This window comes from Ylistrum balloti, unplaced genomic scaffold, assembly GCF_031769215.1.
Source record: "Ylistrum balloti isolate Yb309-2 unplaced genomic scaffold, AGI_CSIRO_Ybal_v1 Utg369862, whole genome shotgun sequence".
Classification (NCBI taxonomy): Eukaryota; Metazoa; Mollusca; class Bivalvia; order Pectinida; family Pectinidae; genus Ylistrum; species Ylistrum balloti.
The window spans coordinates 458,111-530,199 of NW_026782009.1; the positions used below are offsets into that span (position 1 = coordinate 458,111).

The window sequence follows — 72,089 nt, forward strand, 5'->3', positions numbered from 1 at the left end:
ACGCCATAATAATTGCTCCGCGCGGAAAGAGCGATTTTATGAATTTTCATTAAATCAACCTGTTCATTACAACATGAAAAATCGCTAATCTATATTTCTAAAAGTAAATATTTAAGTAAATCCGGAGAGCAATTCTGAAGAATTCCCGCACGTGCTAAAGTAGAGCGATTTCCGAATACAGCAAAATATATATGTGGTAGGCGTATTCCGACAATGGCAGTGCCAGTTGTAGGATAAATACAAGTATTAGTGGATCTGATGTGTTGATAGGTAAAACTTTAATAAGATCGAGACAAATTTCTACAACTCTAGTAAATAATGAACAGAATTATTGAAACAGTTTATCAAATCATCAAATAAGAACAATTATTACGTTATCATATTAGTTATCATTTCAACTCGATAATATTCCTGGTCAGATAAATAAAGATAGCGCGAAAAAGAATACAGACAAATGACAATTATCAAAATTAACAAAACATAAAGAACGTCTTCATGAACGGATACAAATATAAAATTTCTCTGTTTATACCAATTAAAGAGGACCTACAGCATCTTAGTAAAATAATAAACGTTGAAATCAAACACGATTATCTTAGGAAGCTGACACATTAAAGTTAGATCAACTTTTGTCCTCAGTAGACTATTCTCACGATACCTACGGATACATAGCATGCTGTCCATCACTTTAACTACAGAGTTGGAAAAAATACAGAAATATTAAAAAGACAATTTAACTACAAATAAATTGAGGACTGTTAATGCCAAGTGAACATGGAATAAAGATATATACAATTGTAAGTGTAACCATTTATAGGCATTGGAAAATGCTGAAAATTATCAGTTTTGATAAATACAAAAACATGAACTGTATTATAAAGAACCACGGCACAAGTTGATTAAAATTTTAATGAAAGTGATAAAATTGTTGAGCCGATCAATCGATGTGAAAACAAGACTCAAAATGATAATAGTTACAATTACATTTGGTGAGATAGTCACGGAAGTTTACATACATACTATAACAAAGGAATGTGTAGGACAGCAATAATATCAAAATTGCATATATCTCATATTTCTACATGTAGTTATCACTTTCTAGTTTCAACATGTAGTTACCACTTTCTGATTTTAACATGTAGTTACCATTTTCTGGTTTTAACATGTAGTTGTCACTTTCTGGTTTATACTGTTTGTTAGTAGACTGGATGCAATAGCCGAATGAATTTTTCTCGGTATTGACAAAAGAAAAGAAATGTACAAAATGTGAGTGACCCTAAATCGGGACAAGAAAAGTGAAAATTGTCTAGACGTAACTATGCTACTTCTTATACCCAACCACCAAACACTTTATATATTAAGAAATACGTGGTTTAAAAAAGATACGGTCCGTGAACTTTCTCAAAGTGAAGTACTTACTTACACAGCTGCTTTTCTGTTTACTACCACGTAACAAATACTGGAACATAAATATTTCGCTTTCAATTGTTGTGAATGGTATGTGCCGGTAAGTAGAAATGTACATTTTATTCATGGTCTGTAGTTCAGATTCCTAGTAGTTGTAACGGGTCATGTTGAACAAAGATGTTTAGATAGTTTCTTAAATGCATAGGACGAAATCTTACTAGGCCAGAGTTGAAAGAGGTCTGAACGCCATAAAAACAATTGGCTGATAAAACAATGAAGGACGAGATGTGTGAAGCCACGATGTGTTGGGGGAATAGACCCATGGGTGAAGGCTTACTACGTGTAACACTTAAATAATAGTTAAGTAGTTGTCAGTTAATCACACTGATTCTAAATCTACATCAAGGCTGACTATAACATTAAATAAATTTTTCTAAAAATCTCAATTTGTCGACACATTTGTCAAAAACCAGATGCGAAGTTGCACTACCCCCAAAATTTAATAAATTTCATAGTTTTAACGTGAAATGATCGAAAAAAGCCAGGTAAATGTTTATATCATGAATCGTATCGCTATTCTATTGATGTAGGAAGGCGGATGGACACATAGTACGATAGACATTTATAGGCAAACCTGTATCTGCCGCCCTGAAGATATTTGATAGGAAGGAGGAGATCGTATTCTCATTAGTTATTTATTTAATTCGTGTCTATTGAAGAATTCTTTATCTTTTTGATATGAATTGTCACAATGAGGCCTATAATCTGATTTAATTGTTTATCTTTCTGAGGTTGTTATATCCTTAGCAATTGTTACACATGTCTAGTTTTTTATCATATCCTTAGCAATTGTTACACATGTCTAGCGTTTTGGATACAAATACGAAGATAAATCTAAGATTTATTTTTCACCAATGGTTGCAAAAACTTTATGAGAAACTTAATTCGTTTACACTTGTCACAAATGTATTATTTCTTCTCAATGAATGGAGATATCCAGCGCGTTCGTTTATCAGTATCGAAGGAAATAGAAGCTCATACAAAATTCGGTGTATGTTCTTTTAACAATATGTAACACTCATGTACACTATTGTAAATCGTTTTATTTCCCAATGTATTATACGAAGCTGCCAACCCTTGTAGACAGATATATCTGTTTTCCTGAAAAAAAATTCATATCAATCATGAAATCCTGATAACGGCATTATAAGAAACGTGCAATGTTTGGTTTCATAGAAACGATAAACATGTACTGTGTTGTAAAATATATAAATCAACCAGAGTCTTCAAAACATTAATTCCATAGTGAAAGGAGCTTACAGAACTCACAATACAGGTTTTCGAATGTGAAAACCTTTTACAGATGTGTTTATAGGACTTGATTTACTGTAGTATACAAAATGGGAATCACAGACTTAACCTCCGTCGCACGATAAACTGTGGACTTCACTACTAGCTTATCCTTCGTTGTACGATATACTGTGGACCACTGCTATCTTATCCATTGTCACACGATATACTGTTGACATCACTATCCTATCCACTGTCACACGATATACTGTAGACACTACTATCTTATCCACTGTCACACGATATACTGTGGACCACTGCTATCTGATCCACTGTCACACGATATACTGTGGACCACTACTATCTTATCCACTGTCACACGATATCCTGTAGACACTACTATCTCATCCACTGTCACACGATATACTGTGGACATCACTATCTTATCCACTGTCACACGATATACTGTGGACCACTGCTATCTTATGCACTGTCACACGATATACTGTGGACATCACTATCTTATCCTCTGTCACCCGATATACTGTGGACCACTGCTATCTTATCCACTGTCACACGATATAGTGTGGACATCACTACTATCTTATCCACTGTCACACGATATACTGTAGACACTACTATCTTATCCACTGTCACACGATATAGTGTGGACATCACTACTATCTTATCCACTGTCACACGATATACTGTAGACACTACTATCTTATCCTCTGTCACCCGATATACTGTGGACCACTGCTATCTTATCCACTGTCACATGATATAGTGTGGACATCACTACTATCTTATCCACTGTCACACGATATACTGTGGACCACTGCTATCTTATCCACTGTCACATGATATAGTGTGGACATCACTACTATCTTATCCACTGTCACACGATATACTGTAGACACTACTATCTTATCCACTGTCACACGATATACTGTGGACACCACTATCTTATCCACTGTCACACGATATACTGTGGACACCACTATCTTATCCACTGTCACACGATATACTGTGGACACCACTATCTTATCCACTGTCACACGATATACTGTGGACACCACTATCTTATCCACTGTCACACGATATACTGTGGACACCACTATCTTATCCACTGTCACACGATATACTGTGGACACCACTATCTTATCCACTGTCACATGATATAGTGTGGACATCACTACTATCTTATCCACTGTCACACGATATACTGTAGACACTACTATCTTATCCACTGTCACACGATATACTGTGGACACCACTATCTTATCCACTGTCACACGATATACTGTGGACCGCTACTATCTTATCCTCTGTCACACGATATACTGTAGACCGCTACTATCTTATCCTCTGTAACACGATATACTGTAGACACTACTATCTTATCCACTGTCACACGATATACTGTGGGCATCACTATCTTATCCACTGTCACACGATATACTGTGGGCATCACTGTCTTATCCACCGTCGCACGATATACTCTGGTACATCACTGCATTATCTACTGTCCCGTGGGAACTTTTATTTGACATTTGAACATTGAGATCAATATGACAATTGCGGTAATGCAAAACGCACGAAAAACTTTCGTGTGCATATCACATCATGTTTTGGTAAAATTGGTTAGCTAATTTTACGGATTGAAAATTAGACGGAACATTCGTGAAGTTGTTACTAAATAGCGATCACAGGGACATTAAAATGATCGGTGATTATAAAAGTCATTTTAATTCGACAATTTAACACTGGACCTACAATAGGCTGATCGTGTAGAGTTTCATTCCTCAGAAAGAGGCGAGTAGCGGTGCCTTGTGCAAAATGTTTACCTGTTTACGGGTATATACGTGAAGGGTTCGGATCCGAACCGGCTGAGCTGCCCTTGTAACAAACACGACACTAAGGATTTACCACAGCAAATATGTTTTGTTTACCAAATGAATGAAAAATGAAAGTAATACAGAAGTAATGAAAATAAATTTTCCTTTCTTAGGCCGGTCACGTGTGACTCGTAGTGTGTATCTGATATAACTACAAGTGTCTAATCTATATATTAATGACTTAATTAGGAAATAAACTTTGTTGTATTCTTAAATATTTAGAAAATAAATAAACCCTATCCCACACGTATCTATAAGTAATTACTGAATTTATAGCAACCACGATATAATCGCACATCGAGCGCACTAATGTGCGATATCTTATTTCGTCCAATTATCCTATCGTGCGCACATCGTGCATACATCGTGTGATCACACAACTACATGTGACGAGCGATCTGAGCAGAACCACGTGGAAATCTAAACCTACCTAACGTTTACAGATGTAAGTGTCACAGTCGGTTCAACGTTAAACTGAATGACAATCACATTTATATAACGTAAGTGTGTTGCCTTCGATCCGGAAATATCGCACTACTGAAAATCATGTCTGATTTCTGTTATCATTTAGACTGATTTGACCATATCAACATTCAGTTTGGCGTAACAGTGAGAGTATACACAAGTGTATGTGTGTAAGACTTTAACAATTACCTGTGTGGCGTGATGAGAACAGCGATCCTTCTTTAACAACAGGTATAAAGATTGGTGTTTTGTTGTACAGCAGGAGCGAAACTATTCCACAGGTGTTGTTCGCACCACAACTTGTGAATTAATGACTATTGGGAGCAGCAGATACATTTAACTTGGATCTAAATGTGTCATCATTTTTTTTTTTTTTTTCATTTTGTTTGCAATATTTTGTGTCGCGGACAGAATGTCTTCAGTCCATGAGAACGGTTGCCGGAGGCGCAGATCTCATTCAGACCGTGAGACAGTATACGGCTCCCGGATGTTTAACAATTGGTATTGTTATTTGTAAACCGTAGTGTGTGTAACACGCACTTGATTTACAGGAACGTCTGATTCTCCACTGTCTGACGATTTGTCCTTCTTGTGTTATTTCAAGTCATCAAAACGGTATTTATCACATACAGATCTAATGCGGTATGTTTTACATGAGGTGATGACATGTGTATTCAGCTCAATTTATTCATATAATGAAAAGTAATACATGTATATCTGAGTGGAGGATAACCACACAATTAACATTAAACTATATGTTGTTTCTGTACGTCTAACTAAGGACTGATATTGATCGACAGAGAAGCAGTTGGTGTCACTTTTGGACGCACTATTGCCTAGGAGTCGTGATGTTTTGTACAAGGATAATATACATTTGGTAGTAATGTCATGACAGTACGTTCTTCAGTTTGCAATAATCAGCAGACAGACAAGTTTTTATTATTATTTTTTTTTTTTTTGGGGGGGGGGGGGTGTTGTATTGATTTCATGTTCCTTTTAAAAGAAGTGATAACTTGTAACATGGAAACTTGAACAGTTTTGTTTTGTTTTTGTTGTTTCTCCAAATGTGTTCGGCTATCGTGAATGTGTTTACAGGCAGCAAGTGTTGCTAGAGTACCACCTGACGCGACTGTCCGAACGATTATATAACCAGTGTTACACCCGATCTCTACTAATGCGATTCATTGTGTAAAGACCTCACGACCCTTATATGTAATTTGTAAGTATTGTGAGTAAAGAACAATTGTTTGGCTGTTGTAGAAAACACCTGATAGGAAAACATGGAGGATAGAAAACAACATGATACGGCGAAGGTGGATGTACCAGCGGAAGTAGATCCTCCACGACACGGAAAGACATTCTACGGGGTAGAAGACGTCCCTCCCATTCATTTATGCTTCCTCTTTGGACTGCAGGTATGTACTTCCATATGGAACAATTGATCTAACAGGAGATACTTGTGTTTTTACAGTTTACAGTCATGGTCAATGCGAAATCAATGTATCACATCCCTAATACACTGGGTAAATTATACTACAAATTGTGTTCATAAATATCTGTTAAAATTTATGCATATATCTACTGTAATAGATAATCTGTTTTGTATTATTGATATGTGTTTATCCCCTGTACGGACTATATATAAAACAGCCTAGTACATACGCCATGTCAATGTCACGTTGTAATGATCCCTTTATGTGTATTCGAAGTGCTTAAAGATAAAACAAAACCAGCAATCTGCTTATCGGATAGCATTGAATAAATGGACGTAGGAATGTCCGATCTGGTGACAATCTTTATTGTGGAAATACAAGAATAACAAATCTTGAAGATTTCAAACAAATAAATCATATATATACATTAATGATGAAACGCCTCTTGCCAAAAAATGTTGAGAAAGAATGATTAAGACTAGAGAATCTTCATTATTTTTTTCACAAACGAAACATGCCTTAATGTGCCGAAATGCCCCGAATTGGAATGAACCAATCGGGGCTCTATACAATTGCATTATTTTGACATTCTTGCAATGTTCGTTTGACTTTACAGTGTTTGAATGTTTACGAAATTTCGTACAAAATGATGTATAAACAACTTTTGAAAAGCCACGAAGCAGGCAGTTAAAATTCTAAATACACTATACTAGTATATCTGAAGTGCACTTTCTAATAGCGACGTTAATTAAAGTGCAGATACTGTTTTTGTAGCGAACAAAGACGACGCTTTATGAAAAATTTATTTGGATATTTAAAGTGGCGAAAAAGAACTCAACAGAAACCAACAAACCGCATGTATGATTATTTATCCCTGAACAGGTGGGTCGCTGAAACTTTTATCCCTAAATGGACCGAAATATTCTTACGTGTTTCCTGGTTGAAAATATCTTGACCCATCCAAAATCCATACATGCTTTCATACCAAAATTCTTAAATAATTCAAATAAATTTAACAAACTTATATGCAAATCATTTGAAAAAAAATGTTGCTAGAAGTTTGAGCAATATCATCTCTCCGATACTTCACGTAACCTAGATATACTTTTCTCATACACGAAAAGTGACGGAGATTACCGGTTTCTTGAAGAATATCGAAACTGTTTCTGACGAGACACGTGTACCACGTAATATTTTTAATCAGATTAAATTATATTTGAATGTTTCTGATTTGCACCAATCAATGATGATGGCATCAGGAACAACAAATGTTAAATAGCACACCAAAGGGGCAAACAACAATTAAAGAAGTCTTCACATCAAGGCTTGCCCATGTGAGTGTATCCAGGACCTAAATGAGGCGTCAAATCAACAAATACCGATTATCGACTTCAACACTAGATTGTCTTTCGATCATTTTGTGAATGAGTGTAGGACCTAAAACTCTAGATCGTCTACAGCTCATTTTGTGAATGAGTGTAGGACCTAAAACTCTAGATTGTCTTCAGATCATTTTGTGAATGAGTGTAGGACCTAAAACTCTAGATTGTCTTCAGATCATTTTGTGAATGAGTGTAGGACCTAAAACTCTAGATTGTCTTCAGATCATTTTGTGAATGAGTGTAGGACCTAAAACTACAGATTGTCTTCAGATCATTTTGTGAATGAGTGTAGGACCTAAAACTCTAGATTGTCTTCAGATCATTTTGTGAATGAGTGTAGGACCTAAAACTCTAGATTGTCTTCAGATCATTTTGTGAATGAGTGTAGGACCTAAAACTCTAGATTGTCTTCAGATCATTTTGTGAATGAGTGTAGGACCTAAAACTCTAGATTGTCTTCAGATCATTTTGTGAATGAGTGTAGGACCTAAAACTCTAGATTGTCTTCAGATCATTTTGTGAATGAGTGTAGGACCTAAAATACCAGATTGTCTTCAGATCATTTTGTGAATGAGTGTAGGAACTAAAACTCTAGATTGTCTTCAGATCATTTTGTGAATGAGTGTAGGACCTAAAACTCTAGATTGTCTTCAGATCATTTTGTGAATGAGTGTAGGAACTAAAACTCTAGATTGTCTTCAGATCATTTTGTGAATGAGTGTAGGACCTAAAACTCTAGATTGTCTTCAGATCATTTTGTGAATGAGTGTAGGACCTAAAACTCTAGATTGTCTTCAGATCATTTTGTGAATGAGTGTAGGACCTAAAACTACAGATTGTCTTCAGATCATTTTGTGAATGAGTGTAGGACCTAAAACTCTAGATTGTCTTCAGATCATTTTGTGAATGAGTGTAGGACCTAAAACTACAGATTGTCTTCAGATCATTTTGTGAATGAGTGTAGGAACTAAAACTACAGATTGTCTTCAGATCATTTTGTGAATGAGTGTAGGACCTAAAACACCAGATTGTCTTTAGATCATTTTGAGAATGAGTGTAGGAACTAAAACTCTAGATTGTCTTCAGATCATTTTGAGAATGAGTGTAGGACCTAAAACTCTAGATTGTCTTCAGATCATTTTGAGAATGAGTGTAGGAACTAAAACTCTAGATTGTCTTCAGATCATTTTGTGAATGAGTGTAGGACCTAAAACTCTAGATTGTCTTCAGATCATTTTGTGAATGAGTGTAGGACCTAAAACTCTAGATTGTCTTCAGATCATTTTGTGAATGAGTGTAGGACCTAAAACTCTAGATTGTCTTCAGATCATTTTGTGAATGAGTGTAGGACCTAAAACTCTAGATTGTCTTCAGATCATTTTGTGAATGAGTGTAGGACCTAAAATACCAGATTGTCTTCAGATCATTTTGAGAATGAGTGTAGGACCTAAAACTCTAGATTGTATTCAGATCATTTTGAGAATGAGTGTAGGACCTAAAGCTCTAGATTGTCTTCAGATCATTTTGTGAATGAGTGTAGGAACTAAAACTCTAGATTGTCTTCAGATCATTTTGAGAATGAGTGTAGGACCTAAAACTCTAGATTGTCTTCAGATCATTTTGTGAATGAGTGTAGGACCTAAAACTCTAGATTGTCTTCAGATCATTTTGTGAATGAGTGTAGGACCTAAAACACCAGATTGTCTTTAGATCAATTTGTGAATGACTGTAGGACCTCAACCCAGCTTAATATTCATCTTATTGATAACTATGCGTCCGCTTTTAGGCAGTGCTTATTTGATGTTGTTTACGAGAGAAACTGTTCACGAGGATGTAAAATGAAATACAAACTGTGTAGGTCCGATACTTATCTCGATTGATTCAATTAAATATGTTGATATAGTCCCTCAGTAAATGGCGCCGAGGTAGGTCGGAACTTATTTGAAGAAGTGAGGTTGATTGAGAATGGCGATAGTGAACTATTAATAAATACTCATTGTCAATATTATAACCGCAGGAAGCTGTACCTTTCAGGTTTCTTGTCGTCAGTACTGAATAGCGATTTTTATCAAGTGTCACACTGTTTTCAGTCACATGTGTGGTATTGTACGAATGAGGACAAGAATCGAATTCACGAAAACATACAAACTCTCCGTCATTTGCTCAATAAATGTTTAATAAAAATAGAATTTCTCAATATCTGGTTTATATGTTTTTGTGCATATAGATATATCATATACCTATATATCATTTTCAATTTATCTACGATACACAAACGGGAAGTCTGCTTAAACTGACTTCGATGGAATGACTCTTTTACAGCAAGCTATCCTGTGCCTGGGAAGCAGCTTGTCCATTCCTTTCATCATAGCCGGGATGATCTGTGCTGAAAACGAGAGTGACGTGAGAGCTAAACTTCTCAGTATCACAATGTTTATGTGCGGTCTGGCCACTATATTACAATCAACGTTCGGTGTCAGGTGAGAATCCGTTGAAATACGTGTTATACACTATAAATGGTCGTGAAGAGTTGATAAACACTTATTTATCGACATTTAGTACTTGTAACTCCGATTTTCATTTTTACTTGGAAAATATCGATTTTGTTTTAATTGAAATTGTGTTAAAAAGCTAACCGCTACGTAGTTTTGCATTTAACGGGAAGAGAGAACAAATTGTAATGTAGTATGGAACACTGTTATATTGATACACAAATATATTACGTGTGATTCTCTCTTAAAAGATCTTAACCGACTTTCAAAATGATTTTGTTTGTTCTGTGGCAATAGACTGACTGCTAATAATAAAACATGCGACCTGCGTAAGTAGTGTAGAAACATTCGTCGCATATCTTTGACACTGGTCGAAGAATGACCTAGATTTCGGTTTCCTACAATGGTCGATAGATCTGAGGATATAGTGTTGGCGAAGTTGGTAGTATTCTTCATGATCATTACAAGTTTGTGTCCTCGACAAACATCTGAAATATATCGTTTCTATTTTGAATTTGATGTTGTTTTTTGCATTGTAGTATTATGAACCTCGTACCTTCGATATTCTCACTTTCCTGGGTTTCTCGAATTCATTCCAACTGAGATTTTAAATCTTACTTGCCAAAGTTTCAGACGAAAGAACATTGATGTTAACAAAGCCAGACACGAAATGTTTAATGACTTCAAGTTATGATTATGATTGGTGAATCGATAGAGGATATATATCTTTTCAAAACAAATGATACGGAGGAAAACACAGACTACCAATTTCTCAGTATATTTCACAATAAACACTTCATGATGGCTTTATAATTCAGCTATTTCCTAAATCGGGATGTCAATTTTTTGTTTCATTGAAAGACAATATCATTTCAGGAATTAAATTATAAACTATTAAATTGTAACCAACAATATTGACATTGATATGTGTTTTCTATTATAAAACTATGTTAGGTTTTCCATTCTCTCTCGATATTATCGCAGAGGAGATGTTTGACATCGACATGGAAATCGCACTGTGTCATTGATGATAAGAACTTGACGGTAAAGTGTATAAAGTGTCCAACACGATTACTGTACAACTGTACATTTTGTTTTGTAGACTTGGTGTTGTTCAAGGTGGTTCTCACACCTTCATCGCACCTATAGTAGCAATGATGTCGCTCAGTAAATGGAGCTGTAGTAAGGTCTCTGTCGATGGTATGTATATAAAGTGGATTACTAAACCATATCTCTCAGTAATCGGAGCTGTAGTAAGGTCTCTGTCGATGGTATGTATATAAAGTGGATTACTAAACCATATCTCTCAGTAATCGGAGCTGTAGTACGGTCTCTGTCGATGGTATGTATATAAAGTGGATTACTAAACCATATCTCAGTAATCGGAGCTGTAGTAAGGTCTCTGTCGATGGTATGTATATAAAGTGGATTACTAAACCATATCTCTCAGTAATCGGAGCTGTAGTACGGTCTCTGTCGATGGTATGTATATAAAGTGGATTACTAAACCATATCTCTCAGTAATCGGAGCTGTAGTAAGGTCTCTGTCGATGGTATGTATATAAAGTAAATTACTAAATCTTATTTCTCAGTAATTGGAGCTGTAGTAAGGTCTCTCTCGATGGTATGTATATAAAGTGGATTACTAAACCATATCTCTCAGTAAATGGAGAGGCAGTAAGGTCTGTTTCGATGGTACGTATATAAAGTGGATTACTAAACCATATCTCTCAGTTAAATGAGCTGTTGTACAGCCTCTCGATGGTATGTAATATAAAGTAGATCACTAAACCTTATATCTCAGTAATTGGAGCTGTAGTACGGTCTTTGTCGATGGTATGTATATAAAGGTGATCGCGATATATATCTGTGAGATATATACATAAACACAAAAACTTACATCGAAAGGATATCATGACATTACCATTGGATTATCAATATTCGGCCAATGTTTGAGTCAAGAAAGACTATTTTGAGACCTGACAATACAATATCGTTAGTGATTTCGTCACCTCACGATCGTTGGTCTGCCTTTTGATAGCTTAGTTAAGAATAAAAATAACAGGAATCTTTATTGTAATAAAACATATATAATAAACCACTAAAGATTTGTTTTACAGTATGATTATTCATTGGTAAGTACTTGATAAATTGAGTTTCCAATGTAGTTAGGTTGTTATTCTTTGTTCGCCTGATTAAAGGGACTATATGGTTAGATATTCATTTCATAACTGATAAAAAGCATTATACCATTTTAATATCTGTTAAAAATAGTATACGTTCTGTTAATTATAATATTTTAAAGTTTACATAACCGTTTTATTAGCAACATCAAAAAGTTAAAATGAAACAGAAGCGACCGAACACTAATTCTTATTATCGTTCGGAGTGTGTAAACAGTGTCTTTGCGCATCCAATGTAGATTCAAATTAATTTTGATTAATTTACATCGCTCTGTTGTGCGTATAGCGTGAAACAAGAGGTACTTTTACAAAGTAATTATTGAAACATGGCTGGCAAATTACGTTTTGGCTAATTACATAATTGCACATCATAAGAAATCATAACAAAACGACAGGATTAAACTAAGTTCCGAAAGGTCACGTGATGAACTCGGCTATCTTCGATCAAAACAGCGTTTGGTGGTAGACACAGCAACGCGTGTCGACTAGCGTTAGTTTGAACATAATTTTTATCGGTTTTGTCAGAAAGTGTTATACTTTTGTGAAGAGTCTAATTTTAAGTATTACAATGCTTGCCCGAAATCAAATACATGTGGAAAATAAACGAAATCTAACCATTTAATCCCTTTAATAAAACCAACTTTATGAACAGTTCGTAACTGACCTTGTAGGCCCCAGTGTCAACGAGACTTTTGTAGCTGATGACAATGGCGAAGCTTGGCAAATCCGTATGAGAGAGGTGAGAATATTTGTTTTATTGAATTATATTGCTTATTGTTGTGAATCACAATTTTCTTTGCATTCTGTATATTTTAATGTCCACAGATCTTGCAAAAATATACAAATAATGATATCTCAACAAGTTTAAGCCTCATGATAACTCGTCATGCTTAGATGTTCCTTCTTAAACTTTTCCAACGCATAATAACATCTACACCATGTTAAAGTCAACACTGGAGAGGTGAGGGGCTATTATGTTGACAAGGTGGTGGTGATAGGGGGGAGTTGAAATTGATGTAATGGTGTAACGGTTGTAGCGATATCGCAGGTAAAAACGGTAATTTTCCAATTGATACACAAGAGTTTTAAAAGATTTGATATGTGCAACAAAACAAGCTCTTTTAACATCAGCACTTGTTTTGTTCCAAAATATTACATTTTTTCGAACATTGCACCAGTCTTGCACATTACTTGCCGTCCTGCACAGATGTACTGTAAAACATATTTTCGTAGTTTTACATACATTGAAAATATTACAGAAATCTGTTGGATGTTTTTGATGTTAATGTTTACAAATACTCCGTCTCCTTAAATATAGAATATGTATATATATAATTCTGATATAAATGAAACGTAATAATACTATTCTATATCTAACAGTCTAAGTTTCTGAGTTTAAATCAAACAGATATATATTCCTTTAGTTTTCATCGATCACAGATTGTTGACTATGTGATTAAAAGGAAAATTTATATATATTTTTACTATACCTTTGCTATGATGCAAGTTTTTACCTTTTTACAGATCCAGGGCAATCTCATCCTTGCATCTCTGACTCAGGTCATACTAGGCTGTACCGGAGTGATGGGGTTTTTGCTTAAGTTCATAGGCCCTCTGACTATCGCTCCCACTATCTCACTCATCGGTTTGTCACTGACAGGGGTAGCAAACGATTTTAACACTGTTCACTGGGGAATAGCCAGTCTGTAAGTATTTTACATTCAAATCAATTGTCGATGCAAAGAATGCATACTTTGTACCTTAACTTCAAAGCACGATGTTGTTTTCGTGAAACGACGATGAGAATGCCGCCGTGTGCAAACGATTGTTTCTTATGATAGAATAAATGTGATCAAAATAAGTTTCGTCCTAGTAAAGATCAAAGTGAGACAACTCGTAATGGCAGAGAAGAATTGAAGTAAACGTTGACATACATCTCGTAAAGGCTTTACATGTATGACGTTAAGTGTAAGAGATACTCTTTTTTATCTTGATGCTGTACAGTTGCCATGCATCAAAAGTACTATTTATTAACGGGGTATGATTTATCTATTTATTTGATTTTGCTTACTTTTTCTAATGTAATTTCAAATGACCTAGATGTATACAGATTGTTTTGATTCCCAATGTTTAAGGGAACGTCCAAGGGTACTTATGCAAGTGGAAACAATATATTATCACAAATCAGCTTAAAAGCACATTCTTGTTTTTCCGTTGTAGAACGTTTTGTCTCATCGCAATCTGTACACTTTTCCTTGCTCGAGTCCAAGTACCATTACCGTCGTTTTCGATAAAAAGGAAATTCCACATAACACGATTTCCCATCTTCCAGTTGCTGCCCGTATGTATATGTGATATTTTTAAGGAAGGAAAATTGTATGATTTATGTGGTTTTTTTTATAATACACAAATTGTATGATTTATGTGATTTTTATATTACACAAATTGTAATGATATTAAATAATGCTGACATGCTAAAGTCACAGCATGACCTGTGCGATTCCTTAAAGCTTTTTTTTTATGTTTTTTAATTTTTGTTTTTTGTTTTATTGCAATCAATTTGTTTGGATGTAAAAGAGAAAAAGTAACCACTTTGTATATGTTTACACTGCTTAGATGTCATAAGATGATTGAATTTGTCTTTCACATTGTCGTGATTAGAGTAATGTTGATGCAAACCGATCATCCTTTTGTCCCCGGCTGATTGATCGGTCAATGATGGTACGATAACAGTTTTGACACGCTGTTCTCTGTTAAAATACACTACTTACAATTTATTTACACATATTCGTTTCGCAAGAAAAGATAGAAATAAAAATTCTACTTGGAAGATATTTTCGTCTCGTTGAACATCTCATAAGCATTACGAAAACAGATCATCTCATTTTGGCAGCTTTTTAACTTGAAGTTTCATCGTTATCGCCTAGGTAATTATCAGCGTGTGTGTTGGATGGCTTTTGTGCTACATTCTGACCATTACGGATACCCTACCTAACGACAAGAATGCCAAGTCCTATTATGCTCGGACGGACTCCAGACTGGACGTTGTGTCCGGCATGCCTTGGTTCTATATTCCTTACCCTTGTAAGAATACATTTCGATGCAATACGCTATAAAAGTACATTTTCATTAACATCTACTTTAATTCTTTTTCTTCTATTCTACAAGGAGCCAGTCGGTTTTTCCTTCTTTCAATTCCCGTTGTTTTTTCTCAATTTAGATTTTTGTACATGGTGCATTGACGGTATTCATCTAAAATTTACAGTGTAATTATAACAGTTCTTAATACATGTTTACGTGACGATATTATATGCATGATCACTGCACCAATCATAAATTTTATAAACTGGCTTGTAGAATGGCTATAGTGTTCCTAATATATACATTTCGTGCTTTTTTAATACAATTCTTTTTTTCAAAATCACTTTAGAGTGAAAAACGCTATTTCCAGTATCACATGACACATGATTTCAACATTCGTTACAGTTATATTTGGGACTCCAACTGTGTCGGCCGCTGGTTATGTCGGAATGCTGGCTGCAACTCTCTCCTCCATTATTGAGTCGATAGGGGACTACTTTGCTGCAGCCAAAATCTCACACGGCACACCGCCTCCTCCTCATGCCATCAACAGGGGACTGGCAATGGAAGGCTTTTGTAGTGTGTTGTCAGGTCTAGTAGGTGCCGGGCATGCTACTACCTCCTACAGTTCCAACATTGGTGCTATTGGTATCACAAAGGTAAATTATGACATCAGATACGGAAATTTCGTGCAAAGAATTAGATTTCTTATCCTGATGATTTTGTTATAATCACATTGAACGACTTCTTTTAAGTTACGGTACGATGTCGCTTTGTTGTGATATGAAACAAGCATATGGGACAATAGACAAAACATATTGTCTTAACCTCTTACTTTAGAGACAGTTCAAACAGTGATTCATGAAGCTCCAATATCAGTTCAACTTATAATAGAGATGAGAGAATGTAACGGTGTAGCACATATGTCAACATGAATCACGATCAACAAAAAGGCTGACTTTAAACATTCCAACAAAAAGAATATTTTTGTTTCGTGTTAATGGATAACTCGAGTAGAATTGTTGATCTGTACATCTGATAAAATTTGTATTTCATTTCCCCCATCATTAATTGATTTCAGGTTGCAAGCAGACGAGTGTTCCAAGTAGCCGGTGTCATATTGGTGATTGGTGGAGTCATAGGTAAAATAGGAGCCATCTTGACGTTAATTCCGGATCCAATCATAGGTGGTATATTGACAGTAGTGTTCGGGATGGTTGCCATGGTTGGAATCTCCACGCTCCAGTTCACCGACATGTCTTCAACAAGGAACCTCACTATACTGGCCATATCCATCATTCTTGGCCTAATGGTGCCAGAATGGATTGCTAAAAACCCAAATGCAATACAAACAGGTGTGCACTAAGCTGTTTGCTGCCCTCAAATTTTGGCTACCACAAATTTAAAATCTGACATCGGCGATACGACTTATGAAGTCATTCACAGTTGTTATAATATATACATAAATAAATATTGTTTGTTATTCAGGAGAAACTTATTGTTATATAACAATAGATAAAGAACAAAAGAAACACATTACCACTGCACTGTATTTAAAACGTGTGTTAACAGTGGACAGCGGCTAGATATATATCATTGACTTGCATAAAGTTGAGTTATCATTATTCATACTTTTGTTGATTTGAACGGAAGAAAACTGATCAACTGAGGCTATTTTTTATTTAGAGCCTGACAAATAAGGTCAATGTTCACTAAATGCTATATACTATTATCAGCATTTTCTCTGAAGTTCCAATATCACAGTAGAAAGATCTACGTTTCCTCAGAAATCACATTCTTCAAATAAGCGTTTCTGTTCCTCCTTATTTCACTAGCACCTATTAACTCCATTTTGGATAATTTTATATAAGTTTGCTCACGGTCGTTTTGATAAAGATTATGGGAAAGTTTCACATTCGTCATAATGATCTCATTGGGAAATATTTCAATTTCTTTTGCGATATGATGTACGTGATGTTTGTAAGTGGTTCCATTTTTGTTTATTTTGGAAACTTGATGAATATTTATTTATTTATTCAAAGGGTTTTATGTCCACTGTTATTGCCTTTCGGCGGCCCATTATTTGCTTACTTGGATTGACTTGTGTTTATATAGCGGATATCGTAGACCAGAAGATGCATTCCCTTTCGAAACACCTGATCTTTTTCTCCTTGTACTTTTGTTCACGAATCTTCCTGTTAATATTTCGTTCGCTCGTATTTTCGCATAGTTGCTTTTTAGCTTTCTTTTGATATTCAAATATTTCCATTTCATCATAAAGAATACTATATATATATGTTTATTATGAATTTGTAGGTAATTCTGAGTTGGACCAAGTACTTAATGTACTTCTCGGCACCGCCATGTTTGTTGGAGGGTTTCTGGGTTGTTTACTTGATAATTTAGTCCCAGGTAAGTTCCTTAACTGTAAGGAAATTGAGCTGCTGAAATTAAATTATGGATTACACAATAATCAGTCTGAAATGTCGGGGAAATACAATATTGTCGTAGTTATTTTTAATTTTTGCGATGTATAATTAGTTGTCGCGTTTTAGTAGCCAAGCTGAGAAGAAATCATAGTAACTCTTTACGTTTTTGTAGGTTCCTCTGAGGAGCGTGGTATCAAGAAATGGCGGGAAAGCATGTATGATTCAAACGGCAAAGTGACAGAGAGCAATGTGCAGTATGACTTGCCATATGTTACTAAGTATATGAGGAAAGCTAAGTGTTTCTCCTTCATTCCTATTTGTCCCACATTTGAAGGGATGAGTGATAGTCTGAGATGTTACAAAAAGCGATCAAAGGGCGTTGAAATGACTGACAGAAAATCTTATCCAAGTGATGACCAATTTCCTCCCTCCAAATACACACCAGAAGATACTAAACTTTAATGCAAAGCTTTATTTGATTTTTATAAACTTTTTGACAGCTACTGAGAATATGTTTATCACTAATATTGAACCTTATTGTTTATGAGTGTAAGAAAACCATTATATCTTATTATCCAATTGAATATTTGGCCCTGCATTTATTCATGAAGAAGGACATAGTCATGTCGTTATAACTTACAAGCGGTCGTGGCATGATCAGAAATGGAGTGAACATATCGGTTATAGGACTTTATTCAAAGTAGTTTTAACAATGACATTGCAGAAAGTATACCATGGCGCTAGTTTAAGCAAAATTTATAAACTCATCAAGCTAGTTTGACGTTAGACACAAAATGGTCAATATAATTAGGTGCTACACGCCCACAATGAAACATATATACAATAACTTCTGTGTACTAAATGTATAAATGATACGTTATATATTCTGTCATCAATCAAATGTAATGTAAACCTGGTTATCATTTTACTGAAAACGTTGTCTTAATAAGATAGTGTACAATGTTTCCTGATTAAATTGTATATTTAGTTTGTGACTTAATGTTTGTTATTTGGTTAATTCATTTGTAGGGACACAGGATATATCAACAAAAGGTACATTATCAACTTTGTCAATAGTATAACTGATATTTTTGTTTGAAGAAAACGCAACACAGACACACATAGACATGTGACTGTCACGGTAGTACCAGTTATAACAATGATGTCACAGACAGTCACTATGACATGGAAGTGGAAGGACTTGGATTTTCATCCTGTCGACATGCACTCTTCAACATTGAGACTTAAAAGACTCGGGGTCCTGATAATGACGACAGTGTCATATATTGAGAAACGTGATGCACTGATAGCTGGGAAAGGATTTAAGATACGGCTTAAGTGAACAAACTTGGGTTGAACATTTTTATCCTTCCATTTGTTTCCTTTGGTTGCCATCTGCATGTATCCTCTTCCAGTGTCAATTGAACACAGATCATAGCACAACTCGGGGTTCTTATGGAGAGGCTATCCGCAGAATACTATTATCTCTCCCCACTGGCTGTCAAGCTTACCGATCCGGTATAGTGAAAGGAAGGGAAGTAACTGTTGGAGATAAGAATATTGTTATTAGATTGATCTATGAAGCATGGCTTGCATGGTGCTTGGTGTTACTTTAGCAAAATCGAGTTTTGAAGTTATTTTAATTAAAATGCAAAATTTGAGATATACAAAAATACCTTATGACCAATACTGATCCCAGTAGCATAGGGTAAACGTTCAGGTCAGCTACCGCAATACCATGTCATCCGACAGCAATGTCTTAAAATCAATACTAGTCTGAAACGGTCAAGCAGATTTTCATTAAATTTTGTCTGAAACATCTGTCTGCCCTCTGTAACGGGAGGTGTAAGAGAAAGTAGGGCAAATTGTTAAAATCTTTCCCCTTCTGAGTTATTCATTTAAGTGGAACGCCACCCCCCAGTGTTGTACAGTTCATAGTCGTGTAACTTATTTTGGGATACATGATATCAAGGCGATGAATCGTAACATTTAAAAAAATAATTCGAATAATTACATGTTAATAGAGGGAAAATAACTTGCCTCAGTGGTGGCTTCTAAAAAGTTAGCTTTTGTGTTTGTTCACTGCACCGTGAAGCAGTAAAACCCCCTCCTTTTACTCCTGTTCTTCTATGATGTCACTCTTACCTCCCAGCCGGTGGGGGTCGAGCTATCTATGATGTGAACTGACCAGTATATCAGAGCCTTTTTGTGAGAATTGAAGCTAATTTTCGTCACAAAAATATTACTAATGAATAAAAATTACGAACCCTAAATGTTCCATGAATCAATCAAATTACTCAGCTTCTCAATGTCATCTTCTTCGAGACGATTTTCTCTATATTTCGAGCAGAAAGTGGTATACAATATATTTGTATTTCATTTGTAAATAACATGCATCTTGTTTTTGCCTAATATGAAATGTTAACATCTTAATGTCACAAAAGTAAGCACATTGAATTTGAAAATTACTGAGCTTTCTTCTACTGTTATTGCCCTTTCATAGTCCTATACTACAGCCGAAGCTATCTTTGACACAATTGTATAGCAATACAACTGTACCTTGCAGACGAAGCTATATTATAATATCAATACAACAGATCACTACAGACGAAGCATATATTGTTTTACTTTCGTTATAATATTGACACAACAGATCACTACAGACGAAGCACATTTAGTACGTATGCCCTTAAAGCAACACAACAGTGCACTATTGACAATGCTGTTGTTAAAGAAACACAATATCGGTACTTGTCGTTTTATGTATTGTCCCGTCATGCTTTCTGTTAAGTGAACACTACTTTGAGCTTTACTCCTTTGTTTTCTGATATTTCTGAGTCACGAAGGCTCACAGAGCTTTCTGTGGTCGTGTCCATGCTATATTTATTGCTGTATATTTTGTAAGGGACAATAACACAAAAAATAAAGCAATATCAGACAAACGCCAGTGGCCGCGTAGGTGTCTGGCAATTACTTACCTGTCGACGCAGTTGGCTCAATAATAAAATTAAACTTGAAAATGCAAAATCAGGTCCTTGTCTCTTTAAAAAAACGTTTTACGCCTCGGTAAACATCTAATAAACAAATTATTCTCCGTGGGAGTCATACATGTATATAACAAACAGCTTAACTTTGACAGCAATCATATAATATTTCCCTTTTCTCTGATTTCAAGCTGTTAACTTGAGTTGTTCGAACTATTAAAGAAATAGCGACTGAAATCGGTAGTAAGTAGTAAAATTCACCAGCACGCCACCTGGTGTTTACAATATTATAGTACCGCGTTTGAGCAGACTCTTGAATAACGAAGTGGTATCAAGCGACTGGTTAAACAAGACAATCAATGTGTGTGTTATCCTTGCACACATTTCGTCGAACACGTGTTGTAGATGATCACAGTGTACAAAGGTGAGTTAAATTGTTTATATAGCTTGGCGTGTTTAGCGTTACTGCGGTTTACACAACACAAAGACGATTATACGTCTACACATATAACAGTACATGTAACAGGCGGGGATCACTCATTGATCATATCTCACAGTTCCACGTGGTAGACCTACATGCGCTAGCCGACACACAAGACAGTCTGTGCTTTTACACACACCATGTGCAATAAATTAACTTGTGCTTCATCAACTATATTCTCTCCAAACGATACACATGTTAAGTGTGTGATAGAGATAGGTGAAAGTCTTATCCTCACAAATATATCATCACTCTATAGCCACATATAACGCGATGTATGCGTAATCTAAAGGCACATTGTTACACATAGAACAAGGTTAAGTACATACCATACACATCAAAATCACGTCCAAAGACCCCGTCCTGATCCACATTTTGACCCTATCGGCTGTTAAGCATATCGCTTTATCGTCCTCTGGGCTATTCTCCAATGATTTCAGGAAAACGAAAGCGATGCTCCATTTCGCAGAATTTGCGACACAAAAAAGACCGCCAAACCTGATGAGGACCGAAACTCGGACTGTTGCTTGCTCCATACGCCTCTGCTTATCAAAATAAAATTTTGATCTGAAAAGCTGTATGTAATTTATTCTCAAAAATGATTCGCATATATTGTTGCTCTAAAACTAAACATTTCGATAATGATACATTACATTTTAAAAAGAGAATAATTTGCAGTCAATAATGTTTTTATATTTAGACGGCATATTGTTAGATAGATTGTCTAAATTGGGACAGAAAACGTAAGTGTTCTCGCATTTCGGTTAAAAATGAACAAAATAACAACATTGCTTTATAAATAAATCTATATCTAAGTCCGTGATAACGGTAAAGTAAAAAGTCCTTCACGAGAGAACACAGACAACTTATTTGATGACTGTATAACGTAAGTTTCGTTCGTATAAGTTCTGTATAATATAATTTGTCGCGATAATCAGTACACAAGCAAAACAACATTGGTTGTTCAATAGAAAATTAAATAGGACAATAACTGTGGGATATTGGAATGTAAGATATCTATCAGAAGGAAAGCATCCCTGATCTAGTTGATATAACTTCCAATGTGACATAGTTACATTCTCAATCTCAGCGTACAGCAAACTGCAAAACATTTTATATCAAGTTTGTCTTCTATCAATTGTCCTTGACCCCTAGACAAGTGATATGATCTTATCAATATTGATACCGGGTCGACATGGTTTATGTATGTCGGTGAACAGTCTGGTATTATTATAATAAAAACACGTTTCTTCACAAATAAGGAGATACTGATATGTCAACATAATCTTAATTCAAACTATGGAAAAACAGGATTAAAAGAAATATTTACATGGCGACCATGTCATCTGGTAGAGTAAGCGTCTTCTGCTTCATCGACGACATCCACCGTGTAAATCATCGTCATTCCAAGTAAATAATGTTGCGTTCCCAAATTAGAATAAGATAAGTAATAATGGAACCGTCAGACAAACTAACGAGCGTCAAATAGATCCATCTTCATATCGCACTAGGAAATAGTGTGTTTTCCAATTACATTACCGATAATTTACACTAATATGCATCGCTCAGAACTCTGTGTCGTACGTTTATCAGGCGCTGAAATCTTGTACAGAAACCGTGATATCGGGAGCAAGCCCTTGAATATCGAATCATGTAAACACATTAGGCTAAGGATGCAGGAAGGTTAGTTTTCAGAAATGGAAAATTCACTACACGGACATTGAAATTATCACGCTCTTCATACAGCTTGGAGGCAAAATATGCATGTTGGTATCATTGTAGGAAACGATCGAGATACGCATCTGATGTAGAAGAACGAGTTGTGTCTTCATTGCCGACTGTGGTCGGTATATACGATGGACGTGATCCTTAACTCTCTTGTTGTAAAAGAACAGATGTAATCAATCTGTCAAAATCTATAGAATATAATTTATTTTGAAGTAAATTGCTTTCATACATATGTTAACTTCATAATTGCATTGACTCAATGACATTACACTATAAGCTATCTGTCACCAGAGACATAAATAACACAGCTATTGGCTAATCCCACAGTGCTCGTAGAATCTCGCATGACTTTACTGTTTTCTAGAAGGAAATGTATAGGGCACGATATTTGGTGATGTCGGCATGTGAAGCGTAAATGATTTTTTTTCATCGGGGATATATCATATCGGTGTTGTCATTTTCAGTTCCTATATTAAACAACACAAGAGAAAGAGCTTACAGCTGCCATGTTAGCAAACTTTATCGGAGATTTGTCATATTGATATCTAGATTTCTAGTTTATTTTTTTTAAATTAACAAAACCTGTATTGATTTGAAGCCTAGAACGGCGGCACAAATCCCAATTACATAAGGGAGGCATGCCTTGCCGATACTAATGATTTAGTCAAATAATTATCATAACATTTAATCCCAAAAACAAATTTGATATTGAACGATGAATGAATTAGTAACGTAATAAATTCAGTCATAAGAATACCTGATATGAAGGCAAGATCTAATTTCACATAGCAACAGCCACGGTATGGATTGAGCGCTTTGATGAGCTACAAGCGACAGCTTGGCAATTGTAAAAACTACTTTATACTGAATTAACATTCTGATTTATAGTTTTCGTCATTATTTTACATGTATTATCTATAGGATATGATATACTACTCTGGTATTCTAGACAATTTAAACGATAAGCCTGTTTGATAGAAACCGGGTTATTTTCTCAACCTTTTCAAAGCGTCATTCGCAGCACTTCTGAACCAATTCTGTCATGTCATCACACCGGTTGCGTCATCCTTCCATTTTAGTATTGTTACAGTGCCATTCCCGCATCGTTCGTGTCTACTATTGAAAAGAAAACATCTATTTGTATGAAACATATTATACTAAATACTACATGTCCACAGAAAATATCTCGGTGATTATGGTTTTGTAGGAGTACATTTAGCTTAGGTAGATTAAAGCCATATCAAGAGACATGCAAGGTAAGATATAAAAGGGAAAGTTTGTATTTACATACATTATATATGTATACATTAAGATATACATTCACGGGTGATTGATCTGGTCGCCATTAGATTCCGTCATAACGTAATGACTACAATAAGTATAAAGTAATCAGAATAGGAATTGTGTGAAGTGAGGATAGTATTATCAAGCATTTTATTGTAAACATATGACGAGATATTTGGCGACAACATTTATTTAAGCTACAGTTCCAGAAACTTGTCTTTCTTTTCAATACGTTATGTATTTCCTTCTCTACTATTTCGCGATATTTCGATTTTCTTGGTTTATTCGGCAGGTTTGCTTGGTGAATTAATTCTTCAGACAGTCTCAGCAACTTTGTCTGTGTTTGAAAACTTAGATAACTATATTGAATTGCTTAATCACTTTTGCAAGTTTACTAAAACATGTTCATCTTTCCATCAATGCATTATTTCTACCCATCATGCATACATATCATTAAGAAAATATCAACATGTCAAGATAACCATAATCATAACTCAAACTCCATAACATATACGACAATGGAAGCAACAGACAAACTAACGAGCATCAAATACGTGAACATTCATATCGCACAAAGAAATAAAAAAATTCTCAGTGATATCATTTTGACGACCGTAAAACTCCCCTACAATTTTCATCAACATGTATCATTTGAACCCCTGTATTACGAGTTTGTCCATCAGTTGACGACTTCTTGCACAGTAATCATGATAATAGGAACAGACCATAGAATATCGAAATAACTGCGACATATAAACAACATAACCTTGGGATGCAGGGCAGTTTCTATCCAGAAATGGAAAATTCACATTAGGGAAACTGAAATTATGATGTTTAATATACAGCTTTGCGGAAAGATACCCATGTTGGTTTCGTTGTAGGAAAAGATTGAGATAAACGGCTGATGTAGAAGAGTTTGTCATGTCTTTGATTTCCAATTCTGGTCGAAGCGGTAAATAAATTTCTTGTTATTTAATGATAAAACGTCGTCAATGTATCTGAAAATGACATTAAACGACTTTGTAATGTCTTTGTAACCTGTTTTGATAAGTTCTTCAATAAAATCAACCTCGTTTCAAAACAAAAACGAGTCAGTCAGCAAATTTTACGTTTTTATATAGGGAGGTATTCTGACTAAGACAAATAAATCGGGGATGGATGGTCAGAACCCCTCAGACTTTATACTGCACATATCGCATTCATCAATAATAGAATCATACGGCATAATCTGAATATTCTGATGTTTAGCTAACATTCACTGATATCAGTATTTATAGTCCCTCAGTATATTTACTTTATTTACAGTATATTTAATCTGAAAACGATCGCTGGTGATATGCTATCCATAATTGTCTTCGTACACAATGAAGCATATGAAATTATTGTTTGGACAAATGATTATCAACAAAGTCATTTTAATTTATTTGCCTTTTCAGGATTTAAAGAATTCGCCGACAGATCTCTTAAATCCAAGCCAAAATAGTCAATTGATTTGAATGATCTCTGCTACTCATGTTATAAAATCCACAAGTTACAAAGTTTGCATCACGTCATTTGAAGATACCGATTGTAATCATGATACATGTTTTCTGATTAGAGCTGGTCATTGTTTATCTTTTATTTTTATTTGTTCTATGAATTAAATCGCACTCGGCAAAGCTTTTCTGTAAGTGCAAGTGCTTTGTGATTTCAAGAATACGAAGTTGAGAGACAACAAATAACTTCATTAAAGTAAAAATGTTATTTGATTGAAATGGATGCTTTTCATTTATTGCAGGATCAATACGTTTAGCTGTTAAGATAAAAATCACAGAATGACCCTCTCTCATCCTGACAAGGGCTGGTCCTGGGTCGTCCTGTTTGGAGCGTTTTGGGTCATGTTTGTAGAAGGAACATTTATTGGAACTTTAGGGATCATCCATCTGGCTCTGCTGGACAGATATGATGAGTCAATCATGAAAACATCAATGGCTGGTTCTCTCTTTGCCTTCATGAATACTTCTGGAGGTAAGAGGCTACTAGTGTTACACCATAATGGTATTTCCTGTCGCTAGTGATTGACACCAGGTAATGAGTTTGGTGGAAGGAACTTGCAACTGACTATGGGAACTAACTGCAACCATCTGTTGGCTGACTTGTTTTTTTTTTATACAAGGCTGAATTTATTGAAGAGCTTATCAAAACAGGTCACAAAGACCTAGCAAAGTCGTTTAATGTCAACTACAGATATATTGGTGACGTGTTGTCTGTATATAACAAGAATCTTATTGACCACGTTCATCGTATAAAGGACACGACATACTCTTCTGCATCAGCCATTTATCTCGATCTTTTTCTACAAAGAAGCCAACATGGACAGCTTTTCATCAAGCTGTACGATAAACGTGATTCCCAATTGTGAATTTTCCATTTCTGGATAGCAATATCCCTGTATATCCAACCTATGGTATTTATGTATCTCAGTTTATTCAATATTAAAAGGCTTGTTCCCATTATCACGAATTTCGTGCAAGAAGTCGTCAACTGACAGACAAACTCGTGACACAGAGTTTCCTAAGAAACAGGTTGATTATGGGGAAATTTTATGGTTGCCATAGTGATCTCGCTGAGAAATATACTATTCCTTCGTATGGTATGAAGTTTAACGTGTTTGATGCTCGTCAGTTTGCCTGTTGGTTCTGTTGTTGTACCTTATTTTCATTTGAGAAAAGTTATATTAAATACTTGGATTGACCAATGTTTGCATATCGGGCGTCGATGCTGAAACAGAAGACGTTTACTCTTCCGGAACACCTGGTAATATCATCCTTGTACTTTGTCAGGAGGCTCAGTCTAAATAATTCTGTTGTTCATATTTTGCCCTTTTTTATGGAATTTGAGTTTGGATAATGTTGCCATGTTGGTATTTTCTAGGCTTTTACTATCAGTCATTGCAAACAATTTAATTGACATACTCGAATATATCGTGTTCGCAACAGAATCACAATGAACAGAGTATTATTAATGTTCCTTGAAACAAATTGGATAATCACATAACGTGTGGAGCCGTCAATGTTTTAAGTTTCTGTCTGTTTGCTGTCTTTGTTTCAGTGACCAGATTTTCTGTTTAGTATTCTTGCCGATAAATGGAGCTGTCGTTGTCCGCCGTGTGAAATGTATATATTCCGCTATGTCGTAAAGCTTGCATGAATTTCAATCAAACATCAAATAGAACTGGTGTAAGGCAGACTCAATTTGTATAATTGAAGGTATTACGGCTTATAAAGATACCAGGCGTTGACTACCCATTAAGGAAAATCGGGATATTAGGCCTTAACTTTCTTTTCCTCCCTTATGCTTGGGCAGATTTAGAAGGGCCATCGTATTTGATATGGATATTATGACCCACAGGGGCTTAAATGTTAAGGGAAGTTTGGAAACAGGGCTTTAGAATTTAAGATCCTTTTTCAGGTATGCAGACATAGATTTTAAACTTGACCTGAAACATCATTAGGGTGAGGAGGGCAGTCATTTCCAATATTATGCTGGATTCTGCACTTTTATTTTTTCCGCTTAATATTTTATGAAGACCGTCTGCGTTATCTGTATATGAATAAACCCGTTTCTGATGCTTTCATTTTATGTTACAGTCACCTGGTTTCCAATGTATTACTCCGGTAGATGGGAAGCGCTTTCATAGTGCTAGATGCCTTGATGATTGTTTTCTTTATTAATAGGTATCTTATGCAGTACTTTGTCCAATAGATGGCAATGTCGGTGTGTTAAATGCCACGATTGTTTTCTGCATTAACAGATATTTTATGTAGTACTCTGGTCGATAGGTGGAGCTGTCGGTGTGTTTAATGTCCTGATAATTGTTTCTGTATGAACAGGTATTTTATGTAGTATTCTGGCCGATAGGTGGAGCTGTCGGTGTGTTTAATGTCGTGCTGATTGTTTTCTTTATTAACAGGTATCTTAAGTAGTATTATGGTCGATAGGTGGAGCTGTCGTTGTGTTACAGTGACGGGAGCATTCTTGTTTACTATCGGATTACTTATCTGTGCCTTACCAGTATCACTCGATACTATTACATTCTCCTTTGGTATACTGGCGGGTACGTATTGCGCTGCAGACAAATTACATTTTAAAAGGACAAAACAAAATACGAAATGTTCAAGAAAATGTTAGGATTATGTATTAAAAACTCTTAAGATTTACGTCTTATAAGAAGTCATTGCTGTTGAGATAAGGATATTTTATTGTATAATTTATAAACAAATGAAATGTTGTGTCATACACACGCAACTTGCACTGGGCTTTCTTTAGTTCTTCTGAAAATATTATATGTGAGGATTCATTGATTTATATATTAATTTTTCGAAATATACATAACATTTGTTTCAAATATCTCCATCAGGGATAGGATCCAGTTTGTCAAACACGACTGCTTTCATTGCTGTTGGATACAACTTCAAGCAACGGATGAATATAGCAAATGGCATCTCGACTTCTGGTATCGCTCTAGGATCTCTTGTGATGCCACCAGTTGTAGAAATACTAAGGTTACATTACGGAAACATTATGCTTTTTCTTATTCTTGGATGTCTGTCACTTCAGCAAGTTGTAATGGGCATGTTATATTTCCCTTCATTTCTCGAACATACTAGACAACGACGGTTGCACTTGGAGAAACACCAGCAGTCATCTTCTGTAAAATCTGTGTGTATAATCTGGTTGAAAATTTTGGAGAATGCTTCCTTTATATGTTTTACGAGTTACTTATGCTTGTTACAACTTGGCGCCTTCGTCATTTACTTACATCTTCCAACATTTGTATTAACCACTGGCTTCACTTCCATGGAGGCTTCGTATCTGTTGACATTAAAAGGAACATGTGCTTTTCTCGCGCGAATCTTGCTAGCAGCATTAGTAAACTCGGACAGCTACAACACAGAACTCACGACCTTGATGTTCGGAACCACCTCTTTCCTGGCATTGGCTAGCATTCTACTTCCGTTTTATGGGACGTCGTTTGCCGGACTGGTAATGTTTTGTATGATTTGTGGGTTTTACAGTGATTCTGTTTTCGGAATTCTAAACGCTTTGAATGCTTTTATTGTTGGACCGGACAATTTCGCAACAGCAACTGGAATGGAATTTGCAATGATGGGGATCGGAAGTTTTGTTGGACCAACCCTTGTAGGTGAGTTATCATCACTTAAACAGCATCCTAGTAGGATTTCCGGGTTCTTTTTTCTTTTTTTTATATATAACTCTATTTAAGTTAGAGTGACATTGCTGAGTAACTGAAATGTTTTTGTTCTTTAGGACAGGTGATTGACGTTGGAGGGACATATACCTTTTGCTTCAGTGTAACAGGTAGGTACCAGTTGGCCAATATTACTACATACGTTTGTAATACTTAGTACGATGTAAGAGGAATCTATATTTTTCTCTCCAGGTTGTTAAATGCTGAAGTATTTGTGATAGTGTTCCCCATAACTTTTGAAGTAGGAAAGTAAATCCAATTTGTTGTCAATTGATACTGTATCATATTGTAATTTTATGTGAGTTTCTAGTACCAAAACTACACCATACATAGGAGTGGAGGTTTAACTCCGACGTAACGATATGAAAACCGATATCACCCTGCCTCTCAAATAAATCGTATGCAATATCTCCAGCACACAAATTCATCAGTCGTTGTATTTTTATCATTAAATGCATCTTGTTAATTTTTCAGGAGGAATTCTTTTTTTAGCCGGATTTCTAAGTCTTGTATCCGGGTTACTGAGAACAACACGTCATCGAGATCACCTAAGAAATGGTGATCAAGTCTTTAATATGTGCATTCAAGACAGTTTATGTAAAGATGATGAAAACCTTCACAACCAAACACCTTTAAACAGCCAAATAACAACTATAGAAAACTGTTCAGCAGAAAATGGGAGTTTTGAAGAATGTCAACAGCTAAATCAGGTTTCAACGAATTTAAATCACGTAAAGGGATTTAGTACGGATTCGGTAACTAGTCTTACCTAATGTAAAGGATTTCTTTTTTATTGAGTATTCATCGTTTTGGAAAATAATTAATGCTCGAAATAATAATAATGTACGTTTTCTACGTTTGGTATTTTGTCTTTGTCAATTTTTTTATGGCGCTTACAGTAAGTTCATTTTTCTGTTGTTTTTTCATTGTTTGTTTTATGCTGATCGACCATTACACGCCTGTTCAATAATGTTCTTTGATTAAAAGTTTGCTGTAAGGATCCACAGCTTAAGATCTTCAGGATATCACAACCGGAATGTAAGGGTCTGGCTGATCAGCAAACCGCTTGACGAATGATGATGAACAATATCTTAAACATGAATTGTGATATCGGTGTCCACGAAACAGACCCTTGTTTGTTTACGTTTCCAGTATACAACAAAAGAGCAAGAACATAATAGTAGGTGCTATGAAAGGTATTTATCTGGCCATCATCAATGTCCATTGAAATAACGTTATTAACTTTCGGCATAGTTATGCTACATGAAATGACGGTGCTATTATATTTTGAGTAGTTTATAGAGCGTGTCAGCGATCATACATTACTACGTGTTATGCATTTACTAGCGCGAGTTATATAAAACAGATAGTTTCTCATATTCTGGACAATTATATCCTCGTTCTTAACCGGTCTGAGAATTCCTTGTCTTACCCTAAGACCGTGTCAGATTATTCCCCTGTCAGGACAATGTTATTGCGTCACATTTACTATTCACTGATGTCATAAAAAGGATTTAACCTATACCGACGATGCGAAACACTGTGGTGACAAAAATAGTACCTGATAAGTCCAGTAAAATGAAAGGAAATAATACTTTATCCCCATTTTGATGCGAGAGGGGAACTCAGTCCTCGGGAAAAATAATAAACAAGCCTCGTGTTTGCTAACTTAGTACTCTTTTTCCTCGGATGGAGACCCTCTAAATAAGCAAACACGAGACTTGTTTATTATCTTCCCGATGCCTTAGGTCCTCTATCGCACTAAAGAAAGAAAAAGAAAGATTTTATTATTCTGCTACCTGTATGAGTTTGAGATTGATTTGTGTCTGTCGAGCAGTCGAGGGGTGATATTCTTTTACAAATTTTCATTCGAGGCCAAGCCAAGAGTGAGGTATTACAGAACATAATTGTTATGTTAGATTCTAAACTATATCACTATGGTTTAAAAACAGGTAAACACCATATTAGCTATTTCTTGATAACGCCGTCTTTATTATAAAGTCATCTTGCAACAAATGCAGAGTAAAGGAACTAGATAGATAGGACGAGATAGAAAAATCTAGTCCAGAGAAAGCGGAAACATGTAAGTACCAATGGACTTTTTAGGCCAAAGATAGTCATGGTAAATGTTTCAATAGATTTAATGAATGGTAGAAAAACAGGGAATATATGGAAACAGCGTTTTGATCATTCTTTGAAAAAGGCATGCTGGCACTGGTGATTTCTCATCATTTGGAATAAATGATTTATTTTTCAAGGATATTTTCCTCCAACGAAACCAACGTAGACAGCTTTCCATCAAGCCATTTGATAAGCATGATGATTTCAATTTAACTGTTGTGAACTTTCCATATCTGGATTGCAAAACCTTGTATCCACATCCGGTGGTGTTTACATGATTATATATTCAAGGGCCTGTTTCCAAACAATGCAGGTTAATGAAAATTATGGGGAAGTCTCAAGGTCATCATTATGGTCCCATTGAGAAATATACTGTATGAAGCTAGTATACCTTGTGGTTCCGTTGTGGTATATATTGATGTCATTTGAAAACATGACATCATTTACTCGATTTACATGACTCAGGGACGATACCGATGGAGGCATGACCAGGTGCTTAGGGAAATGTCAGAAGTTCTCGAGGTGGAGAAGAAACGGAAGAGTCCGTAACGAAAGCACAAACCATCCTTCATCCGGTTTGTGAAAGCAGGGGATAAGGGCACCAGGACAACACCAGGCATCACAGGCATTCTAGGAGGGGCAGAGACATGGGAGATGAGAGTGAACCTGGGGAAAAAGTTGGTGTTTCCGGACGTGGTAAAAACAAGACTACGTCCTGATGTGGTGATATGGTCTGCCGAATCCTGGCAGATCGTAGTCATCGAGCTGACTGTACCCTGGGAAGAGCGATGTGACCAGGCCAACGAGAGAAAGAGATCCAAGTATGCAGACCTCGTGGAACAGTGTAGGGAACGAGGGTGGCGCACTTGGCTGTTCCCTTTGGAGGTCGGCTGTAGAGGGTTCCCGGCACGCTCAGTCTGGAAGACGTTTCAGGCTTTGGGTGTGGTCGGGAGGACACGAAAGATGGTGATGCGCAGACTAGCGGAGGCTGCGGAACGCGCATCATGCTGGCTGTGGAGCAGACGGGAGGAGAAAGACTGGAAGCCATCCATTGACAGGCAGTGAGTTGATCGGCACTGTCGACCCACCATCACGAGGACGTTCCGGGACAGGGGTTGAAACGTCCAGAGACTGATGGACCCGGCTGATGATGTCAATGGATTAGCAGTACTCCACCGACTGTATAGGTTCATAATGATGTCGTTGAAGAAGACTCTTACTCATCCTAATAACCTGGTTTTATTCCCCTTGTGTGAGAGGAGTATTTGTGTATTTCTTTTCTTTTGTTCATATTCTTTATTGAACTTATTCTCAATTGTCTTCACTTGTTTGTATTTTCTTCTTGTTTCCATTTTAGGTGTTACAAAATTAGTAAACAGAAGAGACAATGGTTAATTAAATATTCTCATTTAACGATAAAGGTAAGTACTATATCCCACATCATCACATAACAGCGGTAATGAAGATGATGAATTAGAAACATCTATCACTGAATTGTTATTTTCTCGCCCTTGATACATATGTTGCTTGTTTGTTTTCTAATGATTTAATGAGTTTTTATTCTGCTGTAGAATAAAATTTAGTATTTAGTTTAATTTACCTTTGTAATGTTCCAGTTTATATGCGTATAAACTTGTCGCCTCAGCCTTTTTTATAAATACGGTTACTTTGTCTATTTCTTTCATTGCTCTTCCAATGTTTATCATAAGGACGTATAGTAAAATATTTAGTTCTGCTGGATCTGACAATAAATAAGATTAATCAGAATAAGTTAATTTATTTCTAAATATTGCATTCTAATCAATCATTGTCCATTCTTTATAATATGGCATAAATATTATTAGTGAGTGGTCACTACAAACTGATCGACTTACAAAGACTTTTCAACAATTTATAGCGAGGACTAACAAAGTGGAACTGCTCTGAGCTATTCGTACCGATGAATAAGTTAACCAAATAACAGACTGCGGTGACGAGTAATTTGATCGATATTTAAATCATTATCCTTTCTATCACCTCTAAAATTACAACTTAGCAACAAAAAAATCAAAATATCCAAGATAAGATACATCCTCTCTGTGGTATCCAGGTGCTAAAAATTCCGGATAAAAGACACCAAATCGGAATACGTGAATTTGAAATCTGTGATTTGTGGTCATAACTCCTGCAAAATTTAGTGAAATCTAGTTACAATCAAGAGAAGAATCGTAGTAATCAGAAAAAAACATTGACATTGATGACGTTTTTAACCGAATTACGTCAGTAACTACGCCGTCAAAAATGTAGTCCACGAGTTAAATTTAGTCATTGATATAAATTTCCCTTTTTTCAAATTGTAAATACAACTATAGATTGAAATATATATAAAATGAGTCCAAGATATGTTTGAGTTCATTTTATATTTTACCTCCGGTCAAAACATCACAGGAGTGCATCCTAATAAATGCCCTCAAAACTTCCTACACTGTGATATTCCTTATTCAAACTGGATGATTAACAGGTCTGTGTTAATAAGTACATGGAAATGTGAGTCACACAATGTTAACAAGGGATGTCTTTGAAGTATCAATATTGGGTGTAAGAGTTGTAGAGGTCAGTGAATCAGAGCTTTTATTCAGAGATGTTATGTGTTTTTTTCTCTTTCAAGTTTTATTACCTTTAATAGCGCTTCATTGTCGATCCTTTCTCTGAATTGTTGGTCACCTTTTCTTGCTCTGGGACCTTGTAATGAAAAACGGAAAGTTAGTAGTACTGAAGCGCATGTACGTGAAGCCCATTACCAATATTCACCACTGGACCAGCGCGTCCATGGTTGATATGAGCATAATTTTAGAAAAACTCCCAGGAAAGGCGCAAGAGCTTCTGAAATACATGCGAGACATTAGACTCGCTGCAAGTAGGTCAACTGCTAACGAATGGTCGAAGTACGACGAGCAGTATCGCCTTAAGAAAACTCGGTACCCTAATTCATCATGGGGGTAATAGACAATGAACTGTGGCTACTTCATATGGCCAATAGGGGTCCCGTTCAAAAGGAAGTAACCCAGACTGTCAATCAGAACGATGGGGCACACATATTGGGGCGAACACACAGGAAGGTGACGGGAAATCCGGAAGTAATTTTCGTTCCCCATAGACTAAGGAATGTTGGAAGTTCAATAAGGGACAATGTCCGTACGGAACCCATTGCAAATTTAACCACGTGTGCGCAGTATGCGGGGGACAACACCCAAGAGCAAAATGCAAGAAATAGTACGTTCCGTAAAATACACTAGCATAGACGACGCTGTCAGTATGATACAAACACTGGGCCCTGGAGCTCTGCTTGGTAAATCAGATATAAAGTCTGCTTTTCCATTACTGCCAATATCACCAGGTGATTTTGACCTGTTAGGTTTTCAGGTTGAAGGTCTATTCTATTTTGACAAATGCCTACCTATGGGGGCTAATATAAGCTGTGCTTTGTTTGAAAAATTTGCAACATTCTTTGAATGGACAGTAAAACATAGCATGACACTACACGCAAGAACGGTACAACCATCCCTGCTTCATTATTTAGATGATTTTTTGTTTGGTGGTATGGCTAACACAACCCAATGTAAAGACACAATGACTGTATTTCATGACAACTGTTCTTTGCTGGGGATCCCCTTGGCGGAAGACAAAACAGTAGGCCCTTGTACAGTATTGACATCCCTAGGTGTAGAGTTTGACACTCTTACTATGGTCTTGAGACTTCCAGACGATAAGTTGACAAAGTTAAGGGTAGAGACAAAAAGAATACTGTCTCAGAAGGACGTTACGCTAAAGGAGCTACAGACACTGATAGGCTTGCTTAACTTTGCATGCCGGGTGAGAAGACCCGGTCGTGCTTTTTGTAGACGACTTATAGACGCCACTAAAGGGATTTAGCAAACCACACCATAGGTTGAGGGTGACTTTGGACATGAAAGAAGACTTGAAGGCTTGGTTAGGTTTCCTGAATGAATATAGTGGTGTAACTGTAATGCCCGATCAATTTTGGACAACGAATAGCTCCCTGGAATTATATACGGAGAGTGCAGGGGGCAGTGACAAAGGTTGTGGCTTGTACTTTAAAGGGCGTTGGGCATTTGCTCCCTGGCCTAATGAATGGAAAGGGACCCCAGTTTTGAGGAATATCACTATCCTCGAGCTACTTCCGGTAACAATAGCACTGCAGATCTGGGGTAAATGTATGGGTAATAAGAAAGTTCTCTTTTATGTTGATAACCAGGCGGTGTGCACAATAATAAATAATCAATCCTCTAGGGACCCGCTAGTAATGACACTGGTTCGGTGTTTAGTAATAGTTTGTCTCAAGTACAACATCATCCTAAGAGGTGAACATATTGCAGGGCATAATAATACAATCGCCGATCCTATTTCTCGTTGTCAGTGGGAAAGGTTCAGACTCCTGACCCCAGAGGCGGACCCCAGTCCGGAACAGATACCAACCTTGGTGTGGCAACGCTTAACGCAGAAATTGATAGACTCTTAGCAAATTCTATGGCACATAGTACCAGGGCTTCTTATGATAATGCATACCAGCAATTTAAGAGCTATTTGGATAAATATAACCTTCCCCTAAAATGGCCTGTCCCTGTATCTTATATTGCTAATTACATAGTTTTTTGTCAATAAACCACCGAGCCCCTAGTACCATTTGTACATACATTTGCGCGCTAAGCTACTTCCATAAAATTCGAGGCGAGACAGACAATACAAAAAGTTTCATAGTTTCTAAACTCTTAGAAGGGGCTAAAAGGGGAGGGCAGGTTAGGGGGGGTATTCCAAAATATGGAAACCCCCAGGGTTGATCCACTCACGGGTACCGGAGGGATCCACTTCACTAGCGGTACCGCTAGGGGGTGTTGTCCACCTCGGGGGACCCAGGGGACAGGTAGAAAGGTAACAAAAATTGGGGTCAGGGGCTTGGATTGCACCCACTCTGTACGCACGGAGGGGACATATGCCATCCCTGATACCAGGGAGGCACTGGCGGGCCATTAAGTGTTGTTAACACAGGCAGTCAGGAGATATTTGAAGGAAAGCGAGAACCCCCTCAGGATCTAGTCATAGTGGGGTAAAGAGCTGTGGCCATTAATGTTCCATATTTACGGTGGAATATTGTGAATTGAGATTATATCTAAATCAATTAAAGGTATATAATTTGAATTTGTCTCTTTGTATTGTTTTAAGAGGATATTTTAAATGAAGAAAGATAATTTGATGACAAATTGTATTCCAGTGACAGTAATATTGAAGATATCAATCTTATCACTTTTCTAGATAGCAATAGTAATGATAATCAAAACTAAATCAGATATAGTCTTTACCAATAGAAGGAATGTTATCTATTGAAGAAGCTTCACATACTCTAACAAATATGAAAAATGATAAAAGTCCTGGGTGCGAAGGTTTCAGGTTTCGCTGCTAATTTCTGTTATATGTTTTTGGGGTTAGTTAAGAAATGTTGTGGTTAGATCAATCATATATGGATTTATTATTGGTAAATTATCCATAACTCAAAAGCAGGGAATTTATTTTAAGAATTACAAAATAATTGATAAAAACTCGGAGATGTCTGTTAATAAATTCAAATCTTCCTTTCAGTCGTTAATTGCATTCAATGGGTATATACCTTAATAAGATATAAAGTAACACGAAATGATTACGTATTAAGATTTCCTTAAGTTGCAACACAGCATAAACATTTCATGAGATAAAAAATATATAGGGGTTATGTCTTTTACTGTATATTGTCAGGGTTTTTCCATTCCTTTTGGAATGAGGCCCATGGTTTTGAATTTGAGATAAAAAGACCAATAAAATCTTAAATTAGGAAATATAATTGACAAAGATACTAAAATTAAATAAAAATAAATGAAGATCATGCTGTATAGTTATGGATCTGAATGCAAAAATGTGGCTTTTCCCCTTTTGAACCTGTTAGGTGCTTTCCCATTCTGTACTGATGATATTCGGGAAGAAAGATGACTTAAACACCAGTTGTTTTACATAGGAATTAACCAGTAGCACAAAATGTCACATGAGCTTGAATTAGTCGTCACCACTTGGTCCACTTTAATTGTAAGTATTTAGATACGGTAATAACCATATGGGGATATAAAACATCTTTTTGTTTATATCAGAGACCTACAGGTATAGATACCTTTCATAATTTTTTCTATTTATTCTCCCTTCATATAAGTTTCTTATAACTGTCAAAGTTGGTAAAAATTTATCTACTGACTGTGACACGTGTATCTAAGTATGGAGCTCATCCTCAGCTGGTTACAATGTGACTTTGACACGTGTATCTAAGTATGGAGCTCATCCTCAGCTGGTTACAATGTGACTTTGACACGTGTATCTAAGAACGGAGTTCATCCTCAGCTGGTTACAATGTGACAGTGATACGTGTATCTAAGGATGGAGTTCATCCTCAGCTGGTTACAATGTGACAATGATACGTGTATCTAAGTATGGAGTTCATCCTCAGCAGGTTACAATGTGACTGTGACACGTGTATCTAAGTATGGAGTTCATCATCAGCAGATTACAGTGTGACTGACACGTGTATCTAAGTATGGAGTTTATCCTCAGCAGGTTACAATGTGACTGACACGTGTATCTAAGTATGGAGTTCATCCTCAGCAGGTTACAATGTGACTGACACGTGTATCTAAGAACGGAGTTCATCCTCAGCAGGTTACAATGTGACTTTAACGCGTTTATCTAAGGATGGAGTTCATCTTCAGCTGGTTACAATGTGACTGTGATACGTGTATCTAAGTATGGAGCTCATCTTCAGCTGGTTACAATGTGACTTTGATACGTGTATCTAAGTATGGAGATCATCCTCAGCTGGTTACAATGTGACTGTGATACGTGTATCTAAGTATGGAGCTCATCTTCAGCTGGTTACAATGTGACTTTGATACGTGTATCTAAGTATGGAGATCATCCTCAGCTGGTTACAATGTGACTGTGAAACGTGGAGCTCATCCTCAGCTGGTTACAATGTGACTGTGACACGTGTATCTAAGTATGGAGCTCATCCTCAGCTGGTTACAATGTGACTTTGACACGTGTATCTAAGTATAGAGTTCATCCTCAGCTAGTTACAATGTGACTGTGACACGTGTATCTAAGTATGGAGCTCATCTTCAACTGTTACACTGTGACTGTGACACGTGTATCTAAGTATGGAGATCATCCTCAGCTGGTTACACTGTGACACGTGTATCTAAGTATGGAGCTCATCTTCAGCTGGCTACACTGTGACTGGATTGACTTTCAAACGACATTCAAAAATCATATGGTTCAGTTTATATATATATATACACACACATATGTATACATTTGTCATTTAATAACATTAATTACTGCAAACTGCAGTTTGGATTCAGTTGAATGACTTATACTCGAATCTGAAATGAGATTTAAACTATTTTGTACCAGCACTAAATGTTAAGTTACATGCCTGAATCATGTTTCTGTCGAGTTTCCTTTTACTGGAAATGGTCAAATGGCATAGAAGCTTTCCAATGTATATCAGAAACTGAAATCTTCATTAAAATCTTGTTACATTGAAATTAGGCTATATATAGGTATATAAACACGTATGTAAATTATTCCGGTGAAATATCTTCACATCAAAATAAACAAAGATTCAACATAAACAGAACATTAAGTTATCCTGCAAAAATGCTATTGGTCCGCATATTTGTTTACCTGGTATTTTATAGTGCATGCTCTCACTGTAGTTAATAACTTCTGGGAAATATTTTATTTTAATATCTAAACGTTCCTCAGGGCTTATGAGTCATGTGCTTTATATACAATAAAACAAAAAATTCTTGTTTCTTTAAAATGGTTTCATCTCTACTACAAATAATAAAATACATTGCTTATTCTGACAGGAGACTTGTTTAGTTGTAGGTCCCTGCATACATTTGAAAGTTTAGTTTTCTGTTTAAATTGTGTTATTATTTAACAAATGAGACGAGATCAACTTTACCTCATATACACACACGTAGACATTCAACAAGTGATTTTTTTATTTGTATATGATGAAGATTTCAGTAGAATAAATAATACTTTCTACATAATGTATGTTAGAATCTACTGTATATTGGTCTGAAAATGTTGGGGTCATTGTCAATACGAGTATAAAGTGGAAAAAATATGTCAGAATTCATTATCATTTACAGATAATCAATGATTTTGTAGATTAGTTGTCATGTCTCGCAAAGCATATCCGGATTTTCTTTCAGGCACCTTACGTTTTTTAGTGGTGCCATGCACAGAACATTATAAACAAGACGGTGGAGACGACAATAGTCGTGGCTCGTCGATACAAAATCGAACCTAGGAAATATACTTAGATATTTTCTACACAAAAATTATTGTTTTTAATTCATTATATAACAACAGATTATTTGGTTATGTTTAAAAATGTCTAGAATGAGTAAAAATACCCGTTGCACGACCGTATGATTTGTGAGAGGAACATTTATGACATTTTTGTCCACTTCTAAAGGTTCTTACACAGACATTGGGTGCTTTGTAACATAAATAAGTGTTGAATAAACACAAAGATGTTGTTATATTTAACATCATCAGTGTGGATTCGCAACGGATGACGGACATTTCTCTGTTGAAGGTGTCAATTTGGGTACGGTATCAATTTGGATAGCAAACGAAATATTAAGGTAAACCATTGAGAATTGGTATCTTTCTGGTAGCGTTACGTTACACTGCGCAACGCAGTTACTGTTCCTTCCGGTGGATCAAGTGACCTAGAAATGGATTGTTACAGACAACCTGATTCTCATTTGCTTCGGTAAATTATTAAAAGCAATGCTCAGCCATATGTAGAAATAGTGTAACTCTCTGTAGATAAGTTATTTTCATATCATAATCAGATAGTTTGCTAGCAGTAAGAGTCAATTTTCACTGAATAAACACAAACTTACCTTATACCGCGATAATTTAAAAAAATACTCCCACATATTATTGTTCAGTAATTTGACTGCACATTACCTCCAAGTGTCCCGTTTTGTGACACATAGGCGGGAAAAGGTTACGTTAACACAAATTTCCAAGTGGTATTAATGCTTCTCCTAAATTTTGAAACTCTTCCGTGTTTTTATGTGTTCCATGACAAGAGTAACTTATAAACACGTTACAAATTAAGCAACGGTGCTATTCTCTTCGACATTACAGAACTACGGCCATTTTGTCCTTGATTACTGTGATGTTATTCTTATAACTTAATACTATAGATACCAATGAACACTTTAAAAAATCATTTTTTTCCCAAATAACGATACAGCAGTCAGTCATGATGACATAAATCGTACCATTGTTGTCCCCTTAAAATTTCAATCTTAACGAGATTTACATTTTTCTTACCCATAAATATGAATAAAAGAATTACAAGATTAACATTTTTCTATAATGCATAAATGTTAATCTTGCTTTAATTTTTTTAAGTAAACAGTGTAAATGAATGGTTCATAATAGTTTAAAAATATCACAGAAATAGAAATAACATTTATATGTGTACCTATATCTATACATATAAATCACAAAAATGACAACATGTACCTATTTCTATACATATAAATCACAAAAATGACAATATGTACCTATTTCTATACATATAAATCACAAAAATAACAATATGTACCTATTTCTATACATATAAATCACAAAAATGACAATATGTACCTATTTCTATACATATAAATCACAAAAATAACAATATGTACCTATTTCTATACATATAAATCACAAAAATGACAATATGTACCTATTTCTATACATATAAATCACAAAAATGACAATATGTATCTATTTCTATACATATAAATCACAAAAATAACAATATGTACCTATTTCTATACATATAAATCACAAAAATAACAATATGTACCTATTTCTATACATATAAATCACAAAAATGACAATTATATATGTACCTATTTCTATACATATAAATCACAAAAATGACAATATGTACCTATTTCTATACATATAAATCACAAAAATAACAATATGTACCTATTTCTATACATATAAATCACAAAAATAACAATATGTACCTATTTCTATACATATAAATCACAAAAATGACAATTATATATGTACCTATTTCTATACATATAAATCACAAAAATGACAATTATATATGTACCTATTTCTATACATATAAATCACAAAAATAACAATATGTACCTATTTCTATACATATAAATCACAAAAATAACAATATGTACCTATTTCTATACATATAAATCACAAAAATGACAATATGTACCTATTTCTATACATATAAATCACAAAAATGACAATTATATATGTACCTATTTCTATACATATAAATCACAAAAATGACAATATGTACCTATTTCTATACATATAAATCACAAAAATAACAATATGTACCTATTTCTATACATATAAATCACAAAAATGACAATTATATATGTACCTATTTCTATACATATAAATCACAAAAATGACAATATGTACCTATTTCTATACATATAAATCACAAAAATGACAATATGTACCTATTTCTATACATATAAATCACAAAAATGACAATTATATATGTACCTATTTCTATACATATAAATCACAAAAATGACAATATGTACCTATTTCTATACATATAAATCACAAAAATGACAATATGTACCTATTTCTATACATATAAATCACAAAAATGACAATTATATATGTACCTATTTCTATACATATAAATCACAAAAATGACAATATGTACCTATTTCTATACATATAAATCACAAAAATGACAATATGTACCTATTTCTATACATATAAATCACAAAAATAACAATATGTACCCATTTCTATACATATAAATCACAAAAATGACAATATGTACCTATTTCTATACATATAAATCACAAAAATAACAATATGTACCTATTTCTATACATATAAATCACAAAAATAACAATATGTACCTATTTCTATACATATAAATCACAAAAATGACAATATGTACCTATTTCTATACATATAAATCACAAAAATGACAATATGTACCTATTTCTATACATATAAATCACAAAAATGACAATATGTACCTATTTCTATACATATAAATCACAAAAATGACAATATGTACCTATTTCTATACATATAAATCACAAAAATAACAATATGTACCTATTTCTATACATATAAATCACAAAAATGACAATATGTACCTATTTCTATACATATAAATCACAAAAAAGAAATATATACAAAAGCGCCAGTGGTTGTGATCTAAAGAAAATAAAAATACCAAAGAACTTTATAGCGAGCGCTTTATGATATTGTGTTTGATTATTTAAAATTAACAAGCTTAAGGTGCCGATACGATCAACTTTAAACGGAAGTGTGGCTGGAACTTTATTACCCACAATACACTTTCCACAGCACGCAGTGTGAACAGTCGACCCCTTGAATGGACTGAAAATCATTTAGACCGACAAAAGATCTTTTTAAGATTTCCTCTGAAAATGAAATCATACTGGAAGTTTAAATAATTCAAATGAATTTAAAATATACTTTAATGGTTTGGAACGCAAATAACAAGTATCTCGTTAAAAAATTACAATTATAATCATTCAATATTAGAGAAAGTTTGCTCTTTTCTCACTTTCCGAGAAAGATAAATGCATCTTACACAAAAGTAGCAGAGAGGTCCTGATTTGGCTTAAAACTTGTCCCGTCTCCTAACTACATTAAAACTACAAGATGTAGATATTTTTTCGATAACTGTTTGAAATTAATCATGATCAAGTATATGAATTCGTTGATGAGTTTTTTCTTCAGAAAAAGGCAGTTTATGATTTATTGGTGACTTTAAGAAGAATTTTTATGACAAATTCTTTTAGATATATATGTATATATTGATTTTAATAATGGAAACTGGTTAAACAAATAAACACCGCCTTGACAAATTCGACTAAAACTATATTGTCTTTCACCATATTTTGACTACAAAATCATTTCGTTTCGAAAGCAAAGGTGATAGATAATGCTCTCTGCAATCTCTGTGATTCTGAAAGAGAAACTTTTGTACATTTATGTTAAAGATTATTTTATTATGTATAATCTAGATATGTTGTCAAAGACTTTATTAATACTTTTTCTGTTTACATAGAAACAGATAGATCTGATCATCAATATCAGTTTTTCAGACCTAATGCTCTGAAACCGATAATTGTTCAAGTTTTCACACTTATTAAGCTAGTAGTATCTTTTGCAATGGGGAAGTTCTCCATTTAAATTCTTTTTCTGTTACCATTGAAACAGAAAGGCCAAATCACAAAGTTCAGTTTTTTCAGGCCAGTTCTCTGTAACCGTTCAAGGTATTTACCTGATACTCAAAATTTTGTGCAGTTTCCTTTCCCTTCAGGGAATCGAACCCCGGACGGCTACGTGAAAAGACAAGTGGGTTATAACTGTGCCACCAAACCACCGCCTGATCATGATGATGCATTGTTTTCAAGAAGAAGTTGTTGTTGTTGTTGTTGTTGATGATGTTGTTGTTGTTGATGGTGATGATGATGATGATGATGATGATGATGATGATGATGATGATGATGATTGTACATCGGTACATGTGTATATGCCGATGTTTTGATAAAATCTTTCGAAATATAAAACAAATTATAAAAACACGCTTTAGTGCAGACATGGATCAGGCAGGTCAAAATATGCATCTTATTGACCAAATTGAACTCGCTTTTAGGCAGTGCCTATTTCATATTATGTAACTGTTTTGGTAGGTTCGTATACACATGTTTTATGAGTGCAACGTCCGATAAAGAATTTATAAAATTTAGTGTCCTTGCAATAGAACGGGTACCCATAAGTCACAAATCGTTCGTCGACGTTAAAATAAGCATGCCTTACGCATTTCATGATTACCAATAGTTATTTTTGGATTTCAAAACGAACCGATGTCATCATGTATTAAGTACATGTTTAGAGAATTTGGCGAATGGGAAAAGTCTGATGTGAGCTGCCATGACAGAATCAAGCCGAAAGTAATGTGACGAGGACACTTCGAAACCGGAAGTATGGTAGCAGGCGATTAGAAAAACTAGCTGACGAATCTCGTCCAGGATCCGATTCTCGAAGAAGGCGGTTAACATACATGACAGTCACAGGTAACATACATGACAGTCACAGGTAACATACAGGACAGTCATAGGTAACATATATGATAGTAACAGGTAACATACAGGACAGTCATAGGTAACATACAGGATAGTAACATGAACCATACAAGACAGTCACAGGTAACAAACATGAGAGTCACAAGTAATATAGAGGAGTGTCACAGGTAACATACAGGATAGTAACAGGTAACATACAGGACAGTCACAGGTAACATACAGGATAGTAACATGAACCATACAAGACAGTCACAGGTAACAAACATGAGAGTCACAAGTAATATAGAGGAGTGTCACAGGTAACATACAGTATAGTAACAGGTAACATACAGGAGAGTAACAGGTAGCATACAGGACTTTAACAGGGAACATCAGGAAAGGAACAGGTAACATACAGGACAGGAACAGGTAACATACAGGACAGTCGCAGCAGGACAGTCACAGGTAACATACAGGACAGTCACAGGTAACATACAGAACAGTAACAGGTAACATACAGGACAGAAACAGGTAACATACAGGGCAATCACAGGTAACATGCAGAACAGTAACAGGTTACATACAGGATAGTAACAGGTAACATACAAGACAGTTACAGGTAATATATTGGAAAGTCACAGGTAATATACAAGACAGCCACAGGTAATATACTGGACAGTCACAGATAACATGTATGACAGTCACAGGTAACATACTTGACAGTAACAGGTAACATACAGGACAGTCACAGGTAACATACTTGACAGTAACAGGTAACATACAGGACAGTCATAGGTAACATACAGGATAGTAACATGAACCATACAAGACAGTCACAGGTAACAAACATGAGAGTCACAAGTAATATAGAGGAGTGTCACAGGTAACATACAGGATAGTAACAGGTAACATACAGGACAGTCACAGGTAACATACAGGATAGTAACATGAACTATACAAGACAGTCACATGTAACAAACATGAGAGTCACAAGTAATATAGAGGAGTGTCACAGGTAACATACAGTATAGTAACAGGTAACATACAGGAGAGTAACAGGTAGCATACAGGACTTTAACAGGGAACATCAGGAAAGGAACAGGTAACATACAGGACAGGAACAGGTAACATACAGGGCAGTCGCAGCAGGACAGTCACAAGTAACATACAGGACAGTCACAGGTAACATTCAGGACAGTCACAGGTAACATACTTGAATAGCCATAAGTAACACACAGGACAGTAACAGGTAACATACAGGACAGTCACAGGTAAAATACAGAACAGTAGCAGGTAACATACCGGACTATAACAGGTAACATACATGACAGTCAAAGGTAACATACAGGACAGTAACAGATTACATACAGGATAGTAACAGGTAACATACAAGACAGTTACAGGTAATATATTGGAAAGTCACAGGTAATATACAAGACAGCCACAGGTAATATACTGGACAGTCACAGATAACATGTATGACAGTCACAGGTAACATACTTGACAGTAACAGGTAACATACAGGACAGTCATAGGTAAAATACTTGACAGTAACAGGTAACATACAGGACTATAACAGGTAACATACAGGAGAGTAACAGGTAGAATACAGGACTTTAACAGGAAACATCAGGACAGGAACAGGTAACATACAGGACAGTCACAGGTAACATTCAGGACAGTCATAGGTAACATACTTGAATAGCCATAAGTAACATACAGGACAGTAACAGGTAACATACATGACAGTTAAAGGTAACATACAGGGCAGTCACAGGTAACATTCAGGACAGTTAAAGGTAACATACAGGACAGTCACAGGTAACATACATGACAGTGACAGGTAACATACGGGATAGTAAAAGGTAACATACTGGACAGTACAGGTCACTTACAGGATAGTAACTGGTAACATACTGGACAGTCACAGGTAATATACAGGATAGTAACAGGTAGTATACAAGACTGACACAGGTAACATAAAGGATAGTAACATCTAACATACAGGACAGTCACAGGTAACAAACAGGATAGTCACAGGTAACAAACAGGATAGTCACAGGCAATATACAGGATAGTTACAGGTAACATACAGGACAGTCAAATGTAACATACAGGATAGTAACAGGTAACATACAGGACAGTCACAGGTAACATACAGAACAGTAACAGGTAACATACAGGACAGAAACAGGTAACATACAGGGCAGTCACAGGTAACATGCAGAACAGTAACAGGTTACATACAGGATAGTAACAGGTAACATACAAGACAGTTACAGGTAATATATTGGAAAGTCACAGGTAATATACAAGACAGCCACAGGTAATATACTGGACAGTCACAGATAACATGTATGACAGTCACAGGTAACATACTTGACAGTAACAGGTAACATACAGGACAGTCACAGGTAACATACTTGACAGTAACAGGTAACATACATGACTATAACAGGTAGAATACAGGACTTTAACAGGAAACATCAGGACAGGAACAGGTAACATACAGGACAATCAAAGGTATCATACAGGACAGTCGCAGCAGGACAGTCACAGGTAACATACAGGACAGTCACAGGTAACATTCAGGACAGTCATAGGTAACATACTTGAATAGCCATAAGTAACATACAGGACAGTGACAGGTAACATACGGGATAGTAAAAGGTAACATACTGGACAGTAACAGGTAACTTACAGGATAGTAACTGGTAACATACTTGACAGTCACAGGTAATATACAGGATAGTAACAGGTAATATACAAGACTGACACAGGTAACATAAAGGATAGTAACATCTAACATACAGGACACTCACAATGACATATGGCACATAAGTAGCAAAAAAGCTCTCATATTGAACCCACGAAGTGAACACTCTCGTATATTTCTATTTGGCTGTATTTTTGACAACGTTGAACTTGTGACGTCACATATATGTTGCCTACATAATATACCCATATCGAGGCGGTCGACGCTGAGTGAAATGTGCGTATTTCCGATAAATGACAACAGCTGGGAAACGTAATCAGCTTCGACCTTCACCCTCCCTTGGCCTTTTATTGTATAATACTTATAGCTTAATGTAGCAGGTTAATATTTTATGACTGTTTGTTATGAGTTTATATTGTATATATTTGTATTTTGCCATATTTATGTTCGTAATAAGTTGTGTGGATGGTGTATGAAAATAAATAGAATATGATGGTGCATGCCACCTTAATGTAAGTCTGTTATGCAAGTTGTGTAAAGGTCAAGTAGTGACCTTTTGCACTATTATGTTTTAATTATTCATGTAATGACATGTGACATGACATTAGACATCTGATTGGACAGTACCAAATAACATCTCTGGTTTTCTTCGGACTTTCTTATCTTGCTTTCTTGGCACTTCACACCTTTCCCTCCTTGGGTGTAGAACCTGTTTTTCCGCGGGAGAAATTGGTTTTCCATGTAGATGCGTCGTCGTTAGCCCGTCCCGTCCCTGTTTGAGATTTTCAACTTTAAACTCACACCTTATCCCGTGGGAGTTTATATCCATCTTTAACATAATAAAACCAAGAACCCTAAACAGTGTTTGTCTTAGAACCAGACATGCACCTGTTACAAAACGCTCATGGTACATCTTAACATGTCATCTAGGTATATTCCTGGCTGATAGATGGAGCTGTTGGTGTTTTTGTTTCCCAGTGGTTTTTATGAAGTACTCTGGCCGATAGGTGGAGCTGTCGGTGTATTAGATATCCTGATAATTGTTTTCTGTATTAACAGGTATCTTATGTAGTGTTATGGTCGATAGGTGGAGCTGTCGTTGTGTTACAGTGACGGGAACACTCTTGTTTACTATCGGATAACTTATCTGTGTCTTACCAGTACCACTCGATACTATTACATTCTCCTTTGGTATACTGGCGGGTACGTATTGCGCTGCAGACAAATTACATTTTAAAAGGACAAAACAAAATACGAAATGTTCAAGAAAATGTTAGGATTATGTATTAAAAACTCTTTAAGATTTACGTGACATCTTATAAGAAGTCATTGCTGTTGAGATAAGGATATTTTATTGTATAATTTATAAACAAATGAAATGTTGTGTCATACACACGCAACTTGCACTGGGCTTTCTTTAGTTCTTCTGAAAATATTATATGTGAGGATTCATTGATTTATATATTAATTTTTCGAAATATACATAACATTTGTTTCAAATATCTCCATCAGGGATAGGATCCAGTTTGTCAAACACGACTGCTTTCATTGCTGTTGGATACAACTTCAAGCAACGGATGAATATAGCAAATGGCATCTCGATTTCTGGTATCGCTTTAGGATCTCTTGTGATGCCACCAGTTGTAGAAATACTAAGGTTACATTACGGAAACATGATGCTTTTTCTTATTCTTGGATGTCTGTCACTTCTGCAAGTTGTAATGGGCATGTTATATTTCCCTTCATTTCTCGAACATACTAGACAACGACGGTTGCACTTGGAGAAACACCAGCAGTCATCTTCTGTAAAATCTGTGTGTATAATCTGGTTGAAAATTTTGAAGAATGCTTCCTTTATATGTTTTACGAGTTACTTATGCTTGTTACAACTTGGCGCCTTCGTCATTTACTTACATCTTCCAACATTTGTATTAACCACTGGCTTCACTTCCATGGAGGCTTCGTATCTGTTGACATTAAAAGGAACACGTGCTTTTCTCGCGCGAATCTTGCTAGCAGCATTAGTAAACTCGGAGAGCTACAACACAGAACTCACGACCTTGATGTTCGGAACCACCTCTTTCCTGGCATTGGCTAGCATTCTACTTCCGTTTTATGGGACTTCGTTTGCCGGACTGATAATGTTTTGTATAATTGATGGATTTTATAGTGATTCTGTTTCCGGAATTCTAAACGCTGTGAATGCCTTTATTGTTTGACCGGACAATTTTCAGCAACTGGAATCGAATTTGCAATGATGGGTACCGGAGGTTTTGTTGGACCAGCACTTGTAGGTGAGTTATCATCACTTAAACAGCATCTTAGTAGGATTACCGGGTTCTTTTTTTTTTATATAACTCTATTTAAGTTAGAGTAATATTGCTGAGTAACTGAAATGTGTTTGTTCTTTAGGACAGGTGATTGACGTTGGGGGGACATATACCTTTTGATTCAGAGTTAAGGGTAGGTATCTGTTGTCCGTTACCACTACATAATAATAAGTAAACCGTGGTGTAGTCTTAGTTTTCAATATCTACAATATGCATGTTATGGGTACAAGGTGTCTCAGTTTCAATTTTACATGGCGATTATTGATTTATTGCATATTTTAAAGACGTTTCTATCGTCAATCGATATTATATTATTTTGCCATTTTAGAAACGGTTTCATAGTAATTTTAAAGTAAGTATAACGATATAAACATCGTTTTCATGATTAAACACTGGTGGAAAACTTCTTTTCTGATTTATTTGTGAGTTTTTCGTACTCATTATTGTCGTATCTTCCAGTTCGGGTTGAGCATGTGTATAAACATTTTAATATATTGTTCCTGTCCCTAATACAGTTGTCCCCAGGTGTACACTCGTTCGTTTTTTTGTTTGTTTGTTGTACCTCAAATTCGTATGTTAAGTTTAAGAAAACTAATTTATGAATTCACACATATAAACATGTTTCTACATATACACTGTCTTGTTAATTTGTAGGTAGCTGTCTTCTTCTAGCTGGACGAGATGACCTTCGAAATGATGCCGAAGTCTTCAATATAGTCAAGATGCACAATATCTTCAATGTCATTGGAACTGCCATAGAACAAAAAAAGGAAAATAAACAAATTGATAACAAACTATGTAACAAAAGATAAAGGATGATGATTGTAACCTCTGTTATCTTACAATTACCAGATACAACACCTCTCACACCACACACCAAGCATTCCCATTCTCAGTGTAGATTATACCTATGAATACACAGTTCATAGAAACTCGGAACAGAAAAGCGAAAAAAAAAAAAAAAAGCTCATCAAAGGCTCGCTGTCTTTCTTACACAGCTTACATTTTAAGACACTGACCATGCATTTTAAAGAGAAGGCTTCGTTTGCAATGCAATTTCAAGTAGTGTTAAAAAGATGGATATATGTCATCGTGAATTCCCATCAAGGGAAGCACAGTCCAAACAGTACTGAACACGTAAAATACACTTCCACATGGTGTAAAAGATGGCCATTTCAAAATAGCATATTTGTATAATTCTGTTAATAGTGTTATATTTTCTATATTGAATCTATAGTAATATTGTCCACCTAAGGGTTTACTGCTTCAATCCGATCTTTATGAAGATCAGTTTACGTGTGGTATTCAGTCTTTGTCGTTTGTTTGTTTCTGAACAATCGTTAGAGACTAATGTCTACAATAGTTTTTAACTTAAAAATCTGTTTAAGGATTCCATAGCTCAAGGATACGCTACCCCGAGTGAAAGAGTCTGACTGATCAGTATAATGTCTTGCTGAGAGACTAAATCTGTACTGTTACCTGTATTGCCTAGGCGTGCTCTCCGACAAAGGAGAAACCCTGTACCCCGATGGGATACATCCATAGCCAATGACCGTGAGTTTTTCTACTTGGACATTAGATGTGACAGACCTTGTCTGATGCAGAAATCTGTATCTGATCCAAGGAAAGTATATATCAGAATTAGAGTGATAAATCATTAGTCAACTGAGGCTGTGCAAATTACATGAATATACAGCACGCACTAAAAAACTCGACACATTAAATACGCCATGTTTACAAAGTATAACACAGCCATACATACAAACTTTATATAATCTGAATTTACAAGGATTTGTTAATTTGACGCAGAAGGTAATTGTATTTGAACTATTGGACATGAAAAATGTGAAAAAAAAAATTATGAAATAGAATTTTTGTTGTACAAACAATTCCGGTACATTGCATTATTATATGAGATAGAGGAGGAGGGATTGGTTGCCATGATACCATGGGGAGCTGGAGCTTGATTACTTTTACAAATTAAATGACAGTATGTTTAAGGTAACACAGTGGGTTAAAATATCTAATGTAACGCAGTGGTCACAATATTTAATGTAGCACAGTGGGTCACAATATTTAATGTAACACAGTGGGTCACAATATTTAATGTAGCACAGTGGGTCACAATATTTAATGTAGCACAGTGGGTCACAATATTTAATGTAACACAGTGGGTCACAATATTTAATGTAACACAGTGGGTCACAATATTTAATGTAACACAGTGGGTCTCAATATTTAATGTAACACAGTGGGTCTCAATATTTAATGTAACACAGTGGGTCACAATATTTAATGTAACACAGTGGGTCTCAATATTTAATGTAACACAGTGGGTCTCAATATTTAATGTAACACAGTGGGTCTCAATATTTAATGTAACACAGTGGGCCACAATATCTAATGTAACACAGTGGGTCACAATATTTAATGTAGCACAGTGGGTTAAAATGTTTAATGTGACACAGTGGGTCTAAATGTTGAATAGCTTCCGGTTAGCGCCGGTTAGCGCCTGATAAGGCTTGCTCCCGTTAGCTCGTGACAATTTTTATAATTTTCACGAATTGGTGAATTTATCGTGGCTGATATTGGCCAGATTATTGTTTAAGTAGTTCTTGTTTATTTTTACGCTCCCACTTACTTGGTGAATAGTATAATCATTTCACATTTTAGATATTTAATTTCCAACACACGAGATCATTACCGTTGATGTGGGACGAAGAGACTCAAATTTCTAACGTACATAGAACATATAGCTTTTTGTGATTTTTCGGCCACTTTTTGACATCTCGCCCACTTAACAAAACATCTAGATAAATATTACATCTTGACTGAATTTATTTTCTCTGTTTACTTCTAATAACATGTTCTGTTAACTTATAAGTTGATACGGACATCTGTTATTGTATCACATGACTATGTGGTGATCTTTGCAATATCTTATCGTTATACTGCATAGCTTGGGTAGGTCGCCATCTTTGTTTCATAGGCTTCCGATAGGTCGTGTATATGTTTCCACATTGTCTTGTTCTGTGAAGTCTACTTTATTTCATACAGATTGGTGATATCAGCTTTTGTAACATAGTTTATTCAATTTCACTTACTTTGATTTTAACTATGATAGTCAGGACAACATCCCTTTCGTTGTAAACGTACTACGACTCATTCTCGTTATATAGCACTCGACGAGTCACACGTAAATTTCTAATTAAAACGGTATAATACAATTATTTAGACCATTTTGACATTTTAGTAACATTCTTTGATGACATAATATCATATTCAAAAGTAATATTTGAAGAACTCTATTTATTCTTTAATTGACGAGCTTGTCATTCAACTATATTACACCGGAAACGACATTTCGTCCACTAATACACTAGGGTAATAACATTGAGTATAATAATCTGTTTTCATTTAAGTTTGTGTAATTGATTAAATATGTCACAGTACTGTAGATCTGTTCTCCTGGCACTGAGACCAGTGAGTTTATCTAGTGTTAGAAAATGTCTGAATGTTAGACAAACGTCGAACGGGACCAACAATTACGTTCGTACGAGACGAGGCACACGTGCAGGCAGGGGCGCTGTCAGACCGATACGTAGTGTGATCGGTATTTCGTGTACCCTTGGCAAAGCAAACAGCAACAGTGGTGTAAATTACAACACTCTCGTCCAGATAATCACCACAAATGATATGTCAACATCTCAACCACCCTTGTCTGGACATGCTGCAGCAACAGCAGGGGTATCAGTCATCAGAACCATTGTGCAGCCGCGCTACGATGTTAACAGATGGAAACCAATAATATCTATATCGCGCGAGAACTTGGTTGTCATCAAACCAACGACGGAGAGTCAGCAAAAGCCCGCCGTCTTGCTTAAATTTAGTATCGCTGAATTGTCGCTCGGTGAAGAGCAAGTCATTGTCTATCAGTGACTTCATTACATCTCGGGATATCGATATTCTAGCGATAACGGAGACTTGGCTGGGCTCAACCGTTGATGACCAAATTCTTGCTGAGCTTATACCAACAGGCTATGACATTCTCCACAATGCTGGACAAGGCAGACGTGGTGGCGGAGTGGCTGTTCTGTTTAAGAAAGGATTGAGTGTGAGAAATCTCAATTCCAACAACGAGGATTCCTATACACACTTTGAGCACATGACGTGTTCCGTCACCACTTGTGATACAAAATTCAGACTGTGCGTCATATACAGGCCTCCCCCTTCTAAACGGAACGGTCTCCGTAACAAAGTCTTCTTTGATGAATGGTCTTCATATCTCGATCAACAGGTTGTTGCGCAACAGGAGCTGATTATCGCTGGCGACCTGAATTTCCACTTGGATGATAACACTAATGTTGATTCCCGACAGTTCGCCGGAATCCTTGACTACCGGGGGATGACACAACATGTGACAGAAGCTACCCATTCACATGGTCATACACTAGATGTGATTATCACAAGGGGAAATACTTCTCTAATCCACGGAGCAATTCTTGCGGCAGATCCATGTCTGAGCGACACTAAGGGAAACCTATCTGGTGATCATCTTGCTGTCTATGCCAGACTAAATTGTGGTAAACCAAAACGTGCCAGAAAAGAGGTCAGCTTCCGGAAATCCCGCGAAATTTCTGTACCTGATTTCATCAAAGACGTTCAGTCATCTTCAGTCCTTCAGACTACTGAGGGTGGAGTTGACTGTCTTGTTGAAGCACATAACTCTGGTATCGAGGCTCTGATCGAGAAACATGCACCTCTTCAGACAAAGGTAATTACTGTCAGACCTAACGCGCCTTGGTACAATGAACAACTTCGTGATGCAAAACAATTGCGGAGGAAGGCGGAGAAACGTTGGCGAAAGACCAAACTAACCATCCATCGCCAGATATACAGAGAACATTGTTCACAGAATGTGGATCGGATACAAGACAGCTTTTTAGACTCACCAGAAACCTTATGGGACATACTGGTGAAATCGCCCTACCAAGCTGTTCTTCTGAAAAAAAACCTTGTCCAACAAGTTCAGTGATTTTTCCAGGATAAAATCAATACAATCAGGCAAAAGATTGATGTTGTGAACTCAACTTCCGACACTGGCATCTCTGCCATGGATGCCGATATCCAATTCTCTGGTGAACCTTTGACGCAGTTCACTCCAACAACTGAAGAAGAATTGCGCAAGATCATTACAAACTCTCAATCGAAATCCTGTGAGCTGGACCCGCTTCCCACAGTTTTACTGAAGCAATGTCTTGATGCACTGCTCCCCTTGATCACCTTAATCATGAATAAATCATTAGCAGAGTCTAGGGTTCCATTGTGTTTCAAGAAGGCTAATGTAAGACCACTGCTGGAGAAGCCTGGACTGAACAAAGAAGAATTAAAGAACTACCGTCCAGTGTCAAATCTTCCTTTCATGACAACTTGCAATCAGCTTATCGCACAGGACATTCTACTTAGACGGCCCTACTCCGTGTCTACAGTGATATTGCTGCCGCTCTAGATAACAAGTGTAGAGCGGTATTTATCATGCTTGATCTGTCTGCTGCATTTGATGTCATTGACCATGGCACACTGTTCAAGCGTCTGGAGTACTCTTATGGGGTGACTGGTGATGCATTACGCTGGACCCAGTCTTACTTGAATGAACGACGACAGTGCGTTGCCATTGTATCAACTGTTTCAGACAGCAAAACCTTAGACTTCGGAGTTCCTCAGGGGTCCGTTCAGGGACCTAGAAAATAATGTCTTTATTCGAAACCAATCGGGGAGATTTGTCGTCGTAATAACCTTCAGTACGATTGTTATGCCGACGACACACAAATCTACATGGTTATCAGACCTCAAGACAACTGGGACATAATAGTAGCAAGTCTTGAAGCCTGTCTAAATGACATCAGTGCTTGGATGAACTCAAATATGCTCAAGCTCAATCAGGAAAAGACAGAACTGATCGTCTTTTCCCACAAGTATCAACACACTAAAGGTCTCCAGTTAAAGGTCAGTGCCCAAACTATTGAAGCCGTCCAAGCTGTGAGAAACCTTGGTGTACACTTTGATAGCTCTCTGAACATGGAGAAACAGATAAACTCAATTGCCAGTTCCTGTTATCATCAAATCAGAAACATTGGGGGTATCCGTCAGTTCATCACCACAGATGCATGCAAGACATTGGTACATTCTCTTGTTACTTCTAGGTTAGACTATGGTAACGCGTTACTCGTTGGTGCATCTGATACACTAATGAGCCGCCTGCAGAGGGTACAGAACACCGCAACACGCCTAGTTACCCGTACTCGAAAGAGGGACCACATTACACCAGTCCTTTACTTATTGCATTGGCTGCCCGTGCGATTCCGGTCACAGTACAAGATTTTGATGTATACATACAAGGCAATAAATGGAACAGCTCCTGAATATTTGCAGGAACTTGTCACCGTTTATCGGCCGTCACGATCACTACGATCGGAGACAGAATCCTTGTTGTGCGTTCCGAACTCTCGGACTGTGACTTATGGTAACCGATGCTTTGGAAAGGTAGCGGCCACTTTGTGGAACAGCTTACCATCTGCTACTAGAAAGTCAAAATCCCTGGCCAAATTCAAGAGGGATATTAAAACCCACCTGTTTACGTCTGCATTTTAGACTCTCACGCAGACGTCCTGTATATACATACTTTCACCACTACTTACTTGATTTGGTTACTGTGTTACATATGTTGATTACTGTGTTATACATGTTCTGTAAATTTTGTAGTAAGATTATTATGTAATTGTGAACCGCATTAGAGTATTTTGTCAAAATAGATAGTGGGCTATATAAATGTTGTATATTATTATTATCATTATTAAATATTTAATGTAACACAGTGGGTCGCAATATTTAATGTAACACAGTGGGTCACAATATTTAATGTAACACAGTGGGTCTCAATATTTAATGTAGTACAGTGGGTTAAAATGTTTAATGTGACACAGTGGGTCACAATATTTAATGTAACACAGTGGGTTACAATATTTAATGAAGCACGGTTGGTCACAATATCTAATGTAACACAGTGGGTCTAAATATTTAATGTAACACAGTGGGTTTCAATATTTAATGCAACACAGTGGGTCTCAATATTTAATGTAACACAGTGGGTCTCAATATTTAATGTAGCACGGTGGGTTAAAATGTTTAATGTGACAGAGTGGGTCACAATATTTAATGTAACACAGTGGGTCACAATATTTAATGAAGCACGGTTGGTCACAATATCTAATGTAACACAGTGGGTCTCAATATTTAATGTAGTACAGTGGGTTAAAATGTTTAATGTGACACAGTGGGTCACAATATTTAATGTAACACAGTGGGTCACAATATTTAATGAAGCACGGTTGGTCACAATATTTAATGTAGCACAGTGGGTTAAAATGTTTAATGTGACACAGTGGGTCACAATATTTAATGTAAAACAGTGGGTCTCAATATTTAATGTAACACAGTGGGTCTCAATATTTAATGTAGCACGGTGGGTTAAAATGTTTAATGTGACAGAGTGGGTCACAATATTTAATGTAACACAGTGGGTCACAATATTTAATGAAGCACGGTTGGTCACAATATCTAATGTAACACAGTGGGTCTCAATATTTAATGTAACACAGTGGGTCTCAATATTTAATGTAGCACAGTGGGTCTAAATATTTAATGTAACACAGTGGGTTTCAATATTTAATGCAACACAGTGGGTCTCAATATTTAATGCAACACAGTGGGTCTCAATATTTAATGTAACACAGTGGGTCACAATATTTACTGTAACACAGTGGGTCTCAATATTTATTGTAACACAGTGGGTCACGATATTTCATGTAGTGCTCTACGATTCAGGTCACCAGGGAAAGTTAGGTTTCACGTTTCCACCTATCCGCTAGCTGGCTCCAATCCTTAAGACCTAACTTCCTTTAAGGACACGGTCTCCATCCTTGATCTTCGACTGCCTAGCTAACCTGTCATACCGATCTTTGTTCTGAGCAGCTTTCTTAGATGCGACAGCACGAGCTGTCCTGTACGCGAATTCCGTAGTTTACCTACGTACGATGATGACCCAACTGTCCCTTGCTTATTGGACACAATTCCTAAAAATGAGTCCAGTGACAATCGAGGATGCCACCGAAACATTAAAAAATATGGTGAGAAGCCTGTGGCATCACTCTTAGTCGTATTGTAGGCTTGGCCAAGTTTCCAGTCCGTAATTTTTTCCTCCTCTAATGTCGCCAACATCCCAAGGATGTTTTTTTACTCCCCCCGCTGACCCATTTCTCATAGGATGGTATGGGTTACTCCTAGCCTTTCTCACTCTAGCTAGCTTACAAAGTTCGTGTTTAACCTTTCGTCCCTGATCACTATGTTACCTTTCAGGGAGGCTGTAAAAAGCGATGAAATGATCATACAGAACTTTAGCTGTTGTTAATACCTTCTCATTACGACTGCCTGAGAATACCTGGTGAAGTGATCAGTTATCACCAAAACCTTCTCGTACGCACCTTTACATTTGTTGACACTGGCCAATCTTTCACGGCGGATACCTTTTTTTCTGATACCACATGTCCGAGATATGTAACAGTTGATTTGAAAAACTCACATTTGGATGGTTTCAGTTTGCATGTTGCACGAGTCTGGAAAATACAGTCTTTAACCTATTAAGGTGTTCATTAAAGGTTTTTGCAAATATTAAAAATGTCATCCAGAAATACAAGACATATCCCACATACATCATTCCATGAATCGTTGTAATGTTTCAAGGGCACCGTTAAGACCAAAACCAATTCGGATAGTTTCCCAGAAACCCAGGTTACCAACAGAAAAAGGCAGTCTTATCCTTGTCTGATTCTTCAACCTCGACCTGCCAGTGCCCTGAACGCAAATCTAACTTTGCGAAAAACTTTCCTTGTATGGGAGTTGAGCATTTGATAATCAATGCAAAACCAGAGAGAGCCAACTTTTTTTGGTACAGGTACGACATTACTCCAAAATGGACTATACATGGATTACTTCCACGCCCTGCATATCCCGGATGTGCTGACGGACTTCCTAATATATACCAGGCGGTATTTGGCAATAAGGCTGTTTAGATGGCCTTTCGTCTATGAGGTTTATCGTATGTTTTACTAAATCCGGTTTTCCACTCCGGTGGAACATCGGTACCGTCAGCGGCTGTTTCTTTTATCAACTTATCAAATTTATATGACGCAACACTGGGCATGTTGCATTTTATTTAATATCAGGTACAAACAGTGATAAAATATCAAAATTACTGTTACCCAAATATGATAAAACCAATTCCACACTCGGTATACCCCAAATAGTTCAAGAATGATCCATTTGTCACATTTATCTCTAATCCTAAGGTATCCAGACTGTGTAGTTTTGGCTTGAACTACAGACGTTTATAGAAATAATTTTAAATAATTGATACCATTGAGCCACTATCTACTAGGCCTCTGACCTTTTGACCCTGTATACATACATTAGTTTCATTACACATAATAATCTGTCCAGTATGCAGGTTTGACCTCGAGATGTATTGTCAGCCACTGATTGGTCAACAGCAGAGACCGCGTCAATATTCACTTTTGAAATCAAGGTCATTTGAGACCCACAGTGTGGACATATAACCAAGTCACCTATTAAATTTAACAAATTTAATAACAAGATAATAAGATGGTATATACAATGGTGTAAATGGTATTATACCATTAAGTGTATCCGTTAATTACACGAATACGTTCATGTTACGGTACAGATATACCAAGGTCGTAAACACCTATACAAATTTACTGTTTCGGTAAGAATATACCATGGTAGTAAGTACCAATATTAACCAACAAGTTCAGTACAGGCAAAAAGTTTAATAACTATACAACATATATACACATGTACAACAGTAAACATAACTGATATATATGGAGAGAGTTAACAATTAACACTACGAATATATCTAGAGTTCATAGTTCACGCGGTGTACGCTTAAACAACGCCTCGCGAACGCGTGGGCCCTTATGCAAACACAATACTCACAGTTCTTAGAGATGTGACATAATTCCCATCACGTGTCCTCGTAATCCACACACGAATACACACACATGGTCAGCTTGACAGACGTATCACTCGTGATCACCAATCCTAGCTGTTAAAAGTTTCGCCACTTGGCATCCTGGTCACTATATCTGAAGACTTTGGTGCCGATGATAATGGGCAGTTTTAATTACAGTCCTTGACCGCTAACTGGTCTCACATATGTATACGTAGGTACACATGGCATACGCCAACGGTGTCCGCCGCTCACAGTTCTCCCCAACTTTATGTATCCAGCATCATCCTACTGTTTTTGCGTGTTCTCTTTGTTAATTATATATTCACTACGGGTCCATTACCGAGGTGGCCGGAGCTCTGTAGCAGACGTCCAGCCCCGTGTAAGGTTTTTTCCAGAACTGTCTACCTAAGCACAGATGATTAATCCGTGCAGTTCATGCAGTTTTTCCGCGGTGCGTGCAGTTTTCCCGCGGAGCGTGCTTACCATTTAATGCATAGTAAATAAATGTCAAATATAAAATCAATATCCTTATATGACAGTGCTTTCACACATATGTATTAATCTTTACATTTTCTTGATAATGCATACATATATTTCTACTTCAGATAATTTTAATTCCTATATAACAGTGCAGTAATAATCTTAAACCTCACACACCACTCGCATTCACTAATTTGCTCGTTGCGTTAATTATATATATTTTCACAGTTCATTAATTTGAAGTTACGAGATTATAATCCAATATAACAGTTCGCGCACTCACAGTTCACGTTATAAAATATCAACACGTATCCATCCAGAAATCGACAGCAATCCCGCCAAGTAAAAATAGACTAGTAGATCGTCAACACAATACAGCCCCCCCCCCCCCAGCGGCAGCAAAGTGAAAGTGAAAGTTACCTCCCCTTACCGGAGCCTCAATACACGCTAAACACTGTCACAGATGTGTAATCCAGCCCAGCGTAGACACTGTTAATCAGTCATTCCAGTACAGCGTCGAAGTAGGTAACAGACACTGTTAGTCAGCCATTCCAGCCCATCGCCAAAATAGGTAACAGACACTGATAGTCAGCCATTCCAGCCCAGCGTCGAAAAAGGTAACAGACACTGATAGTCAGCCATTCCAGCCCAGCGTCGAAAAAGGTAACAGACACTGTTAATCAGCCATTTCAGCCTAGCGTCAAAATAGGTAACATACACTGTTAATCAGCCATTTCAGCCTAGCGTCAAAATAGGTAACATACACTGTTAATTAGCCATTCCAGCCCAGCGTTGAAATAGGATACAGACACTGTCAGCCAGCCATTCCCGCACAGCGTCAAAGTAGATAACAGATACTGTTAATCAGCCATTCCAGCCCATCGCCAAAATAGGTAACATACACAGTTATCAATAGGTTACACAGTACGATACAACCTCACGGTTCCAGCAGTCCTGTTTGGCAACCCTGCCAGACTAGCCACTGTCTAGACTACGACTACATAGGCCAAGGTAGTTGTATTCTCACAGCCTGCCATCGCCTAGCTAACATAGGACGAGGGAACCAGACCCGAACCAAACCACCTCTAAAGTAGACACAAGGCCCACTATAATTATGAAATGTTATCCCAAACGCGTTGACATACCGACACGCGTACTAAAATACAGCCTATAAATACACTGGCCACTAAAACCTATGACACTTACCTAACATATAGGGTTCCATGTCCTTAGTAGCGGAGCCTACATGGAGACGTCCTGTCACACCAAGCACCGCAACTCAACTGGGCACATAGCAAATTCTTATTCTCGTGCACACTCTTTTTCGCGCCAAAACCAGAATAGTCTGTTTCACACTTTGGGTCTCCTTTAGGCTCTTTCTAGACATGACCCGACTTAATGATTCGATCATGGTTCCTGTACGTCACTTCTTATTTGATCTTTGTCCATGACTCCGGTTCTCCCTTAGAAGATGAATCATCAAGTTTTCTCTAAATCCTGTCAAGTTTGTTCGCCAACTGAGAACCAAGTTTCTTTTCCAGCAAGTTGAGGTTCTTGTAAAACCCCTTACTCAGTTCTTATGCGTTGATGACCTGATGTTGTTCAGCTTCACAACTGACAGCACTACTGTGACCTTTCGCGTTTTTATGGGGTTTCCCTTCACCTTGATGTGGACCTGCACAAGATATACTCATTTCCATATTAATAGTTCTTATTTCCCTCAACAATTCCTTGTAGTCGGTGATGTAGTGATATTTATGTCGGGATTGGCTTTTTAATTCATATGAGCTGAATGAAGTCATAGATATATGTCTAAGGAGGTCACTTTTGGTTGCCATATTAAATGATCTATTAACCATCGCTGTTTGTAAAAGACTTTCCAAGCGGCACTCAAAGCTTTTTACTGACTCCCCCAGTTTCTGTGCAGTATTGAAAAAAAACAAGTCTTGCATTCACTTTCCATGTGTCGAGGTATCGCCGAACAAAGCATCTAAATTCCGAAGAATATATCTCGGAGTTGCATATTCCCCAAAGGAGACAAGCATATGATGTGCTGTACAACGTAGTGAGCGGCGTATCGCCCTTACCAGCATACCCTGTGATATTTCTGTATTCCCATGTTAACGTCGCATTTCAATCCTCCATTCAGGGTATGTCACACCCCCTTCAATGGCGGGTCATCTCCCGAAAATTGGAGAACCATGGGTACGGTCAATGTATGCCACTGGTACTGATGAACAACTCTTTGGTTAAAAAACTATACAATTTTATATCTTTTGGTGGATTTAGAATATGCGATATACCGTCACTTAAGCCATAGGGGGATTTCATATCAACTTATGGGAGTGAGGTCATATCATTAGCCGGAAATGGCATATCTAACCTTGTGCTTGGATCCCTTCCTGCAGAGTGTATAATAATATATTTACCTTTGCTTTGCAAGTACTTAATTATTTCCTCCTCACTCATTTGCTCACCTGACTCAACATTATCCTCCTTTACCTTAGGCCTTGCACCCCAATAGACATCCATTGGGTCAACTGGGAGGTTCATTGGATCCCTTTCGGCCCCAATATTCACCTGATCTTGGTCACTTATTCCCTTAATCAATAAGACAGATTAATAAGTAAATAATATATCAATAAATGCTATTTATCAAAGTCAGCAGTCAAAAACTACTTTGAGACCATCTTTTTCATCTAACACCGTACTAATATGGTGTCTGGATGGATACTGTCATTATATAATGAAAAATTCACTGTTGACCAGCAACCTGCCATCCCATGTTTCAAAAATCCCCTTTTAATCTCACAGAATGAATGTCAAACTTGTTGTTTACCTGCTTGGTATACACATTGAATAATTCAACCTGTCTCTGAAGAATAATATCTTGCTCTTCAAATGCCTCAGACCGTAATTGAGTAAGGGGGATTTCAAAGAAGATCGGTGTAACAATTGGAAACCCCGCCAAAAAGCTCTCTATTTCAGTAACGTATGACCTTTCCCCTGTTCCCTTCACATTTATGTGTCAATGAAATCAAATTTTCCTGCTTGGTAGTTACATCACAGGTACCGATCCATATATATAACACTATCTTAATGATATTGTCAACTTTTCCTGTTAAATGACTATGCAGCCAGCCATCCCAGAGTATGTTCAAAGCCAGCCCCAGGTCTGCCATTAAGTTTTAGGTAGAAACCAAAGTTGGCTTTTACTACTAGTAACCAATAATGGATGTTTACGTAGCCGCGAAAGTGTCAACAAAAGGTTTGTCAATTTAATTTTGCAGTTTACCAACTGTCATATGGATAATATGCGGAACAACAAACTGATCAACTATCAATCAAATATATATTGTAAAATCAATTTGACCTTTTAACATATCATGTTATATGACCAGGTGCATCACGACAGGATAAACAGTACTACTGATAATAATGAAATGATGACAGTTGAATTACACAGACTCCTACCTCACAATCTGTGTCCAGTACATTCTGGAATAGCCGATAGAAATGTCAGTATATAGGAAAGGAAATCAGGATCAGCATGACAATGGTGAGGATAATATCTTGATGAATAATATATATATATATGAAAAGTGCTGAAAAGTGACTGGTAAGATGAGGTGACGTAACCTTGTACCTGGTGCACTTCATAAAAAATTACGATAATTCAACATATCAAGCCCATACACGCTAATTTTTTGCAACAACAACGAAGAAGAAGTATACATATTTGTACGCCGTCAGGTTAGTAATTAAGCGTACTGTAGACGACGGAAATACATAAAACTGCTTTAAATTCGCACATAATACTCCAATAAAAAAAAAAAAAAACTCAGAATGTGACACACGACTGCATTTACTTTTGATATGGGTATATAATGTTCTCCACAAATAACTTCACCGCAGACGCTGACTGAAATGCATAAGTCACTCCTACATATAGCCAGTGCCTGTGACTTCACATGCCACATAAAACTTGCATTCCATAAATACTGAGTTAATATATTCATCAGTTCTTCGTACTTAAGACATCCCTATTCACTTGATATCAGTACTCCTTTACTTACGGTTGTTAAGCATGCGATATATATGTATATTATATTATTAGTCAGGAATATATTTGTTCCAGTATTGCCTTACTATGATATTTATGTATGCATGGTTATGAACGACAGAACACTTCTATACCAACGGTAATGACATAATGGTTATTGTTGGATGTCAGTACAGGTACTGTACACTACACTTCTTTCTGGTTCGTTGATATAGCGACAATGTACTCGTTTGAACGACTTGTTTCGACTTGATAAGATAAATCGAAATGTCGGTCATCGTAATACTCTATATTTGTGCAGGGACACATCTACGATGAAGCTGACGTCTCCTGACAAAGGTTGGTCCTGGATGGTCCTACTTGCCGCATTTGGAGTTATGGTTGTACAAGGAATCTTTATAGGAACTCTCGGCATTATCCATTTATCTTTATTAGACAGATTTCATGATACAAACTTGAAGACGGCGCTTGCTGGGTCTATATTTGCTTGCATGAACACTGCCGGGGGTATGTACATATACGTATGAACTGATTAAGTGTTGTGTTGTCGCGAAGATATAAATTTAATGAGATCAAGCACAACTCGTGAAGTTATATGCATAAAGAATGTATTTCACCATGAAAAAGTAGTCATGTTGTCAGTGCTACAGACATGGTGTACTTAACACGTCAAGAGTTTGATGGTATATATCTACAGTTGTAGTGTTACTAAAGTTAATGAGATTGTGTATTGCAGGTATAGTACCTGTCGTGTTGTCATGGTTATCAACTTTGTGTGTTGTACAGGTATAGTAACCAGTTTGATGGTGGACAAATACAGTTGTCGTGTTGTCACGATTTTTGGATCACTCCTCTTTACGTGTGGACTCGTCGTATGTGCGTTACCCGTATCTCTAAATCTTGTCATATTCTTCTACGGAATTTTGGCAGGTAGGCTGTATAAGTTTTAAATAAATAACTTTGGACATGTGATCTGCATTGATATCCCTACAATAATTATATACAACTATATATATATATATATTGTGCTGGTAATCTTATAAGGCTGGTTGTCATTCAAGCTTCCGGTCGGAGTCAAAAATGAATGAAGTAAGGAAGGAAGCTCGTAGCACATACTCCTGATATTGTTGTATATGTCTACATTTGATAACAGAAACAGACAATTTTCCTATCGATGTAGGGGATGGTAGTTGCACAATTCGTCGACAACTTCAGATTAAGAAACAAACCCCAAACATTACCGTAGGAAACATCGCTACATCATTATTTTTTGCATGTGTTAAGCTTGATATCGAAATGAGTTGTTTATCCTACAAGTTTGTTTTCGCAGAATTAACCTTTCCCTGTCTTAATAATGTATTACATATGTATCTACGGTGTACAAATAAATCTAAATCGAGATATTTCAGACTATCATTCATTTTCAATGACCTAGGGCTTACCCAACCTTGTACTATTTCAATCTAATGATTGTCCTAGATACTACAGGGGTTAGGGCCACTTTCACTCTCTGCACCCCTGTGACATGCCATGGCAAAATCGAAGGTTCCATGTGTGTCACCTTGTAGACATGACACGAGAAGTCTAGTTTGATCCTCTGATGTAGATCAAAGAAATCTCGGGGTCGCATAACTATCTGTTGAAAAGGCTCTGAAGTTGTGTGTCGCTCCTCTGTAATCTTCAAAAGGAGCGTATCAGCCTGTGATTTGTCAGGGTTTTTTTCTCCTGGAACAAATTACTTCGTTTGTGCCTTCAACTTTGCTTTGACATGTTCCAGTGCATCCTCGACACTCCAGGTTACGATCACTTTCGTAATCTACACCACAGGAACATGTCATTGGTAATAGGAAAAAAAACTGACCAATTACTGGCTGATACGCTTCTTTCGAAGAATGTTGTAAGAGCATTGATAAAATATCACATGTTCCTACCGATAAAAAACTTTCTCGTTTCGTCTGTTTCAACCGTCATATAAATAAAGGTCAAGTATTAAACGTATGTTCATAGTCGAGACAATCCCTTAAATAAATGAGCTGAGATACGTCGACCGTTATCATCAAGAACGGATAAATTCACTAAAGCCAATATCAATTCGCATATGAAAATTGAACTGCTTAACAGCAGCTTCGAACGATTGAGAAATAAGGCGAATAAATACCAAAAATATATTTGTAATCCTCAGTTACTACCAACCCTGACTTAATACATCTTATTTCATATTTCAGGTATAGGATCCAGTATGACGAATACAGCAGCATATTTTGTTGTGGGATATAATTTTAAATTACGTCAGAACGTGGCCAGCGGCATAGCGACCTCTGGCATTGCTTTGGGTGGTCTTTTTATACCGACGGCGATTGAGATGATAAGGGAGTTTTATGGCAATCGGGCATTTTTTACAACTCTAGGAGGTATAGCTCTACAGCCAGTCTTTCTAGGGTGTATGTATTTTCCTTCTTACCTGGAGGAGTCTAGGAAATATAAATCACCTCCACTCGACAATAAACATCGGTCTTCACTAAATAGTGGGAGTAACTGGCTGACTATAATCAAGAACCCAGGATTTATATGTTTTGCCTGTTGCCTCTGTTTAACCCAACTCGGTGTCTTTGTTATGTATCTGCATTTTCCAAACTACGTCACGACGATGGGATTTTCCGTCCTGGAGGCATCCTACCTCCTGAATGTCCGTGGTATATGTGCATTTGTTTCCAGACTTTTGATCTCTTTACTAGTAAACACTAGTAATCATAGTGTGCGAGAGACTACACTTGTATTCGGGATGTTCACATTTCTAGCGCTAGCCAGTATGTTACTCTCTGTGTATGGGACATCATTCGGAGGACTTCTAATTTATTGCATATTTCTTGGGTTCTACGGCGATTCTGTCTTCTCTATTCTGAATATCATTAACATGAAGCTAGTTGGACGACAGCAATTTGCTGCTGCCACGGGTATTGAGTTCGCCGCTATGGGAATCTGCATATTTGTAGGTCCATCGATTGTAGGTGAGAATGAGTCAACCGTTTTAATGGCCGTAAATGTATGTATTGGTACCAACAAAACTCACCTCTTCAATCACATAGACAATATTTAATACTTAGATTTATCTCCCTTTCCAACCAAAACATGCATGCCTCTGATCGGGAGGCTTGAATAAAGTTTTCTATTATAAGATATTGGAACTACAAACCCCGCGGCAATTCTGCCTTCAGTTCGTCAATGGTGTGCACCAAACAAAGTTCTCTTTTATTTTACCTAAATACTAATAACATCATTGCTAACATCAATGAAACGTACTGCCAGATTCGCTACCGATCCATGAATTCCAGAGACCGACAATAAATTACAGTTATCCCCCTTCTACCACATTTCAAACACAGTATTTTTTGCTTGAAACAAACAAATAGTGACATTAAAAATAGTTTGCTTCGAACGGACATAGACGACCATACCAAGTAGACTGATTTACAACATCGTGCTGTTCACCCTTAAGTGTTAATATCGGCAAGGGATTAATTATAAACTACATGGTATAAAACCTGAGATTCACAATCTAATTGATATCCAAAATTTTGTCACAGTGTTTTAAGTACTCATTTCTGATATCACAAAAACGAGATTTGTTCAGCCCATGGAGTTATTGAGAGTCCGTACACTGCTAAAATGTTACTTTAGATAATAAACGGAGATATAAACGAAATGATGACACCTCCGTTTCTTCGCCAGTTAATGCTATATTAGGTACATATACATTGAGCTTATATGTCAACGTTTATGTCATCGCCTTCCTCAGATATATACTAATTATCACTACCGAGGTTTGTTTTTATTGTTTAACGTCCTCTTGATTGTGGTAATATGTAAATGCATACAATTTCAAACTGTTCAATACAAATACAATATATCATGGAATACGATTAAATCCTGTAGCTGTGATATCGATATTGACTTAGAAATTGTTCATCCTTTCATACCTTTTTCAGGATAAAAACCATATGCTCCTAATGTTTGTGATCAATATTTCTTTATCAACCCATTATCGTACAAACCTTTTAGTATTTTGATACATGTTCCTTTCAGTTATGTTACATAAACGTTGATAAGGTATGTGATTTGAAGTCGAGGAACCCTCGTTGTTAAGTCCATTCTGCTACGACTGCCAACATTGACGATATTTTTACTCAATATCATTTTACCTATTTATCTATCTTTGTCGAAATGGGGAAAAACATTTTTTCTATTTTTCACTGCAAGACACGTGTATGTCGAATAAGGCATATGCGCGTCATACCTCTTGTGGATCGTGTCAAATTGTATATCAATTATGATTATAACGGATGTTTTACCATGCTAATCAGTTGTATGTGTTTTGTTGACAGGAAACGTGATAGACGAAGGCGGAACCTATGATATCTGTTTCGTCATTACAGGTAATTAAACCCTCTCAAAGACATCGATTTTATCACATGATGCATACAATGTAATCATTTAACACGTGATCATTAGTGTACTACTTTTAGTACAAAGTTATACAGCATTTTCAATACACATGTAACATTATGATATCTATATTTATGTAAAAGACATGTGCTTTCTTATATGATGTAGATATACTCTATTTTTTAAAAGTAAAACGCAGCTTATTTTCTTTAAAAACAAGCAAATCCAGCTTTATTTATTTAATAGCTTAAATGCTTATTTTTAGGATAGGCCTATTTTGACACTTTTAAACCTCCAAGTAAATGAACCTTTGACCTTACAGAAACACAGCCTATAATCCTATCTAACGAACGATGGTACACTATCATTATTTCGTTTATCTGTTCCTTTATAAGACGTGATTTCCACTGTATCCGACTTCCACGTTAATGCTTTACTTATGTTCGACGGTAATTATACCAACATTTTTATATATATTTATTGATAACTTAAGAACGTTTTGTTTGCCAGGTACATTGATAATGCTGGGAGGAGTTTTAAGTTTAATCTCAGGTGTATTTACGACAGAAACCGTGGATGATTTACAACCTAAAAATACAAATACTGAGATGGTTTTACACACCAACGAAGTCTCAGAGAGGTTCTCTACAGACTGTGTTGAGTATAGGGACACGCAGGAGTGTGTGACATTGACTCCAGACAGTAATCTATTGGGGTAGTGTTTATTATATTAAAATGATATGATGTATAATGTTCTCATCCCTTGTAAATAGCTAGGTTTTGTTATAAAAATGTACCACACCTAAACCTCCCTAACTGACCACATATTCGGCCAATATGTCACCGCCGGTAGATGTTTATTTGTAATTATTCAGTATATTTTAAGTCCATATATGAAGGTATGATTTACATATGTGCTTGCCAATTTAGGATAAAATTAAGTCCATATTGCTTACTTTGAAATTAGTGGATTTTTGTCGTCGGTATGAAATGCACAATTATTCGAGACCTTTGGGATTCCATCCAATCCAACCTAGAGATATGGGTTTCCATCAAATCAAACATGGAGATATGGGTTGCATTGACTCATTGACTCAGTGTTCTCGGATGTCAGTTCCTGTTTTTTTTTTTTTTTTTTCTTGCCATCGCCATCTTGCCAAAGAAAATACTTTCCTAAAAACAGTGTGTCGAAAACGAGGCTACATCATCAATACGGCGAATGCGCCAAAATGTGGAGGGAAGTGAAATGGTGCCTACTGTTGGTAAAAGCGCCAGCACGGCACTTTCGCTGTTCCCCCTACCATGTACACCTCGGCTTATTACCTTATATCTACCATGCAAATTTATACTTAAAAGATTGCCTTGCTATCATGATATATCTATGACAAAATTGAATCAAACCGGTATCACGGGAAGTCAAGGATATGCTGTTTTCATCATTGTATGTGCGATGCGCAAAACATGAGATTCGAAGCCTAAATGCATGTTATTTAGTCAGTCAGACACGTTCGATCGGATAAGGATTTCCTTCATTTGTTATGTTATAATGCATTTTTGGGAATTCAGTTGATTATTAGTATTCAATTTCGGATATTGACAAACGTTTTCTTCAGCGGTGATAACTTTTTAATTATATTATGTCACTATGTAATAATAAAAATAATAATGATAATAAAATCTTACTCTTTTCCACGGTATATCACTTACCGAATTAAACATTTGTTTGAAATTGAACAGTTCAAATTGATTAGCATTTGAGACTTGTACCAACATATCGACGTTATGAGTAGGACACAGTGATCAGGATGCTTTATCTACATTCTTGTCGATACGGTGATATACTAAGGAGAAAGAAGGTAATACCAGACCAAGACATCGAGACATATACTGACGATTATATACCTAATGTGATCGATTTACGCAGGATCGATGTTCTCCTGCACGACCCACTATTCACCATGATGCTCCAGCACTTTAATAATGCATTATGCAGCCATTCTTTCAAAACCTCAGTTTTAGAGGTAATGTCAACCTGATGAAGCCACATACACACATGACCATTAGTTACAGTGACATTTTGTCGGAGATACTCATAGTATTAACCTAACGGTATTGACGTAACGTTGACATGTTATACCCGCGGTTCGGCGGTCCTCCCACGCTCTGCTTACCTGTTAGCAATGCTTGATCGATTCACGATGCAGGCATCGACTTATTACTTATTACAGAGAATGTATCAGACCTTTAGACAGGTGTATTGACAATAGAAATATGTCTCGTAGATTAAATATACCCGTAACTATCTGTGTGACGTTTGTCGCTCATGTACCAACTCTTGTGTGTATTGTTTGTGTGCATGGCAGATTAGGCATACTGGTGCGTACAAACCACGGTCTGTTTAGGAAATATCTTTTATAAACTGACAAACTATTCGCTACCATTTATAGTGATTGACATTGTGTACAGAAGGTTTTAAATATCATATATTGTTTAGTGTGATTTAACGTAAACTACAATGGTGTTTGGGAATAACAGATTTCGTCCTTAAAGTGAAGGTAGGTCTACTAATATAGTAGTTTGATTTCATCGTGTATCTTATGTACAGAAATTGTACAACACATGTCGTAAACCTAACAAATTAACATATATTATTGTGTAACATGTATGAATGTATACCTTCGAGACAGGTATACAATAGTTTCAGATATCTTACAGTCCGGACTTTTCAGTGTAAAAACGACGTTTCAATCATAGGTTAATACAAATGTATCTGATGTCGACCTGCAGTTGATGTCTATAAAACAACAAACTATTGTTTTACAAATCTAGGGGGATCATAATTCA

General features: G+C 36.4%; 3 protein-coding genes and 1 pseudogene across 4 annotated transcripts; all 4 read left to right on the plus strand.

Moving 5' to 3' along the window:
- Positions 1 to 6,330: 6,330 nt before the first annotated feature.
- LOC132545898 (solute carrier family 23 member 2-like) lies at positions 6,331 to 18,972 on the plus strand. The gene is made up of 11 exons (XM_060209579.1): positions 6,331 to 6,475; positions 10,198 to 10,355; positions 11,470 to 11,546; positions 13,222 to 13,289; positions 14,075 to 14,256; positions 14,771 to 14,891; positions 15,478 to 15,634; positions 16,037 to 16,290; positions 16,713 to 16,986; positions 17,948 to 18,043; positions 18,233 to 18,972. Exons 1-11 carry the CDS (start codon positions 6,341 to 6,343, stop codon positions 18,520 to 18,522), a joined length of 1,812 nt encoding a protein of 603 aa, XP_060065562.1. The 5' UTR covers positions 6,331 to 6,340; the 3' UTR covers positions 18,523 to 18,972.
- A 2,396-nt stretch (positions 18,973 to 21,368) lies between these two features.
- On the plus strand, positions 21,369 to 31,057 carry LOC132545897 (monocarboxylate transporter 4-like). 2 transcript variants are annotated; one of them, XM_060209577.1, is made up of 6 exons: positions 21,383 to 21,468; positions 26,315 to 26,544; positions 28,490 to 28,633; positions 28,937 to 29,722; positions 29,848 to 29,898; positions 30,263 to 31,057. In XM_060209577.1, exons 2-6 carry the CDS (start codon positions 26,352 to 26,354, stop codon positions 30,559 to 30,561), a joined length of 1,473 nt encoding a protein of 490 aa, XP_060065560.1. In that variant the 5' UTR covers positions 21,383 to 21,468; positions 26,315 to 26,351; the 3' UTR covers positions 30,562 to 31,057. The 2 variants fall into 2 exon arrangements, with proteins under 2 accessions (XP_060065561.1, XP_060065560.1); XM_060209578.1 differs by lacking the exon at positions 26,315 to 26,544 and having other exon boundaries at positions 21,369 to 21,468.
- Positions 31,058 to 35,855: 4,798 nt separating this feature from the next.
- LOC132545911 (monocarboxylate transporter 4-like) lies at positions 35,856 to 50,289 on the plus strand (annotated as a pseudogene).
- Positions 50,290 to 65,116: 14,827 nt separating this feature from the next.
- Positions 65,117 to 70,072, plus strand: LOC132545901 (monocarboxylate transporter 9-like). Its single transcript, XM_060209583.1, has 5 exons — positions 65,117 to 65,309; positions 65,589 to 65,732; positions 67,028 to 67,810; positions 69,185 to 69,235; positions 69,756 to 70,072. The coding sequence occupies exons 1-5, from the start codon at positions 65,117 to 65,119 to the stop codon at positions 69,962 to 69,964; spliced, it is 1,380 nt and encodes a 459-aa protein (XP_060065566.1). The 3' UTR covers positions 69,965 to 70,072.
- Positions 70,073 to 72,089: the final 2,017 nt, after the last annotated feature.

Bases quoted from the DNA above. Each gene is read 5' to 3' on its own strand.
- LOC132545901 (XM_060209583.1), top strand. From the start codon at position 65,117: ATGAAGCTGACGTCTCCTGACAAAGGTTGGTCCTGGATGGTCCTACTT. The intron at 65,310-65,588 runs GTATGTACATAT...TGTGTTGTACAG, and splicing joins TTGCATGAACACTGCCGGGG to GTATAGTAACCAGTTTGATG. The intron at 65,733-67,027 runs GTAGGCTGTATA...TTCATATTTCAG, and splicing joins CTTCTACGGAATTTTGGCAG to GTATAGGATCCAGTATGACG.
- LOC132545897 (XM_060209577.1), top strand. From the start codon at position 26,352: ATGACCCTCTCTCATCCTGACAAGGGCTGGTCCTGGGTCGTCCTGTTT. The intron at 26,545-28,489 runs GTAAGAGGCTAC...CTTTATTAACAG, and splicing joins CTTCATGAATACTTCTGGAG to GTATCTTAAGTAGTATTATG. The intron at 28,634-28,936 runs GTACGTATTGCG...TATCTCCATCAG, and splicing joins CTCCTTTGGTATACTGGCGG to GGATAGGATCCAGTTTGTCA.
- LOC132545898 (XM_060209579.1), top strand. From the start codon at position 6,341: ATGGAGGATAGAAAACAACATGATACGGCGAAGGTGGATGTACCAGCG. The intron at 6,476-10,197 runs GTATGTACTTCC...ACTCTTTTACAG, and splicing joins GCTTCCTCTTTGGACTGCAG to CAAGCTATCCTGTGCCTGGG. The intron at 10,356-11,469 runs GTGAGAATCCGT...TTTGTTTTGTAG, and splicing joins CAATCAACGTTCGGTGTCAG to ACTTGGTGTTGTTCAAGGTG.